Here is a 54,711-nt window from a genome sequence, read left to right on the forward strand (position 1 = left end):
GGTGGTGTCGCCGTCATCGTCGCTGCAGGCACTGCCATTATTCTGAGCGCAGGTCGTTGGTGCCGCAGCAGGTGCTTGCCAAGCGTGGCCGCGGCGGCCACGCGCTGGATGGCCTTGGGCGACATGGCTGCGGGGGGCAGGTCGAAAGGGAGGCGGAGCGGGAAGTTGAGATCCACCGCGGCCGCCGATTCCTTGAGGCAGAGCAGCGCGGCGTCGTAGGCATGCGTCGCGGCCTCGGCGGGGGAGTGGGAGCCGAGCCATATCCGCTGCCGGCGGCGAGCACGGGGCGTGCGGAGAAGCCACACACCTCGCCTGTATGTAGTCGCTAAGCTCCTCGAGCGTATAGCCTGCATCCACCGGCACCGCCGTCGAATAGTACAAGGCCGTCCTCGCCAGCAAGATCGCCGACGTGGCCACGACGGATGGCAGGAACGCCACACACCTGTAGTCCAGCAACGCCATGTCGGCCAGGTGATGCGCCAAGGCCCTAACACCTCCTCCTCCTGGCTGTGCCTCATGAAGTGCTCGATGAATGTGTAGGCCGTGGGTCCGCTTAGGCGGTAGCCGAGCACGGCAACCAGCTCGCGCTCTTGGTCGACAGCCTCGCTTCGGGTGTACCCAGCGTACATGGCGACGTGGTCAGAGTTAATCTTCAGCACGGTGTTCCTGTCCTCGTACTTGGCCGCCGCGAAGACGGCTGCGGCGCCAAGGAGGCAAATCTGGAGCTCGTCGCGGTTGATCTTCTTGGCCGACAGGAACCGGTCGACGAAGGAGACTGCGCGGTGGAACGATCCCGGGGCGAGGTCGTAGTGTGTGGAGAAGCGATGCATCTTGTCGATGAGGTCGGCGCGGTCCATCATCATCATCTCCCCTCCCTGTCGATGGCTGAGGTAGTCTGGCGAGGGACGTTCCATGGCCTCTGTCTCCATGGTCTGGAACGTGGCGTCGATGTCGGCGTCGTAGTCATACTGCGACGGCTGCTTCATCTTGGGCGACGTCTTGATGGTGACCACATTGGCCTCGGTGGCATCGTCGCCGTAGCTGAGCGGCGCTGCAAGCACCACCGCTGCTGCTGGTGTCCTTGGGGAGCCGTCAGAAGCATCCACCGGCATCGAAGCAAAGTCGACGGCTGGGATCCGAACGCTCCGAATACCGTGGAGAACAGCCTGGAAGTCGCTGTCCTCGTAGTCGTAGTGATAGTTGTGTCGCCGAGACCGCGCAAGAAACTCCTGAGGCGGCATCGGCAGGTCCGCGGCAGCGGGGGTGCGAGGGCGCACGGCGGCGTGTATGTCCCGAAGCAACGCGTCGATGTCGGCGTCAATGTCCATGCCATAGTCGCACCAGCACACCGCGGCAGGAGCGACCTCCGCGTGCGTCGTGGCCATCGTCGTCCTCTTCATCATGTCTGCGCCGGCGAGGCTGGGAAGGACGAAAGGAGCTACGGTGCACATGGTGGAGATCGCAGGAAGCTAGCAAGCGGTCTTGGCAGAGAACTAGGCAGTGCCTGTAGTGACGATGACGGCGACACCACCCCGGCGTGGAGTAGCAACTCGCCCACCAGCGACGTCTCCTCACCGGAGTCGACCGTCAGCAGCGAGAGTGCGCTGGCCTACTACTTCGACGGCGACGGCGTGCTCAGCTTCGATGAGTCCAAGGTCATGATGAACGCAGCAAGCAGCCTTGTGTAGCAGCAGCAGCATGCGTGCAGAAGTAGCAGCAGCGTGCGTGCATGCTCCAAACGCCTACTACAAACAAGGGCACTTACGTCATTTTGCAAGCCACTTAACATCGTTACAGGTGAAAATAGACGGTAGTGCTATTTACGGAAGAAAATTTCAACTTGGTGCCAGGTAAGAAAGTTCAAAATTTTTAGTGCAAAATATGAAAGACCGGTTTATTTCAGTGCCAAATAGATAATTCTCCCATAAAAAATAGGTCGGTCCATCCCTCCTCAACTGGAAGAGAGCCATGCTTCTTTCTCAAAGTTGTTACTGGCTCATTTTTCTCCTCAAAGATTCCAAAGAAAATTTCTTTGCGCACGTTGAAAATCTAGATTTTCTCGTTGAGGGGACCTAAGAGTTCCATAACATAAAGCAATACCATGTCGATCTTAAACATCAATTTTAGGGTCCAAAAAAATGGCATAAGAAATGCTTATCTTTCAAACGATCCATCGACAAGGACCAAAAGAGATAAGCAACCAATGTAGCGAATGTGTAAGTCACGGAAGGTTTATCTGTTCTGTAGCATACTTCAGCCATCTGCGTCTAAATGTTTTTTAGTCATCCAAGAACATCTATGTTTTAACCTATTTTTATTAATTGCACAATGTTGTAATTAGTTGCATGTTAAGGTGGACCTTTATGGCTTTTGTGGGCCTGTTATATATGGATGAGATTCGGATAGTCCTAGTCCCGGGAGCTACTTTATACTCTCTCTATTACAAATTATGAAACTTTTTTACTTTTCTAAATACATTAGTTTTACTATATATACATCTAGATATATTTATATGTTTAAGTCATAGCAAAAGAAATGAATCTGGAAAAAAACAAAACTTCCTGTAAAACTTGTACTATCTATGTATGGAGTACTTGCCACAAAAGAATTTTTATTTACAATACATCATTTGTTCACATGGTGTTGCTCTTGAATTTAGCTAATCCTCTCCTTCACTCTCTAGGAGTAGATCCCACAATGACTACACATATATAATCAACTATCTCAAAGTGCAAGGTAGAAAGAGTATATGGATGGAGCTCTGGAACTAAAATCTGACATGTTGACACTATCCTCACGTGAGACCCATAGCTCAAGATCTAAGACTATCTTCAACGGCGTACCCATCACGGCACCCAAACCCAAATATACGTCGTCCGGTGAAAAAACGTCGGTCCAACAAATTAACCAAAACAAAGACGCAGTTTGCGTCGGAGTCCAGCGGCAACCCAAATATGCCTTTCTCTCTCTCCTCGACCCAATCCTCTGCGGCGCGCGAGCTCGGCCTTGGTGACTTCGGCATCGCGGGCCCCCTCCCTCGAGAAGCTCCTCGCGCTCATGCTCGGCGGTGCGGCGCTGAGGCTCAACGGCCGCGCGCTCCCGCCGGCCGTGGCCGCGGAGGTCACGCTCTGCCGGGTCTCCAGCGGGGACGCGTACGCGTACACGAGCGCCGAACCCGTCGCTGCCGTCGAGGGCGCGCGCTTCGAGGTGCTCGCCGGGGAGGAGGTCGCGGCGGAGGGCGTTTTCTTGCGGCGTCGCGGCGGCGAGGGGTGGCGCGTGGAGTGCCGCCGGGCGCCGGTCTCGGCCTCGGCGTCCGTGTGCGTGGCAGAGGTCGTGGTGCTCACGGAGGGCGGCGTGCTGATGCAGGAGGTGGAGAGGCGCACGGAGGAGCGCGTGGCCCGGCGAGGCAGGACCGCGGCGGTGAGTCGCCGGCGCGGCGAGGCGGCTCCGCGGTGGGGCAAGGCGGGTCCGCGGCGCTTGGCGGGGCTTGGTGGGCGCCGTTCTGTTTCTCTTTTGCGTCCTCGGTTGGAAAATGGGAGTTTTGGCTGCCTATCCATTCTACTGTGTGCAACCCAATCTACCAAACGCGTCTCACGTTTAGGTCTTCCTCGTTGTAGACCGTCTAAGCCACTGAAATTCACTATGGCATATCATGTCAAGGCGCGGAGTGGTGTTCAAGATATGTTTGGATTTACTCTCTCCGTCCCAAAAAGAACGTAATCCTGTATTTCAAATCTTGTCTAAAAAAAAGTAATTCTAGAGCTAGAGATCACAATTTTCAATGGGACCCACCTATTAAAAATACCTAAAAACTACCACACTCTATCTATCCATGAGAAAAACATTCTAAAATGATAGAGGATGAGCAAATGCGTAATTTTACATGTACACTAATCTTATCTCAAAAAGCAAGATTTACATGTTTTCTAGGACGGAGGTAGTAGATGACATCCTATGATAATTTCTATGTCTTGGATGACACTCTAGATAAAAGTGTGAGAAACTAAAATTGGTATTTCGAGTGTGAGAGATCTAGATGGCATCTAAGACAAGTTTAAGAATCCAAAATGCATTTCAATAATTCAAAGACTTGAATGTCATTCTAGAATAACCTAATAAGTTCGGAAATGGCTTATGTATAGGCTTTTTCTTTGTTCCGAGTAAATTTAATAATATCAAGGGCTAGCACGCAAATGTCCTTCCCTCCTCCGTGCGCTCCTGCCTCTTGCTGCAGCAGCAACCGACAGCCGACAGTGGTATCCTCCGAAAGCAAAGGTGGCTGGCTGCGTGTCACCCCCGTGTTGGCCGGCAGCACGACCTCATCACGGCACGGCCTCCCCGAGCTCCCCTTCCACTTCCCCCCACCTCCCCACCCGCGATCTCCGCGCCGGCAGCTCGGCAGGCAGGCCTCCACGGCTCCACCACCCTCCTCTCGGTCTCCGTGCTCCCTCGCCAAACCCACCCGCCCGGGATCAATCATCATCTGACTAATAACCAACGCCGAAGCAATCCCTGGGCTCCCTCCGTCCTCCCGAGATCCGGCGCCGCCTCCGCCCTCACTGCACCAGCACCGCACGGCGGACACGTCGCCTCCCCCGCGCGATCTGATGCAGGCGCACGCGGTGGCCAGGTAAACAAGCCTCCTACTCCCGATTAATTTACTTAACCGCCGCTATATTAATACACCGACCCGCCCGGCCCCCTCCTCCTCCCCACGTCGCTCACCTTCCTCCCCTGGGACCGGCCCAGATCTCTCTCTCCCCCCGCGCTCGGGTCCTCATTCCCGAACCCTCCAATCCTTTCCCCATGCTGTACTGGCTCTGCGGCCGAATCGCTTAATCGCTTATTGGTCTCTGTGGAATCAGCGGCGATGCGGTGGAAGCTTGACTCCTCCGTCTACAAGCGCGTGCCGTCCAGGGAAACCGCCATGGAACCCGACGTCGAGACGCCAAGTTCGTACCCTGCTCGGGTTTTCCCCGTTCCTCTTACCACTGGTTAATTTATGGTGAGATTTGAATCTCATTTCCTTTTCCCATTTCCGTTTCCGTTTCCATTTCCATTTCCGCAGTGAGAATGACGGACAGCGGCAGCGGCGGTGGCGGCGCGGGGCCGTCGTGGCGCATGTCCTTGCCGCATGTCTGTGTCGCCACGCTCACCTCGTTCCTCTTTGGATACCACTCCGGGTGCGTGCCCTTCCGCCCACGTTTTCAGCACTTCTGATGGCTCTGTTGCCCTCATCTGAAACTCGTGCTCATTTGGTGCCGTGATGGTGATGACGCAGGGTGGTGAACGAGCCCTTGGAGAGCATCTCCGCTGACCTTGGCTTCGCCGGCAACACGCTTGCTGAAGGTATGTGGGCATTTCTTCAGTTAGTTCTGGTGGTTTTGGTCAGTTTATTTACTTGTTATACTCAAGTTGTGCTTGTGCTTCTGTTGGGTGCAGGGCTCGTGGTGAGTATCTGCTTGGGAGGAGCTTTTGTTGGGTGCCTCTTCAGCGGCTCCATCGCCGACGGGATTGGGCGACGCCGTGCGTTCCAGCTCAGTGCACTGCCTATGATCATTGGTGCTGCCATAAGGTAACATCATGTGCCACTTGATTTGTCTTTCTCTTTCACTAGATCCTGTCTCTGATTGGTTTAATGTTGTATTTAGTTGCCACTTGCTCGCATTCATTATTCTTTGGTTGAGTCAGTGGAAGTTGTCTGTTTTTTTGTCAAACAATTAAGTACTACTACTTGGACCTTGGGTGTACCATCTGGTGACTGCCTTGCTGGTGAATTGGTCTCTTGGACTAGTGTCCTGCTGACTGGTTGCCGGTCTATTGTTGCTTCTGTAGAATTGCTGAAAAATTGAATTGTGGGTCAAATATCTACCTCTTTTTTTTACAGGCACTGCTTGAGTAATCCATGAACTAATCGTTATGATTTTTTTTACAATTTAACTTTATTAAGATTTAGGAGATGAACCATGAATATGATGATAGTCCTGACAGCTGTGTTAGGCTACTTCATATGAGGTACGTGGGAGTCTACTTGTCGTGGTATCATGTGAGCACAGGAAGCTCCTCGCCCAGCCAAAGATACAATACAATTTTCCTTATTAACACAAAGTAACTGAACAATGATGTAAAGTAACATAATGTAATGGTCCTGTAAGAACCGTGCAGTTCTTCCAAATATGGGGTAAACTTAGTTTACCTGTTACATTTTCATGTGGGCACTGTGAAAGCTCCTTGGCCACTCATAGAAGCCCGAGAGTAAGAATATTGCTAATGATGAGAAGTAACTAAAACAATACCATACAATTGCAGTGCTCTCACCAATAGTTTGGAGGGTATGCTCCTTGGAAGATTTTTGGTAGGAACAGGGATGGGATTGGGTCCACCAGTTGCTTCACTTTATATAACGGAGGTATGTAGATCATGTTTTCTTAAATGACTATTGATAAAGTTCTCACTCATGGTTTACCTTCTATTCTGATATAATTTTCATCTGGTTCTTTGTCTATGTCCACCTCTGATGGAATGCAGGTTTCTCCTCCTACAGTGAGGGGTACATATGGTAGCTTTGTTCAAATTGCAACCTGCCTTGGAATTATAGTATCACTCCTAGTTGGTACACCTGTCAAAGATATCGATAGATGGTTAGAAGCTTTCTGTTTTAGTCCTTTACATGCCTTTTGAAGTTAATATTTGTGAAATTTATATGTACCAATGTTATTATTGCCGTTGGCAGGTGGAGAGTGTGTTTCTGGGTTGCCACTATCCCAGCGACTTTACAAGCACTTGGTATGGAGTTTTGTGCTGAGAGCCCCCAGTGGCTCTATAAGGTATTTCTGCTTTTTCACATTGCTTGGTTTCTATGCTATGTTTCTGATTTATCAAGTCAAACATGCATGTTTGTTTCTTTGGTCACCCATATGGATGCTGCTGTTTTTCTTTTACCTGTTGAAAATGGTTGGGTTACATGAATGGCATGGGTCGACGAACCTCATTTCTCATGTTGCTTCAGTATTTAGTACTGCATACTTCACAATGACTATGATGCGATATATTGATTGTCAAAGCCACTAACTGTATGCAGTGGCGAAGCTTCACATAAATGTTGGGGCCACTAGTGCTAAAATAGCCAGGTTAGCAGTGTTTAAGCATAATTAAGTATAAAACTTCAAAGCAATATGGAAAATTAGGGAGGGCCATGGCCCTTTGGTCAAGCTCTGCCAGTGACTGTATGTATGGATTGATATATGTGGTTTGTGTATGTGTGTTCTTGTGTTCGAGCCTTACCCCTTGAGCAGTGGCGTAGCTAGGAACAACTTCTAGGAGGGGCCAACTTGCCTTATGGAGATCAACGTGTACACAAATGCTAGTGTATTTAGTCACTAACTGCAAGTTTGATGCTAATTAACACCTCAGATAGCTAACAAAAAATAACAAGTAGACTGTATTAAGTACACATTACCCTGTACAGTCTCCTGTGTGTTCGATAAAAAAAAAAATTTGAGAAACTTCCAGACTCCAGAGTGATTTGATGAGGCCTGTTCTTGTATGCAGTGTGGAAGAATAAGTGAAGCAGAGATGCAATTTGAAAAGCTTCTAGGCCCCCTTCATGTAAAATATGCCATGGCAGAACTTTCTAGATCTGAAAGAGGAGATGATGGAGAAAGTGTGAGGTACTCAGAGTTGTTCTATGGTCGCCACTTTAATGGTACAAGCTATTCTGTTATTCTTTTTGTTGCATTTATGCACTTCTAATAACCTGAGTTCAGTCTGGCCGTGAAGTTTGTTCATTACAAGTCCCTTTTTTGGTACAGTTGTTTTTATTGGCGCAACGCTCTTTGCTTTACAACAGTTATCCGGCATAAATTCTGTGTTCTATTTCTCATCAACTGTGTTCAGAAGTGTGGGGGTGCCCTCTAACCTTGCCAACATATGCATGGGGATTTCAAATCTATCAGGTGCACTCAAAGTTGTTCTTATACAGTGGTATTATGTTCATTTAATCAGATGACTTATTTTTTGTGTGCTGTCTTACAGGCTCAATTGTAGCAATGCTTCTAATGGACAAGCTAGGTAGAAAAGTGCTTCTTTCAGGGAGTTTCCTTGGGATGGTAAGCGACCACGATAAATGGCACTTTCTTTATCAAAAAATTGCAAAGACTGAAAAAACAAAAAATATGTTGAACATCACTGACATCACTTCACTGGTATAGGCTTTTGCAATGGGGCTTCAGGTTGTTGGAGCAAACCGTCAGTATCTTGGTTCTACAAGTGTATATCTTTCAGTTGGTGGCATTCTGTTGTAAGTTCCAAGCGTGATACATTTTGTAGCTTAGTTATCTGTGTGTTTCATATGGAACTGAACTAATTGAAACATCTACCTCTGGTACCTCATACTAACATTCTACATTAATTTGTCCTAGATGATTATGTTCTGTCCTGCCTTTATAAAACCTGGTAATAAATGGAAGCCACTTTATATTGGCTATGAAACGTTCAGATCATGTTTTTAATTTTTTATTTTGCTTGATGTTGTCTTGACCACACCTCTACTACTTCCATTATTGATTGCTACTGTATAGGAGATTGAATTACTGGTTGATCTTTGTCTAATAGCATAGTAGATTGGTACTGTACGTGTTCCATTGTCATTCTTGATATCTGTTTTCCCTAATGATGCTGTATCACCTAAGCTGCATAGCAGTTCTCCATATGTATTTAGTGTTTACTATTTTCGAATTGGTTGAGTTGTATACCAGAAGCTAAAATTCTGTCATTTGCCTTTATGTTCATAGCACACCTGTTCTGTTTGACAATTGTGGACTTTTTTATGAGTATAACTCTATTGTACATTTTTTTGGTCCAGTTACTTACGACTAGGATTTTCGCAGGTTTGTCTTGTCATTTTCACTAGGAGCAGGCCCAGTCCCAGGACTTCTTTTGCCTGAGATTTTCCCCAATAAAATCCGAGCTAAGGCTATGGCTCTCTGCATGTCTGTACATTGGGTAAGAACTCCATGAGCCATGATATCAGGCACGCATGTGAATTGTTAGATGGAAAAGAGTAAGCATACCAGTATGGAAGAATTGTACATTATATATCTCTAAAATGTCTAGCCTTTTGTTTAGTTGATTTGGGAGCAAACTCATAAACTAACACAGAAATGAAAAGGAGCCTTATTGTGTTGAAATGTTTCTGGATTGAGGTGTGGATAGTCTAGGCTTGTATTTCATAGAGTTTGAAGCCCTTCACAGAAATATTTTTTAAATCAGGCTGTTGCCACCTTTATCCAGTTAAATTTTTGATTGATGGTAAATGGCCTAAGTGCTGATAGCACTGATAAATGGAGAGGTTGTGACAGGCTGACAGCAGCTAGATGGAACCCAGCTTTAGTCACAAGGCGTATAAGGGTGCCAAACTGTTTAATCAACCTGAATGTGCAAAATGGTTGGAGATTGGCACAGCATGTATTCTGCTAATGTTTTCTCATAAGACCATAAGAGTGTCCCCCACCTCCTGCACCTTTTGTCTGCCATTCCTTTTTTTGTTAGTATTATCTGCCACATTCCATTTCCATAGTTTTATATATGCTACATGCCTACATACCACATGAAAGTATTGAAAGTTAATTTGGAAGTTTGTAGTTGGTGCTGGTACTTGAAATTTCAACTCATAATTTTGATTTATGCCAGAAGTACTCTGTATAGGATAGAGTTTGCCTTTAATCTCTCTAAAAAATGTTTTGGTCTTTGGGTTTCTTGTTGTTAGATGAGTATCAACTAACTAGTCAGTAGTCACTAGTGACTATGGGCTAAAGAAAAAACTTTTTTCTCCTAACAATTAAAGTCCAAACTAGCAAGAGTGGTCTTCACTTGTGCTTGTTTTTTATAGATGGTTTTATCCATGTTTCTTGAGTTCTTTTTTCAGAATTAAATAATATCTACTCATTGACATCCAATCCTTGAATGCAACTTTGGCAGATCGTGAACTTCTTTGTTAGTTTGCTGTTCTTGCGTCTTCTGGAGCAACTTGGTCCACAGCTTCTCTACACAATATTTTCGTCAGTCTGCGTGGTAGCCTCAATATTTGTGCGGCGCCATGTGCTAGAAACAAAGGGAAAGACTTTACAAGAGATAGAAGTTTCACTCCTGCAACCACAATAAAGGTACACCTTGGTTAACTTTATCATCTTACATTGATGAATTGCACAGGAGTTGAGCTGACTCAAACGCAAGATGCTTAGTTGACAATTTTGATGATAAGGCCATGTGAATAGGAAGCATGCCCAGGAGCGCCTTACCTTTTCATAAACTGGATTCACAGGCCGACCGCTACTCATTGCAGGTATATATTTTACGTGACTGGAATCTGGGGCTACGCTGTTTGCTGAACACAAACAAGCTGGCCCTGCAGCATGAAGTCATCTCTTGAGAACGGAAACGCTCTACAAATGGTCTCAGGGAAGTTCCAGATATGCGCCTGCGACCGCCAGGGCGTTTCCATAGATCATGTACTGAAGTTATGCCTGTATAGCCCACCCTAGATAGGATTCATGCTTGTGTTGTCATCTGTTCCATCTATATACGCCTTAATATATCAGTAAAAAAAAGGCACTACTGTTTGACCGTTGATGAGCACAGTTGAAACAAGGAACTATCATTTACCTTGCATTAGATGTGTGTACCCAGTAAATATACTCCGAATAATAACACTGCATGCAGATGCCTTGTTAGACGGAAACGCTCTGTTCCAGCTCTAACGCGTCTTGAGAAATTCTTTTTTTATTCCGTCTTGAGAAATTCTAATTCGGCATCGTGTGAATATATCCGGTCAGAAATCGGGAACGTAACACCACAGCCCGTCTGCCGCCTCCATGAGTTCATGCCTAGCTTACTGCATCGAGGCTGCGTTCGCTGAGAAACGTTTTAGGATGATGATATGGGTAGGGCGTTCATTTCGTCCAGATAATGCTGTGGGTGAGGCGTCTATTTCGTCCGGACGCATGTTTGGGTCTCGACGTCCCAACGGCCCAGCAGGCAATACTGTTATCCACACAGAAATAAAAATAAAAAATCGTCGCTCTCACCTTCTCGAACAACTGCTGCTTCCTCATCCATTCTTCAACCAACTCACCACGCCCGCACGACAGCGGCCGCAAATGCAGCGGCATGCTGCACCGCGTCCAAGCACCGCTGCCTGCTTTCCTGTCTCCCTACCGCCACTCACCACTCGCCGCCGAGTTCTTCGAGCCGACACGGCGTGGTCCACGGCGACTACTCCGATGCGGCGTTCTTCACCATGCCCAGCTGCTTTGTCTGCCGCCATCCTTCCTCTCCACTGCACCTGAGCGCCAATTGTTGGCTACTGCAGTTCCCCACCCGGTAGGCCATGTGGTTGTCGGCGGCGCCATGCATTGTTTGAGGTGTGTTTCAGAAGTTGTTTCCAAGTGTTTCATCTATATGTTGCGTATGTTGCAATGGCTATATACATATGTTGCAAGTATATGTTTCAAGTGTTTTAATTGTTTCATACGTATGTTTCACGCGTTTCATCTGTATGTTTCATGTGTTTCATCTGTATGTTTCGTGTGTTTCATTTTGATTTTGCAAAAGGATATGATGTTGCACATGTTGCAATGGCTACACACGTATGTTTCAAGTGTATGTTCCATAAGTTTCATCTGTTTTAGACGTGTGTTGCAAATGTATGTTTCAAATGTTTTAGCTGTTTCAGATGTATGTTTTATGTGTTTCATCTAGATGTTGCAATGACTATACAAGTATGTTTCAATAGTATACTGCATATGTTGTAACGGTCGGACGGATGTTGCAGAGGAGATAAGACGTTAGGACAGGGGAAGGGGCGCAGCCAGAGATAGAGCGCAGTGGAGGACGGGGGCGCGGTGGGGATAGGGCACCGTGGCGAGGGGAGGAGCGCGGCGCGGCGGGGGAGGAGTAGGCGTCATAGCTGTGTCCGGACGCGGGCCCGTGATGTCGAGCGCTAGCCCTGCCGAACATTTTACTCTCCGCAGCATTACAAACTCAGCACCTCGTGGCAGCAGACTCCGGGCCTATTCGGTATGGCTTCAACTTCTATTACATTACGTGAAACTAAAAATAATGACTACCTTTGCTTTAGCGGTTCTTAGTTTATTTATTAAAAAGCTGGGGGTAGAGCCACCCGGAATTCTATCAAACAAGACCTCGATATTAGAGTGTTCGAAGCAATTCTATCAATTGAGATTGTCACAGTTAGAGCCACCCATTCGAAAACATGTAACAGTTGGGAATTGATAACTGATATCTAGAACACCGAACTACACAAGTGTTACTCCCACGCTACACAAACATAATGCTGTGTAATTCACAGTTAATATAGCATTTCTAGAGCTCTGGAAAAAGACTAGCCAAATCATTGATTATTCTAGGTGTCAAAAAAGAGTGGAGAGCTAGTTTTGTGTCTTTCTCCTACGGGTGTACTCTCACAATTCCAAATTATAAGTTATTCTAATTTTTTTTGAGAGTCAAAGCATCTTAAATTTGACCTCGGGTATTCGAACCCGAAAATCCGTGGGCAAAAACCAGACCCTGAAACCAAAACCGCTAGACCCAAAATCCGAGGATATTTGATCCGAACCCGACCCCTGACATTCCTATTCGTCCTCACTGTGGCAGAACAACGTAATTTAACTGAATCCCGAGCGTACTTGTCATCATTTGACATTAAGATATTGTTTAATGCAAATAGAACGGTTACACATCGGCAATGGAAAATGGGTCGTTGATTACCAATTTTGTTTGGTTCGATCGTTAAGGAGGGCGCGAGCGTGAACGCTTTCCACCCACAAATCGGGCGTAACCAACGCACTGAAGGCCCATGTCCATTCTCGCCCTATCCGATTACATCCCCTAGAACAAACAATAATCGGCACAACTAGTTAGCGGTGTGAGCAGATCACGCCACAAAATGAGCCAACCAAACATCATGTAAGTAGCTGAGTGGTCAAGTCAAATCTGATAAGCTATCAAGCACAACCACAGAAAGAACTGAAAACAATCTATTTTCTTCTTGCCTTGTGACCTCCGGGAGTAATCTTTGACTGACTGACTATATCAGTATATGACATTCACTGGTCCTCGCAAAAAATACAGATACTCTCGAAATGGGGGCCTAACAAATGGCAACTTGTTTTGTGCTGGCATTTATTTCTTTTTTTTTGAGGGGAAGCTGGCATTTATTTCTAAAAAAAATATATAAATAAAAACAATTCTCATCTCAAGTTTTCGTAACCCAGTGAGTGCTGGGCCTACCTGCGATCCAGTCGAGCAGCTAGCTCCATCCGCCGGCCCAGCAACCAGCCCAGAAAGGCACAAGCCAGAGCGCCGGCGGGCAGCGGCCCTCGTGCGTCCGGCCATTCACCAATTCGTTCGCCCCCTTCCTCTCGCTTCTCTCCTGTCCCGAACTCGCCTAGTGACCCCAGTGGCCTAGTCAAATCAAGGGGCGGCGCGGCGAATTGGCACGAGAGGCGGGCAAGTGGGGCGTGGGGGCGTGACCACACGCGAGCAAACTCTAACTCGGTTGCCGCCAGCCGGCCAGCGTTTCTCAGGCAGATAGGCGATAGGCGGGCAGGCATTGCACAGTTCACAGTTGTGCGCGGGACAGGCTACAGCGGCCAGCGGGAGTCCGGCGGCAGCAGCACAGCATGTATTTGACATTTGAGTAATTGACTGTTTCAGTAATTTAGTTATGTTAAGAGAACATCAGGAGCTCGAATCTGCTGTTGATATTTCGAACACCCAACTGAATGTTTTCGATTCAGGCTGCATTCTTGCTGGAATGCTGTTGATAGTCTACAATTTTTTTTCTCGAATACGCAAAAGATTTGCGTATCATTGTAATTAAGGAGAAGAGTTTAATAACCATACAAACGACACGCTTCTGATGAGCGCCCTAGGTGATCTTACGGCGTTGACTGGACCTTCCTAGCGGACTATTTCAACATTCGATATTACATAAATGGTATACAACCGATAGTCTACAAATTTTCAAGTGAAAAGGGTTCAACCCTTCATGTTTAGTATTGAGACCTGCAATTTGAAGGTTTTTTGGTGAAAACGGAGTCCATCTTTTGGTTAGATCTGAAGAGAAAAACGGCCAATGCAGCGAATGTGCTTTTATATTGTTTGGCGGGTGACTGTGCATTTGCAGTTCACCCTCTGCAAATTGGTTGCCTTGTCTTCTACTGTGTCAACAATTATCTGTTAAGAATTGACTAGTCATTTAATAAGATATAGGTGGTTTTTGTTTGGACAACAAACGATATTATATTAGCAGCAAGATGCTGAAAGTATGGTTACATCTTGCAAATGTACAGAGGTCAGTGCATCCACTTGTGTGCACTGGTGATGGTGATTCAGGTTAGAGCACACAGGCTCAGGAAGTGAACCAGAATCAGGAAAAGCCTGTCTAGCTAGAGCGTCCTGTTGATCTTGAAGATCCTTGCCTGTCGATGAAGTGTGCTGTTGGTGAATATTTGTGTGAAGCACTTGATTCTCCAATCTGGAGGATGAGTGAGGTCTGATTGATTAAGAAAACCAACCAGTTGCTGGCAATCTGATAGGAAGACAGTGTTGTTGAACACCATGGCAGCAATGGCTAAGGCAGCAGCCTCAGCCATGATCACCGATTGGGCACGTGACATGTGCGCCTTGATATATATTGTTTGCGCTGGTTGTATCTGCGTGTTGACAAAGAAAATTCCCAGGCCGGCCATTCTTGATGGCAGCGATGGGTGGTCAGGAGTTGTTGATGCATCAACGTAGCATCTGACGCCTGGAACTATTGTCGGCATGTGGAGGATGAACCTGTTCGTCTGCGGGTTACTCCGGCCCTGGATGGTGTCGCCTTCCTGGTTCCTGGGAGCAGAAGGCAAAATCATACCTGGCATTCTGTAGTTGTTGTCTGGTGTTGGGGTTGGGCGGCTGGCAGTGGTTGTGGCTGAGAGTGGTCTCTCCCTGTTCGCCAAGTCTGTTAGTGGAGGTACTGTGAGTTGAGGCTGTGTGTCGATGCCTGCTTGCTTAGTGCTGATATGCGCAGCCACAGCGTGGTGTACCTGCCAAGGAGTCCAAGTCTTCCTTTGGAAGCAAGTGTCATTCCTCGCCTTCCACTAATACCACAAGGTGATTAGAATTTTGTGAAATACAGCATTAGGGGTCAAGTTGGAAATAAAAGCCTGCAGGGTTAATTGGACACCGTCATTCTCCTGAGGTAGATTATCAGTTCGGAGAGGTGGATTGGAGGAGAACCAAACCGCCCGAGGTAGGTGACAATGGGAAAAGAGGTGGGTGTTATCCTCCACTGCACCACAGGCTGCACATTGTTTATCACTGTTAGTGGAGTACCTTGCTGCCCTTTCAGCAGTGGCGAGTGCCCATCGAATTAGTCTCCAGGTAAACGCCTTGATTAGCGGGGATAATTCTTTGCTTTTCCAGGCCCTCTGCAATATCTGGGTAGCCTGAGGCTGTATGCTTCTGGATCCTTGATTTGGAAGTTGGATGACTGACTGGGAACTGAGGTGCCTATAAATATTTTTAGTGGATCATTGACCATTCTTGGATGGGATCCACCTCAGAATATCCTGCTGGTCACTATTGACAAGGTTAATATTAGTGATTTCTTGAACCGCCTGGTTATAAAAAATACTTGCTATAAGGTTCACATTCCAGGAACGAGAGTTAGGAACCCAAAGTTCAGAAACAGTAGCAAGAAGGGGTAAAGTAGTGACCGGTAAATGCATGCGGTCATGAATAGAATCCCAAAGGGAACACCATGGAGTGGACCAAATGGAGCTATTACCTGCATGGAGTTGGTAGATAGAATTGGCGCATAGATCCTTTTTAACCTGCAAAATAGAAGACCAGAAGACGAACCGAGGCCCATTGGTATTGGCAGTCCAGAAAGGACCATTGTGGTAATACTTGGCCTTAACGACAGAGGAGAGGAAAGGTTTTTTGTTAGTGGCTATGTCCCAAGCAGCGTGGGTGAGAAGGCTTTTATTGACCATGTAAAGGTCCCTAATACCCAGCCCTCCATTTTCCTTCGTCTGGCAGATATCTTCCCAAAAACGGAAAGCAATAGGGGACGTTGGGTTGTCATCCTGAACTCCAGCCCACCAAAATCTCCTGATGATGGCATTGATCTTCTGAATAAAGGACTTGGAGAAAAGAACAGTGGACATATAGTACACAGGGATGGAAGAAAGGACAGATTTAATATAGGCCAGTCGCCAGCATGGTTAAGCTTGTTTGCCTTGACAGTAGTAAGCTTGGCCCTAAACTTATTGATAATAAACTCGTAAGCTTTGTTCCTATCATTATGATTAAAAATAATGGGACGACCCAAATGCATGGTGGTGGGGAGAAGGTCAGGAACAGGGAAGATGTCCTTGATCCTGGCTTTCGTAGTACTATCAACATTCTTGCTAAACATAATCGAGGACTTCTGGAGATTGGGAACTTGATCGGACAGATTGCAGAACTCCTGGAGGATATTGCGAATGTTGGTAGCCTCCTGCACCGAGGCCTTGCCACAGAGAATAAGATCATCAGCAAAGAGAAGGGAGTGGATGGGAGGGCAGCCCGGACCAAGAGTAACTCCCGAAAGGTTGGAAGTGAGCAGGTTATGTTGCAAGCGAATAGAAAGCTCATTGATGGCAACCACAAATAGGTAAGGCGACAGAGGGCAGCCCTGTCGAATACCATGCTGAGAGGAGAAAGCAGCAGTAGGCTCCCCATTGACAAGGATAGAGAATGTAGGAGAGGAGATACAGGCACTAATCAGGGGAATGAAACTGGCCTGGAGACCCAAACGCCGAAGCGCAGCATCAATGAAATCCCACTCCAAGCGATCGAAGGCTTTAGCAAGGTCCAGCTTAAGGAGGAAAGCTTGCTGGGTCCAATTCTTAAGGGTGAAGGAGTGGATAATCTCCTGGGTAATAACTATATTGGAGAAGATATGCCTATTCTTAATAAAGGCGGCTTGGGATTGGTCATGGGGAGATGAGGCTTCAGTCTATCAGCTAGAGATTTAGCAATAACCTTATAAATGACATTACAGAGGCTAATCGGCCTGAAGTCAAGTTTGGTTCACCTCTGGTTGCATAAAAGCTAAGGTATAGAAGTCACGTATGGTTAGACCATGTCTATCCCTGACCGATGGTTTAGTGTTTGGTGTTCTTTATGAACAAAAGTTAATGGAATTTGTTTTTTGTGCAACTCTTTTCATTTCATATAGGAAGGGCTCAAATTATTACAGCACCTATTTGCTGTTCCCTCCCTCCCCTCTCTCTCCGGCCTTATCCCTTGCTAGTTGACTGTCGTAATACGGATCAAGCGCATTTAATTTGCTATGGCAGCTTCCTCGCAAAAACTTAAAGAAAGAAAGAATTTGCTATGGCAGCTAACAAAGATGTCAAACAGAGGAAGATTATCGAAAATCATGCAAGAAATATAAGCCATAACGTTTGGTGAACTGAGTGTGGTACTCAATTGATTGAAGATTGACAAGCTGTTGTTGCTATTCTTCACGAGTTACTTCCTTTTTGCTTACCCTTGAATACTGAGTTACCTTGCGTCTTGGTGGTTATAATACTCATGGTAGCAGGGTTAGTTTTGGTCATTCTCTAACTGAATAAATCGCAATTGCTTGTTTTGTGTTCATTGATGTTTGATTGCAATTTTCCAATCATTGATCTTAAGAAAAGTTACAATTACATCTTGGGTACTGAAATGTGATAGCTTTCACACCATCAGTTATCTCTCAAGCAGCTGTACTGCTCAGTACACCTCCTGTATATATAATTGCCCATTCTGGTACTCTTCAATGAAGGGCGGGCCTGGTGCAAGCGGTAGAGTCTTACCGCCTATGACCGGAAGGTCCCGGGTTCGAGTCGCGGTCTCCTCGCATTGCATAGGCGAGGGTAAGGCTTGCCACTGACACCCTTCCCCAGACCCCGCTCTCTGCACTGGGTACGCCCTGTTACTCTTTAATAACTGATAACATTTCCTTTTGGTGGTTAAAGAACTGTTGTTAACTGGGCTGTTTTTAGCCATTTGGTAATTTAATAGGTCAGGTATCCTGATATTGCCATGTGTTTGTTTCTAATGTTCAGGTGCATCAACCACCAATGTTATCTGGTCGTCTATTAATTGGGTTGAACGAGGCAGCTCATGGTTGAAGTGACCATGCCTGACCCTGAGGGAGGTTCAGCCGCTGCAGATTCAAGTGTTCCATCAGGTGCTGCTGCCTCAGCTTCCTCAGCTGCTCCAGATGTTTCAACCCTTGTTGAAAAGGCAATAGCAGTGCTGCCATTAGATCTTGCTGCCCAAGCTCAAGATCCCAAGAGAAAGGCTCGATCTCAAGACCCAGGATGGAAGTATGGGTGGTGGCCAGATCCTATGAAGAAGGATTTTGTGCAGTGTGTATTTTGTAAGAAGATAGTTCCTGCAGGAATAAGAAGGTTCAAGCAGCACCTTGCTGGCGGTTATATGAATGCAGAAAAGTGCCCAAAAGCACCTAAACTAGTTAGGGAAGAGATGCATGATTACCTGAAGAAGAACATAAGGACTGTATTGAAGAAGAACACAAGGACTGTATTGAAGAAGAACACAAGGACTGTATTTGTGCAAGTGGCCAAAGATGGTGAACAAGAACAAGATGCAAATGAAGAGAGTGAAGGTGAACAAGCTGCTGAAGCTGAACCAGTAAGAGTACCAAGTTCGGGGACAAAGGTTAAGCAGGAAATAACGAAAATTGCTCAAGCTTCCATCACTTCTTTTGCTGCTGCTGTTCCACCTAGACCACAAACTCAAAAGGCATCCAAGTCAGTTAGTGCCATGCTATGCAAGACATCAGAAGAGGTAGTTGTAGAAAGGCATAGATCGAAGACATCTCAACCTACTCTAGAGCACTACACAGAAAAAGACAAGGAGGCCAAACAGGTTGTTGATGACCATGTTGCTGATTTCTTCTATGGAAATGCCATACCTCTCAACGTCATTAACTCGAGAAGCTGGGAGATTATGCTTGAGTCCATTGGGCAATATGGTCCTGGTTACCACTCACCAACATACCGTGAGATTAGGGAACCTTTGCTTGAAAGGGCTATCAACAGGACAACAGAACCGAGGAAGAAGCACGAGGAAGCTTAGAAAGAATATGGTTGCACACTCATGTCAGATGGTTGGACTGATACTAGTCATCGCCACCTCATCAGATTTCTTGCCAATAGTCCAGCAGGGACCTTTTTTGTGGGATCAGTGGATGCTACAAGTGAGATGGCAGATGCACAGATGTTAGCAGATTTGTTGGAAAAGCAAGTTGACAAGATTGGGAAGGAATATGTGGTGCAGGTTGTCACTGACAATGGGGTCAATTTCAAGGCAGCAGGAAGGATCCTAATGGAGAGGATCCCACATTTGTTTTGGACACCTTGTGCTGCCCATTGCTTGAGTTTGATGTTGCAGGACATTGGCGAAATAAAGGATTTCTGTACTGCCATCAATGAGGCAAAGAAAGTGTGCAGATTTCTCTACAAACATGATAGGCTTCTTGATCAAACAAGACAGAAATTAGGTGCAGATCTTGTAAGGCCAGCTGTGACTCGCTTTGCTACTTCGTACCTCACATTGGCAAGCATGTATAAGCACAAGAATGGTCTAAGAAACTTATTTGTTAGTGATGAATGGCATGCTAACAACTTGTCTACTACTTTTGAAGGCAAACAAGCTGAAAATATTGTCCTTTCAATGCCATTTTGGACTAGAGTAGAAAATTGCCTAAGAGCTTCTCAACTACTTCTCATTGCTCTAAGGATAGCAGGCAGAGATGACACACCCGCAGCTCCTGAGATTATGACAGCCATGGATGTTGCAAAGAGCTCCATCAAAGATGCTTTAAAAGAGAGTCCAGATTTACTTAAAGAGGTAATGGTGTGCTATGAGAAGAGGTGGGAAAACCAAATGGAGCAACAGCTGTATGGGGCATCTCTGTTCTTGAACCCATCCAAGTTTTTTGCCATAAGGGAAAAGGACAAGAGACAAGCTACAAGGCTAAGGTCCATGTTCAACGATGTTTTATGTAAGATGGTGATTGATGACAATGAACTGACCAAGATTAGCAATCAGGCTTATGAGTATGAGAGGTCCAAAGGTGATTGCTTCTCAAGGCCAGTAGTCATAAGCCATAGAGATAAAAGAAGCCCATGTAAGTTTTCCCAACTAAAGTTTCTTTACCTTCTCAGGCTTCTCTTTGGTTATAATGAACTGATTAATATCGAAATATGTTGCAGTCCTTTGGTGAGGTTCATTTTGTGGCCTAGCGTATGAGCTCCAAAGTTTAGCAAAAAGAATAACCAGTCTTTGTTGTTCAACATCTGGTTGTGGGCGTGATTGGAGTGCTTTTGCCAATGTAATTACTACTACTGAGTAATTTGAGTTTTGTAGCAATATTGCTTGCAGACCGTTGTGATTTTACAGTGTTTTTTGTGCAGGTCCACAACAGAAAGAGAAACAGATTGGAGTATAAGAGGTTAACTAAATTGGTATATGTTAGTTACAACCGAAAGATGTCAAATAAGTTTAAAAAAACTAGAGAGCTTGGCTCCAAAGGAAAGATATGCAGCCCCCTCTTGCTTGAAGAATTTGAATGGGAAAATGAATGGGTGGATGAAAATTGTGAGTCAGTTCATGCAGCTCTTGGTAATGAGTTGACTTGGGCTAATGTGCATGAAACTATTGGAGCAACTGAGAGCCTACGAGGTCGTAACTTGCCTAGGGCTGCTGCTGCTCGTGCAGCAGCCTCTGTTAGCCAGACTTATGCTAGGAGGAGGAAGCGTCCAAGGAACACAGCAGCTGCTCCAGACATCACTGAAGAAGATGACAGTGACCATGATAGGAGAGATGTAGCACAAGAGCAGCAAGTTGAATCTGATTCTGAAGCAGGAATGGAACAGGATGAAGACTCTAGTGGACCTGCAACAGCTGGAGATGCAGGCAGCTTTCATTTGAATGTTGATTTGCTTATTTAGATCAATAGATGGCAGCCTTGCTATTTGTGTTGGACTACTTAATGTTGATGTGTTGTCAGCTGAGCACTGAAGCTTTTTATCATTTGATGACATTGTTTGTTTACTCATGTATGCTCATGCTGGCTGCTATGGTACCTATTTTATTATGTTTATGTGCTGATTCTCTTGTGCGGTTGTGATCTACTACATATTGTTGCTCCTTTCTGATTTCCTTGTTTCACCAAATCAGCAAGAATGTGGAGATTTGGACTAGGATCTGGAGTTCTCGACAATGGAGGAGTACTTTCACAAGTAAGTGACCAACTTCTAGTTCTTTTATACCCTTGCTGCTTGATTCATACAGTTGTACTCTATAGTATATGTCGTGGAATGTACAGGATGACCAGGACTGACTAGGCCCTATTAGCCAGACTAGTTGTTGACTAGCCGACTGTATAACACTATCAACCATTCAATTATTAGCTTAAGGCATGCAATACTTCTTGGAAATTGGAACAATATGGTTATTAGCTCCTGATTTTGTAAAGTGGAATCTGTTTTGGTGCAATCATTTGTTTAGAAAATATTTCCCTTTTAAATTTACTAGCTGAAGGGATATTAGAAATTAGAAATTTCATAGGAAACTGAAGATTATGGAAATCATCTTATGGTGTTTTAGATAGCGTAATATATTCCATCAAAAGAAATGTCTTGTATTCTGATACATGATTAGCTCTTGCTTTCGAAAAGATTAGTGCTTAGATTTTGAGGTCCTTTTTGTAACTAATGTTTTTGAGAACTTGGTTGAAACTTGAAAGTTTTGGTACCTTGCTAGTGTTACCAGGTGTTAAGCTTCAAGTGTTTCTTTTGCTTCCTCTGTTATATTTGTATATATACTTGGTTACACAAACCAAGGCAGATGTGGGTGAAATTTATGGCAACTTTGAACAGAAGGCGTTCAGTAGCAGTGCTAAGTTAATACCATCACATTCGATCTTTTGTAGTATATAAATGATTGATTGTTTTTTTCCTTCTTTCACACAGTATTCCCCCCCCCCCACCCACCCTTCTTTCACACAGTAATGATATTCATTTTGCAGTTCATCCATGATGATGATGAAATATAAAAGCGGGAAAGAGTGCAATAAGATCCACAAGGAACTAGAGGATGAGTATGGAGAGACACGGTTCTATATGCCCCTAAATTTTTTGATCTTCAGGCTGCTGGGATATGGCTTTCACCTATAATAAGCCCTAATCGGTATCTAGCATTCTATACATGTTCCCAATTTTCAGACATTTATGAGTGTTATATATGATGGCATGTGCTACTCCTTACGAGACCTAATGGCTCAAAAGATGCTCTTACTTCTGCTAATTTGAATTGGAGACGAAGCACTTTGGTCACCTGATTTAGTACATCCTATGCAGCTGGCATGCATTTTGGGCTTATACCAATGCAAAATCATAGGCAAAGGACAAATGTGGGGTATGTATAAAAGCTATCGGACCGGGGTCATGGGTCTGACTAGGGGTACTACGGTGCATCATGATTCATCTTCCGTGCCCGCCCTATGAAACGTAGGATAAATATATTAAGAGGGCCAAAGCATCAATATCTATATATCTAATACTCTCTCTGTTTCAATTTACAAGATGTTTTGTTTTTTCTAGATACATCACAATGTATCTAGACATAATGTATATCTAAGTGCAGAGCTATGTGTCTAGAAAAGCCAAAACGTCTTATAATTTGCCAAATTTGGAATGGAGAAAGTATTAAAGTATGAAAAATTATGTCCTCCCTCCGTTGTATCTCTTTGGTCAGGGGATCTATAAATGCATGTTTGTGCTACCCAGGAATTTGGTGGTTTGCTTTTATGCTGAGCTTGTAGGCGCTGGAGCTGGCAGTGGTACCTCAAGTTTCATCATGCTGTTTGGAAAAGGTTGATTTAGAATAAGGAGGATTTATATAGAAATATGATTAGGAAGGAGTGTTTATTATTTGAGTGGCGTGCTCAATATTTTTCCTAGGGTTGACCTTGTCACTTTCTTACAAAGTCTCCAAGTTGTCAAACTAGTTAAAAGTGATGACATGAACAAAAATAGACTTTGAGATTAATGATTCGATAGGGGATTAATTTTATTCTTGAATCACTAGTGGCTTTTTTGTGATTGAAAAATCAAAGAAATCTATGTTGCCAAATGAAAAAGGACATTGGTACATGATTCCTTTGGTTACAGGAAGTGCAGTTCAGCTATTTTCCTTGAATTAATAACATCATTGCTGTTCAGTATCGAATATATCAGAATCGCCTCTACTTCAGAGTATAGGATAACATTATTGCAATGATCATGTTTTCAAGCGTTCCAGTTGCCTTCAACTTGCCTAAAAGTATAGTGTGAATATTCTAAATTTTCTCAATTCTTATGATTATTTTTCTCCTTTTACAGGTTCCAAATGAATAAAAAAACTCATATTGTGAGAACCTTTGTGCTTTCCAAATGCTAAAAAAACAAGTTTAGATTATTACGAATCACAATGAGTGAACAGTGCTGATAACACCTTTTTACAGTTATCTATACTTATGTTCTATTATGTTTAGACCATTTATGTCCAAGAATTCGTTTGTGTACTCTGAAATATTTACAATGAGCATGGATATTGTTTAAGGCAAATGGTATGGCTCTATTGCTATATATTTTTACTAATATTGGTTACGTTGAAGATTGAGGGCCCTTCCTTTGGAACATTAGAACTTTTATTGTTTTATTGTCTTTTTTCTATAAAAATGAACTGTGTGAAATTCTTGTTCGATGTCTATAAAATTCATACTTTACAAAGAGTCTCTGTTGCTCAGTTATTTTGGTCATAGCCCGTAGCAATGTATGGGCATCTGCTAGTATAGGCAAAATTGAGGGTCATCGGCTGGTTTCGAAGAACAGATATAAAGGCAAAACGACATCTGCAACCGACCGAGGGCTAAAGTTTTTTTTAAAGGTAAAGGGCTAAAGTTGTTTAGTTTTCAAATTTGAATGACCCGAGTTTTTTTTTGACAAATTTGAATGACCCGAGTTTGATGGCTTAAATTGAACCCAAGTGAGAGTCGATGGTTAAAATTTAGAAAATAGACTTATAAAAGATAAAAAACTGGGCCGACCTCCACGCAGTAGCTTAGTTGGGCCTTCTTCGTCGACGTTGGCCCGTTGCAGGCTGACTGAGGCCGAAGCCGAATTCGGCCGGCCAATGTCCTCGCCGCAGTCCTCCAATCCCCGCCGCACCCGCAGTCGCAGACGGCAGACCAAACCTCGGCCGCAGCGTGTGAGGGGGAGCAGCGGCTCGTCGTCGTCGGGCGGCCGCCCGGGCGGCCAGCGGAAGGCGACACATCCTAGTGTGCTCGAGCGTGCTTGCGTAGCCGCGCATCCGGAGAGGGGAGCGAGCGGTCCACAGGTGCAAGGTGAGTTGATTTCCCTCCCAATTTCAGAGTAGCTTTCAACCGAGGATTCGATCGATTGTCCAGTTGGGGATGTCTTTCAGTGTGGGATTACATGCCTGTTGGTAATAACTAGTAGATGGAAAAGTTTGGAATTTGAAACTATTGCCTGATTTGGGATTTATACATGTCTGATTTGTGATGAATGGTGGTTTTTTTCGTTGTTCACGGCGAGCGGCGGTGGCCGACTTCGTGCAGGCGCAGTAACGCTAAGGAGACGGCGGCCTCGAGCCGCCCAGTGAGCTCCAGTGCCCCTTGATCGTCTCGCATTCCATCCGTCCCCCTCCCGTCGACTCGTGCGCTCCTCTATCGCGGCAGCTCGTCCGCTGCCTCATCGTCTCCAACTACACGCTGTGTCCGCGTTCATAATCCTCCCTAGCTACCTGAGCGCCGCCTCTTCTCCGCTCCTCATATGCCCTTCGTTCTCAGTAAAACCCTCCCCTTGCTAGAGCCGCAAGGTGAAGTTTCTGCTTATAGTTCAAACACCAGGTTCTAAGTTTTTGGTTCGCAGTGCAAACTTCCTGTTCATAGTCTACATAATTTTGAATTCGGATAAAAGGGTCCAAAATTTTACCTTTAGTACTCAAACCTGCATTTTAAACCTTACAATTTATTAATGAAAATTGAAGCATCTTGTGGTTGGATATGAAGGGAAAGATTTGGAGGATAACCAGTGTTAATGAAGTGAGAAGCATGCGTGCATATGCTCTTTCGTATATTTTCTGGCGGGCAAATGCAAATTTGCAGTGCTCCCTCATCAAATTGATGATCATATCTTCTCTTGTATCAGCACTTGGTTGGGTCAGCTGTAATCTGTTGAACTTTGTTAGTCATTTATAGGATAGGTGGTTAGGATGCGTTATTTGGTATTCCTGATCGACGGTTTTGTTGACTGTTATTTTTGAACAAGAGATGATGCAATTTGTTTCTGTGCAACTCTTGTCATGTCATCGAGCCACATCACAAGTTATTAGTTATTACTTCACCTGTTTGCTTAATTTCTTTTCTTTCAGGCTCTATCCCTTGTTAACTGACCACTGTAATACAGATCAAGTACATTGAATTTTACTATGGCAGCTGAGGATGACGTCAAACAGAGGCAGATCATTGAAAATTGTGCGAGAAATATAAGCCACAATGTTCGGTGCACTGAGTGTGGTAGCCAGTCGATTGAAGATTCACAGGCTGATGTTGCTATTCTGCTTAGGAAGGTACTAACTTTTAAACTCGAGTGACTTGTTTGCAAGACTCATAGTAACAGGGTTATTTTTTGTCATTTTCTTGCTGGATTAGTCAGATTTGCTGATATTGTTATGTGTTCCTTTCTGTGTTTTGTTGCAACTTTTCAACCATTGCTCTGAAGCAAAGTAAGAATTACATCTTGGATATCGAATTTCTTAGTTTTCACACTATTCATTATAGCTCAATGCAGCTGTGTTGGTTGGCACCATCTCTTGTTCCCAATCTCCATAATTCTCCATTCCTTTACCTTGACTAACCGAGTCAACTTTTCTTCTTGGTTAGAAAACAGGGAAGGTGTGGAGGAGTGGGTGTGTGTGTTTGGGCCTGTGTATGACTCCTTTTTCTTCTACTAATACAATAATACGCAGCTCTCCTACGTGTTCGAGAAAAAAAAAACTTTCTTCTTGGTGGACAAAGAACTGTTGTTAACCTGGGCTATTTTTAGTCGTTCTGTAACTTAATTTATCAGGCATGATACTGTCATATGTTTGCTTCTGAGATTTCAGTGCATCAACAGATGCCGACTTGTTAGAAATTGGAACGATGTAACTACTAGATACTTTGTTTTGTCAAATGGAATATGTTTTGGCATAATCATTTGTGTTTTTTTTAAAAACATTCATTATAAATTTACTGGCTTTCAGAACGCCCTTAAATCTGAAAATTTATAGAAAACTGAAGAACATGGCGAGCATCTCATCACATTTTAGACAATGGTACCGAATCTATCACAAGCAATGTCTCAAAGAATTTTGGATTCCTGATATTTGAAGCGCTTGTCTTTTATAAAACACTAGTGCTTAGATTATGAGATTCTTTTTGCAACTGAAGTTTTGGCAACTATGTTGAAACTTCTTGGAAGTTCCCATGCTAGTGTTACAAATGTTAAGCGCTATATGTGCTTCTTTTTCTTCCTCTGCTATGTTTGTGTAAAGGGCGTACCCAGTGCAGAGAGCTCCCGCTCTGTGCGGGGTCTGGCTGGGGAAGGGTGTCAGTGGCAAGCCTTACCCTCGCCTGTGCAATGCGAGGAGACCGCGATTCGAACCTGGGACCTTCCGGTCACAGGCGGTAAGACTCTACCGCTTGCACCAGGCCCGCCCTTCCCTCTGCTATGTTTGTGTATATATATTTAAATGTATGGAAACCAGGAAAAAGAGACAATTCAGTAGTAATGCTAATTTGACATTATCACTTTTTACTGTGATATTTTCTATCAGACAGTAACGGTATTACATGTTGCAGCTCATTTGTGATGAAATAAAAGCAGGAAAGAGTGATAAAGAGATCTACAAGAAACTAGAGGATGAGTATGGGGAGACAGTACTATACGCCCCTAAATTGGATCTTCAGACTGCTGGGATATGGCTTTCACCGGTAAGTCCTAATAAGAATCTATCATTTTGTACATGTTTCCATTTGTCTGACATAACTGTATGGCATGTGCTACTCAAGAGCTAGTGACTCATCAGATCCCCTGAAATCTGAGAAGAAGAATTCGTTGCTCTGATTGAGTCCATCATGTACAGGTTATTGTGGGTGGTATAGCAGCTGACATCTGGGCTTACCAAAAGCACAGATAAAGGACAAATGTTCACATTATGGCTCTGAACCTGGTCCGAGGGGTACCACTGACTCCAAGGGAGAAGGAGACCATGCTAGATATCCTTACACCTCCACCGCCTCCAAGGAAATGGTGGTGGCCAGGCAAATGATGTAGAATTCATGTGCTTGACCTGGTAGCGGCACACAAATGGTCAGGATGCCAATTTTGGCCTACAGTTTGGATGCATATATTGCATATGTGATCATTGGATCCTGAATTTAAGTTTAACCAAACGTTTTTGTGATGTGTACTCTGTACTCCATGGAGCTAACAGGATTTGCGGCATTATTGAAGGCATGCATTTCTAGCAGATTGGGGGGAAAATGAGAACTGTCTGGTGTTGTCTGCCCTTGCTGCTGCTTTGAGAAGGATCTGATGCCTGATGAGTTTGACAAGATCATCACTTATTCCACTAGAAGTCAAAACACCCCTTATCACCTATTCACTTCTACATTTTTTTTTATTTCGAGAGTTACTATATCTCAGGTGCCTGAATGAATGTTTAGGCAACAATCTTGCATAACCAAAAGGACAACTTATGGGAGACAACTCACATTTTTTTTTCTATAGCCCAACAATGATAAAATTACATGCCAGGCACCTGAAATAGTGTTTTCATTATTATAATGTATGCACATGCACCTACAGTGTTCCCGTATCAACATTGGTTTCTTGTTTTATCATGTGTTATTGAGGCAAACATGTCAGTTTACTGCCATGTGGCCACTTCTGTTAGACCCACTGGCCGCTACTTTCATTGACAAGCTTTATGCCGTATTTGACGTCCACGCAGCGGCTGATGTACGGCGACACCTTGTCCAGGTCCACGTCCCTCCCTGCCGCGCAGTCGTAGGCCGACGGTGCGTGGAAGCACGGCTCGACGGAGACTGCCCGCCGGCATGGCTGGTCCCGCGGGTCCAGCCCCTCCCTCCAGTCGGCAGCCCACATTGGCGCCCTGGGCATGACCCAGGGGCGCAGCCCGGCGAGCCCCTGCGCAACGTACCCGAACGTGGAGTAGCCGCTGGTGACGAGCACGTCGCACATGCTGAGCAGGTACATCTCGCTCAGCGCCCTCATGTCGTGCGCCGCGTCGCGCCACCGCTGCCGCCCCTCGTGGCTCGGCTGGTGCACGCCGCCGGCGATCCTGCCGCCGTGCTCGTCCCTGATCCGGTCGTAGAACCACGAGCTCAGCGACGTCACCAGGACGGCGCGCGAGGTCGTGCCGTTGCCGCCTTCTGTGGCTGCGTCCGTCTCCGGCAGGAGCTTCTCTTCGCGGAGGCACGAGAGGAGCTGGTCCAGCACGGACCGTGGCGGCTGCTTCTTCTGGAACAACCTGATCTGCACGCCGACGCGCTGGCCGACGCCGGCAAGGTTGGCGTGGTAGTAGCTCTTTATGGCGTACCACACGCGGTTTGTCGGGTGGAAGAGGTACCGTCCCAGGTGGTAGAACACGGCCTCCTTCTCCGGGAACATGGCCTCGAGCTCGCCGCTGAACGCCGGCGTGAGGAAGAGTCCCGGCACGATGTAGTCATCCGTCCACATGAAGAGCCACGGCACCTCGCCGAGGAGCCGCTGGTGCGCGCCGCAGAAGAAGAGCTTGTCGTGGAACCCGTAGGCGCCGGAGAGGTGGAGGTACAGGTACGGCGGTGGCCGCGGCGCCGACCACGATAATACATTCCCGTCGGCGGACACGGTGATGCCGCCGCTCTGCAACATGTTGCCGAGGCTCTCCTTCGAGCCGCCCTCGTAGCCCTGGAGTCTCCTCAGCGGGGAGAAGGAGAACCAGACGCCGGGGCGCGGTAGCAGCCACGTCGTCCCCGGGAAGGGCTCGCAGAAGAGCGCGTCAGCGTCCTTTCCACCGTCGACGAGGAGGACGCGCTCGGTGAGCACCGCATAGAGGAAGGCCGACGCAATGGCGAGCATGCGGTTGCCGAGGCCGCGGTAGCTGATGTAGACGAGGTAGCGGCAATCGTCATCGTCGACGACGCCCTAGCCGGAGTCGAGCCGCCGGACCGCCTGTTAAAACAAATATTGTATTCATGTCTTGCCGTGTAAGTCAATCAGGGATTTGATATCGTGCCCCGCGGTGATAGGAGATCCTAACCAAATATAGGAGATTGATAAGAGATTGATTGTAACTAAATATAGTAGAGACCGGCCGGATATCTCTCCCTGATTGTTACATACGGCGCCTATGTAAGCCACTGGTACCAGGCTGTTTGGTACTAATTAAGATTAACACGAAGCCGGCGACCCAGCACTGGGGCAACGCCGTTCCACCATAGCTAAGCGCCTCTGAAACTTTCCACATGGTAATAAGAGCCTAGGTCTCCATGGCGTCAAGTTCAAGCGCATCCCATCCATTCTTCGGTACACAGATCACCGAGAAGTTGTTAAGGACAAACCATGCGCTATGGCGAGCGCAGGTGCTTGTAGCCGTACGCGGCGCACGCATGGAGGGCTATCTCACCGGCAAGGCCGTGGCCCCTGTGCAGGAGATTGAAGAAAAGAAAGCCGATGGTACGACCATCAAGGCACCCAACTCGGCATTCGAGGATTGGTTTGCTCAGGACCAGCAGGTCCTAGGGCTGCTGCTTTCCTCGGTCGGCAAGGAGGTGCTGGCACAGATTGCTGCCGCAGCAACGGCGGCGGAGGCATGGGGAGTGATAGAGCGGATGTTTTCTGCTCACACCCGTGCCAGGACGATGAACGTGCGATTCGCACTCACCATGACAAGGAAAGGTAACTCGTCAATTGCTGAGTATTTCGCAAAGATGAAGGGCTATGCAGATGAGATGGCAGCTGCGGGCAAGCCAATGGACGACGAGGAGCTGGCGTCCCATATTTGCAATGGGCTAGACGTCGAGTACAACCCGGTGGTCACATCTGTTACCGCCAGGGCTGAACCGCTCTCAATCTCTGAGTTGTATGCCCAACTTCTCAGCTTTGAGACGCGGTTAGATCTTCAAGATGGCTCGGGCGGCTCTGTTAATGCCGCCAATAGGGGCGGACGCTCAGGATCTGGTGGGCGCGGCAGCTACTCCAACAATGGTCGTGCCCACGGCGACCGTGCCCCTGGCCGTGGACATGGTGGTCCGCGTGGGCGTGGTGGATTCATCCGCGGGCGTGGCCAACAGCGCACCAGCGGGGTTCAGCGCCCGGCAACAGGAGGTGTGGATGAACGCCCCCTTTGCCAGGTGTCCTTCAAGGTAGGGCACACGGCCAACAAGTGTTGGCATCGTTTCGACGAGAACTACATGCCTAAAGAACGTCATGTGGCTGCGGCGATGAACTCCTACAACATTGACACCAACTGGTACACTCATATGGGGGCGACTGATCATGTCATGAGTGAGCTGGAGAAGTTGTCCTTCCGTGAGAAGTACCAGGGGAACGATCAGATCCACACAGCTAGTGGTGCAGGTATGGAGATTAAACACATCGATCATACTACTGTTCCAACCCAATTCAAGAATTTGCATCTAAATAATGTGCTCCATGTTCCAAAAGCTAGGAAAAATCTTGTTTCCGTTCGTCGCCTTGCTAAAGATAACTCTGTTTTTCTTGAATTTCATCCTGATTATTTTCTTATTAAGGATCAGGCCACGAAGAACACCATCCTTAAAGGACGCTGCCATCGAGGGCTATATCCTCTTCCGTCAGATCAGTCAATAAAGCAGGCGTTTGGAGTAGTGAAGCCGTCCTTGTCTAGATGGCATAGTCGCTTAGGTCATCCTGCTTTTCCAGTCGTTTCAAAAATTGTTAGCAGCAATAATCTTCCTTGTTCTTTCAAGTTGAATAAAGATAGCAGGCCAAAAGTCATCATCTTCCCTATAGTAAATCTTATAGTTCCTCAAAATTCCCTTTATAATTGGTGCACTCTGATGTCTGGGTCCTGCTCTAAATTCTGTTGGAAGAAACAAGTATTATGTTAGCTTTATTGATGATTTCAACAAATTCATATGGATCTATTTTATTAAATACAAGTCTGAAGTGTTTCAAAAATTCCATGAATTTCAAGCCATGGTAGAGAGACAATTTGATCGTAAAATTCTCACCATGCAAACAGATTGGGGAGGGGAGTACCAAAGACTACATAGCTTCTTTGATAAAATTGGAATTGTCCACCATGTCTCCTGTCCCCATGCCCATCAACAAAACAGAGCTGTTGAGCGCAAACATCGACACATTGTCGAAGTCAGGCTATCTCTTCTTGCGTATGCATCTATGCCCCTAAAATTCTGGGATGAGGCATTTTCTGCAGCTGTCTTCCTCATTAATCGTATGCCTAGCGCGGTTATTCAGTAGGATACCCCTTTAGAGTGCCTGTGCAAGCAGGCGCCAGAATATGCATCTCTTCGGGTCTTTGGCTGTGCATGTTGGCCAAATTTGCGTCCCTATAATAAGCACAAGCTTGAATTCCGCTCCAAACGTTGCGTTTTCCTCGGCTATAGCAATCTCCATAAAGGATACAAATGCCTTGATCCCTCATCCGGCCGTGTTTTTATCTCACGGGATGTGATTTTTGATGAGACTGTTTTTCCCTTTTCCGAGCTACATGTCAATGCCGGGGCACGTCTACGTGCCGAAATAAATCTCTTACCATCAGATCTTATTCCTTTATCCTTCCATGGGGCGGCACATGTAGCAGACCGGGTGTTTAATTCATCTAATACCGCTAACTCTGCTGGTTCTAGTACATGTGATCACAGGGATGAAAATTTGCCTCCTGGCGCAAGGACTGAAGAAGATTTGGCACAAAATGCTGGGAAATCTGTCCTGGGATCAGCGCCAGCGACAGCCGTAGACGCTGCTGTCCCGTGCGTATCACCTTCGGGTTCTGTGCTTGACGCGGCAGACGCAGCGCGGGATTCCGGTCTGTCCAGCCAGCCGGGAGCTGCCACGCGGGCTGTGCCTCCCATGCGCACCGCGGTGCGCCAATCTGAAGCCGCCATGACGACACCACCAGGTGCAAGCGAGGGGGAGATGGCCGCTGCACCCACCGTGACGGCAGTGCCTGACTCTTCTGCACCTGGATCTGCTACGGCAGGTGCTGAGGCGTCGGAGTCATCAGTACCAGAACCACCTCGGACCCGTCTTCGTGCTGGAATTCGCAAACCCAAGGTATACACAGATGGGACGGTCAGGTATGGATTCTTTGCAGCTTCTGGTGAACCTCAGACTTTAGATGAGGCTATGAATAGTAAAGATTGGAAATCAGCCATGGATACAGAGTATGATGCCTTGATTAAGAACCAAACTTGGCATTTAGTTCCACCAAGAAAAGGAGTTAATATTATTGATTGCAAATGGGTATATAAGGTAAAGAGGAAAGCAGATGGTAGTCTTGATAGATACAAGGCCCGGTTAGTTGCAAAAGGTTTTAAACAGCGATATGGTGTTGATTATGAAGATACCTTTAGTCCTGTTGTTAAACATGCTACTATCAGAACAATTTTGTCTATTGCTGTATCTAGGGGCTGGAGCTTGAGACAACGTACAAAATGCCTTTCTTCATGGATTTCTGGAAGAGGAAGTGTACATGCGTCAACCACCTGGGTATGAGAGTAAAGCAACTCCAGATTATATTTGCAAGTTAGATAAAGCTCTTTATGGTTTGAAACAAGCGCCAAGAGCGTGGTATTCCAGGTTGAGTAGTAAGCTATGTGACCTAGGTTTTAAAGCATCGAAGGCTGACACATCCCTATTCTTTTATCATAAAGGGCCGGTTACTATATTCGTTCTCATCTATGTTGATGATATCATTGTTGCTAGTTCTACACAGAAGCCACCACATGCCTGCTGCAGGATTTGAGAAAGGAGTTTGCTCTCAAGGACCTCGGAGAGCTACATTATTTCCTTGGGATAGAAGTAAGCAAGGTAAAAGATGGTATTCTCCTGACTCAAGAAAAATATGCTAGAGATGTGTTGCAACGTTTGGGCATGATGGATTGTAAGCCAGTAAGCACTCCCTTATCTACGTCAGAGAAATTGTCCTTACATGAAGGTACTCCTCTTAGGCCAAAGGATGCTACGGTGTATAGAAGTGTGGTAGGGGCATTGCAGTATTTGACTTTGACTCGACCAGATATTTCTTTTACTGTTAATAAAGTTTGTCAGTACTTGCATGCACCTACAACAGTTCACTGGGCGGCAGTAAAGAGGATTTTAAGGTACTTGAAATATACTGTGAAGATTGGTCTTCGTATCAGTAAAACAAACTCTTTTGGTTAGTGCATTTTCAGATGCAGACTGGGCAGGTGATCTAGATGATCGTCGATCTATTGGAGGGTTTGCTGTTTTCCTTGGATCCAATCTCATATCGTGGAGTGCAAGAAAACAATCCACTCTGTCCAGATCAAGCACAGAAGCAGAATACAAGGCTGTAGCAAATGCAACTGCAGAGGTTATGTGGATACAAATTCTGTTATATGAATTGGGAATTCAGGCGCCTAGGATTGCCAAGTTATGGTGTGATAATATTGGAGCTAAGTATCTTGAGAAGTTTAAATTGAGGGGGAGTGTTAAAACAAATATTGTATTCATGTCTTGCCGTGTAAGTCAATGAGGGATTTGATATCGTGCCCCGTGGTGATAGGAGATCCTAACCAAATATAGGAGATTGATAAGAGATTGATTGTAACTAAATATAGTAGAGACCGTCCGGATATCTCTCCCTGATTGTTACATACGGCGCCTATGTAAGCCACTAGTACCAGGCTGTTTGGTACTAATTAAGATTAACTTGAAGCCGGCGATCCAGCACTGGGGCAACGCCGTTCCACCATAGCTAAGCGCCTCTGAAACTTTCCACACCGCCTTCTTGTGCGCGGCCGTTCCAGGGCCGCACCGCTTTTGGAGCGCTTCTTGCTTCCGGAGCTTGGCGATGAGGTAGGGGGACGACTTGTGCGACAAATGCTTGTGGTAGACGGCGAACTCGTAGCGACTCCGGCACGACATGTAGCTGAAATCAGCGGTAAGAAGGCCATCGAGAAAATGCTCGTCGGTGATGTTCAACGGAGGGTCCGAGCCTGATTCATCACACGTACACAAAACTTATTAGAAGTATGCATTACTCACTGTTCAATTTCTAAAAAAAATACTCACTGTTCATCACCCATCAGGGGATTATTAGCTACTACCTAGATTTGGCCATCATGTTCCGATCAAGGAGAATTTTCTATACTCTCTCATGGGGAGTGAAAGTGAAGTATGTCAGATAAATTTTGCGAACCAAAACATGTTCAGAGCAAGGCAATTCATTCATAATACGTTCATGTGGTTACAAACCTCACTATTACTAATTCTACTATTAATAATTAGTGGCATGTCAACCCTCACGAGACCGTGCTAGAAAAATATAATAAAATTAGAAACATCTCAGTATCAATTTAGTATATATACTCTAAACATTATTAATAATAATATCTACTAAATCTACTGCTCCATTCCGAAATTTAGATTTTTAAAGTTATATCTTTAACTGTCGCCAAGTTATTAGAGAAATGCATCAAAATCTATAACAAAAAAATTGGTTTAGTTAAATCTATTGCAAAATATTTCTTGATAGTGTATTTATTTGCTATTATGAATGTTTATATATATATATATATATTTGTAAACACTACTACAGAATACTTATCCGTGTCGGGCATTTTGGGTTTCCCGCGGCGGGCAAACCGGTCCGCCACCGCCGAAAGGCCACGGTAAATCGTGGCTTCCCGCGGCGGACAGCTTTGCCCGCCGCGGTTAATCGTTCAGGAAAAACAAAAAAAAAACAAAAAAAGCCCACACGGGCTTGGATCCGGGCCGCACTGAACCTAGACCCCGCCGCCGCCGTCGATCCACCGCCGTCGATTGGATCCGCCGCAGCTCCAACCCGCCGCACCACCAGAGGGAGAGGAAGGGCCGGGGTGGGCGCCACGCCCACCGGATCTGCGCCGCCGTCGATTGGGTGGGAGGGAGACGACGCCCCTCCGTGGATCTGTGCCGTCACGGCGGGTTCGGGCCGCCCCTCCGTGGATCCGTGCCGTCGCGGCGGGTTGGCGCCGCCCCGCCGTGGATCCGCGCCGGACGGGCCACGCCGCTGCTTGCCACCGTGCACGGAGGAGCACCCGTCGCCGCTGCTCGCCACCGTCGTCGGGGATTTGCAAGGGTGCGAGTGTGAGAGGGACAAGATCCACCATTGATCTGAGAGAGAAGAAAGAGGGCTCCACACCTTGCGCCGGATCTGCCGCCGCCGCCGGGGCCTCCATGCTGGCGTCGGGGCCTCCACGCCGGCCGGAGGAGGGAGAGGAAGGGGCGCCGTCGGGGCCTCCACCGCCGGCCGAAGGAGGGAGGGGAAGGGGCGCCATCGGGGCCTCCACCGCCGCCGTCGGGGCAGCCTGACCTGGAGCGTGTGCGGAGGAAGAGAGTGGGGAGGAAGAGAGGCCGACTGCGCCTAAGTATACCTATATATACATGTAGACGAATATCGGGCCAGCTTGGGCCTGATGGGTAAATTGATTTACCGTGGCGGACTTTTAACGTTGTCCGCCACGGTAAATTGATTTACCGTGGCGGACACCTTACCGTGGCGGGCTTTTAACGTTGTTCGCCATGGTAAATTGATTTACCGTGGCGGACACCTTACGATGTCCGCCACGGTAAATAGGGTATTTACCGCGGCGGACATCTTAATATGTCCGCCACGGTAAATCGATTTACCGTGGCGGACACCTTACGATGTCCGCCACGGTAAATAGGGTATTTACCGTGGCGGACATATTAAGATGCCCGCCACGGTAAATCGATTTACCGTGGCGGGCAAAAGTACCCGCTGCGGTAAATAAAAAATGCCCGCCGCGGTAAATCGTGGGATTTACCACAGCGGGCAAAAATAGGTGCCCGCCACGGAGTGCAAAAGTGCAACGCTGCGCATATTCGTTTGTGTAGTAGTGAAAGTTAATTAAAGTTAGAGAAATTTGACTTAGAATAAAACTAAAACAGCCTAAATTTTGGTTCATGGGAGGTCCATATCTATGCCATAATATAAAATATAATACAAATTAATTTCTAATTTTGCATATAAATTTTCCACTAGATCAAGAAGCCCTAAGGTAGCAGATAAAGCTGCGGAAATGCTACGTACAGGATGTACGTCTATCCGGATGACCCTTCGTGGACCTGCGTACCAGCCCAATAAATCTCTCTCTGCGCCAACTTTTTTATTACGGTATCCACGTTCGTCTCTTCTGTTGCGCTAGTTGGATAAAGAAAGGAGAAGGAGACGAGAGACCTGCTCAGCACGTCGACTGTGACCCCGCCTGCTCTAGCTCAATCGGCCGCCCCGCTGCTCCTGCTCTGCGGCCCGCCCCGCCGTCGACGGTCACCCCGCGCTGCTTCTTCCCCTCCTCCACCACGCCGCCCCCGCTACTTCTGCTCTGCGGCCCGATTCGCTTGACGACGCGGGCACTACCGCGCCCACACATGGGGATCGCTCCATCGGCCGCTAGCTAGCCACCGAGGCCGCTACGCAAGGAGAAGCGTCGGGCTCTAGCACGGAAGCCCTCCGGCCTCGCCTCCTGCTACGGCTGCGGCGCACCGATGTAGACGATGGAGGAGGCCACACCGAGATATGATGCATGTTGCAAGTGTATATTTTAAATGTTTCAGATGTTTTATAGGTATGTTGCAAGTGTTTCATAAGGATATTGCAAAGGTAGATCGGGATGTTGCATATGTTGCATTGGGCTATACACGCATGTTTCCAGTATATATGTTCCAAATGTTTCATCTGTTTCAGACGTATGTTGCAAATGTTTCATTTGGATGTTGCAAAACAAGATTGGATGTTGCATATATATGCAAGTGTTTCAAGTGTTTTTATACGTATGTTGCAAGTGTTTCATCTTAATGTTTGCAATGGCTACACACGTGTTTTTAAGTTTTTCTGGTGTTTTACAAGTGTTTCAGATGTATGTTGCAAGTGTTTCAGCTGTTTCGGACGTATGTTGCAAAAGTAAATCGGGTATTGCACATGTTGCAATGCGCGTGAGAAACGGAAGGGGCGCGAGCGGTCCCTGCGTGTGGTCTGGCGGCGCGGGCGTTGTCCGGGCAATGCTAGCCCCACGTGGGTGCGCAAAATGCAGGCACGGGCGAGGGCGTGCTGGCCCGAGCGTGGGAAACGGGAGTGCGGCGCGGACATCCGGGCGCGGGCATGCATCCATACGTCCGGACGCTAGCACTAGCACCGCTGATAAAGCCGACGCGCCATATTCTCTACCTAAACGGTTATGGACTGATGACTATTTTGAAATGTGGTCATTAGCTTTATTCCGCATAAATGCACTCGTCAGCTTTTGCCAACGTTAAGACAACTAATAAATAGTCAATACTAAACTCCGACACCAAATGACCTGCCCTGCAGTATGATGATCTATCTCCCTCTTCCATCTTTTTTAGTAAGTGTTGTCATTGTCAGCATCTGTTTTGTCTTTGGGGGAATTCCTTGTGTGTCATTATAAAAGATCGCAATACCCTGTGTGCTCCTGAAAAAGTTCAGCGGTCTTCAGCGCCACTGCTCTAACTTTTTTATGCCCTCTATGCCACTGCCATCAGTTTGGGCTCTAACGCCGTCAAACTGCAGGTGTGAAAAGTCGAAAATACCCTTAAGTCTAAATATGCCATTAATTTTTTGAGCATCTTAACGACTTCAAATGAAAAAACTCAAAACTAGAAAGTTGTAGATCTCGTCAAGATCTATAATTTTTATATAAAAATTATCTTCATTTAATTTTGCAAAAAAGATATGATTTTTCTAAGATATATTAATCATATTAAATCATATTTTTTTGCGAAAGTAAATGAAGATAATTTGTATATAAAAATTATAGATCTCGACGAGATCTACAACTTTCTAGTTTTGAGTTTTTTTATTTGAAGTCGTTAAGATGCTAAAAAAATTAATGACATATTGAGACTTAAGGGTATTTTCGACTTTTCACACCTGCAGTTTGACGGCGTTAGAGCCCAAACTGACGGCAGTGGCATGGAGGGCACAAAAAAGTTGGAGCAGTGGCGCTGAAAACCGCTGAACTTTTCCAGGGGTACACAGGGCATTGCAATCTTTTTTAATGACACAAAGAATTCACCCTTTGTCTTTGATATGTATCATTACATTGCCTCACCTGGGCCTTGTTTAGATCACCTCCAAATTCTTTTCACTTTCTCTCCATCACATCAATTTTTAGCCGCTTGTATGGAGCATTAAATGTAGGTAAAAAAAAATAACTAATTGCACAGTTTAGTTGGAAATCACGAGATAAATCTTTTGAGCTTAGTTGGTCCACGATTGGACAATATTTACCAAATAAGACGAAAGTGCTACTATTCATCGGGTTGAAATTTTTTGCAATCTAAACATGGCCCTGGTGTGACCGTCTCACATCTAATTTTTGGTGCCATCACATCACACTATCACACAAACTAGCCATCCAAAAAGAGTTCAAGTCTAACATTATACTGTCGAAGATCGAAGTGCTTATATTCCATCAAAATATAAATACAGTATACTATGTACATCTGAACAACAACAAAGTACGTTACTAGCTAGCCGTATTATACCTTAGTCATATTAATTACAAACAAATAATGTGAATTGAGTGTAGCTCAGCTGATTGGATTCATTGCGATTGAACTTGTCTACCCGAATGTTGCATTCCTCTATCTAGATTTTTTTTCAAGATTTAACGATGTTTTTTTTTCAGTCTGCCTTCCTCCTTTCGAAGGTGTCTATAGGGATATATGTGTTCGTAGACGCTTACGTGTACGAGTGTCTATAAAATCAAGAATAAATAACTATTTCATAAATGTGTGTGTATATATATCAATCAATAGTGCCTGTTCGCTTGAACTTATCATCCGGCTTATCAGCTAGAACCTACAGTATTTTTCTCTCACAACAAAACAGCTTCAGCAGGTTTATCAGACGGCTTTAATACCAGCCGAACAGGCTCTGCTGAAAGATAAGTAAGCAACAGAGCTTTTCTACGTGCTGGCATACATCGACCACCCTGCACAATGAAATCATGTTTAGAATAAACATTACTCCTGCTCAGCACAAGCAAACTGAAAAGCAAAGGATCCACCTGATAAAAGCTCAGGTATCACCAATGCATGAAATTGCAGTCTAAACCAGCACAAATGCTACCTAGCACCTTCAGACTTTATTATTGCAAAAATTGCTAAATAACCTATTGGCTCAACAACTATCCAGTTTTAACTCCTTGCCCTAAATCATCATAACTGGAATTCAAGGAAGGTTCCACTTCCCTCCTGCTTAGATCCCAGATGGGGATAACAAAGTAAAGCTCTTATATATCTGGCAATCCGAGAAGAAATTGGCTGGATCTTGAATAGCTTGGCTACACAAGGCATTCCAAACCATTGCTCCATGATAGTTCGGTTGGTGATGTTAGCTCTAGAAAGAGAGTAGAAAAGCTCTGTTGCTTACTTATCTTTCAGCATAGTTAAGTATATTGAAATGCATGAGTTAACTATTTCATTCATGAAACTAATAAAGTTTATTTGTGGGTTCATCATGCCTTCATGTTCATGGACAACCGCATCCTTGAACGTCGTATGCGCGCGTCCTGTGGGTGTCTCTCTGCCGTTGACGTGCTGGGTGGCGGAGACGGCAGCTGGCCGTGTGGCCTGGGCGAGCTTATCAAGTACGTATGGCACCGCTCGACGGCGGACCTTGTCCGACCGGTACTGATCAACCCAGCAGCTACACGTACTCTAGGGTCTAGGGTAATTGTCGCCTACTGCACCTTGCATTGTTACCACAGCCACATGCTTTATTTTAAAATTTGTAGCTTTATTTTAAAATTTATATAAATATAGAAATGATCAAACGATCGATACGGAAGGGTAATAAATAATAAAGGTAGCAAAGTTTATTATCATAATAAGATTATTATTTTTTGGAACAAACATTTATCGCGTAATTGCATGCGTATCCTCTGTCGTGCTTCGGTAATTGCTAGGTATTAGCGATTTAGTGAGACATGCAGGCTATATCGTCTGGCCTCTAGCGGGTTTGGCAAACACGACGACGGTGCGCATTATGTTATTTGTATGGTAGCGTACCGTCGAAGAACGAGGAGGTCGGCATCTCGTTCGGCGAGGAGCCCCAGCCGCCGGCGGTGAGCACGATGGCAGCGGCGGTCACGCGCGGCCGCCACAACGCAGACGCCCGGCAGGGTCGTCCTCATCGATCATCGTCGCGCGGCTTCTCAACGGCCACCACCTCCTCGTGAGGGCCTCAGCCACGCGGGCCTTGCCACCAACGCTTCCGGCCTGCTTCTCCATGCTTTGCCAGGCCGCTTCGATCGCTCTGCTTCGCTCTCAGTCTCTGCAATATAACACCATGAAGGTAGAGAGAGATAGAGCGCTTTGTAGTAGGTAGCAGAGTGCTACGGCCTAGGGTACATAGCTATAGGTGGAGTCAGAAGAATATACCCGGCCGGATCAGGTCACGACTGACGACTTTGCCGGTTGCCACACAGTGTGTAACACCCCAGGTACCACGCAACCCTGGGATGCCACACATCTACACCATAGAATGTCGAAGTAGAAAAAAAAAATTCGACAACATAAGCCTAGAAACGAGCACAACGCGGAAGCAACGACAGATAGATAGATAAATAAAGCGTGATACTCCACATAACAACTCTATCTTTATCAAACATGAGCAAGAGTACTCTACCATCTCTCAGACTTAGGAGAAAACATCTTAGCATTATGAGATCATGTAAAGGTGCAAGGTGTGCAACTAACCCTTTTCCCTCCATGCTATCTTCAAAGGACAACCTGGGGAGGGAAAAACAAGGGTGAGATTGAATAATCTCAGCAAGCGAACTACTTTAACAACCTATTTAAACCACATTAGATTAATTAATCATTTAGTATTGCAACAAGTATTAAAGGACAGCCCCGCATATCCACTTCCACCTCTAAGAATTAAGTGATCATGGCCTAAGAAACATAGCATTAGTTTGTAATGAGTTACCCCTGATGAATAATGTATGACCCATATAGAACAATAGAAAGTCACCCGCAAAAGCCATAATACATAGGTTACCATAACCGGGGAAATAAAATAGCATAAATGCATATCATATCCCATAACAAAATGAAATAGCATTTAAAGCAATTGAAGTGCTTACGAATGTGAGGAAGAAACTGTATATAATATCTCCACGAACCCATTAGCCGTACCATAACTCGACTCACTAGAAAGAAGGATCACTTGTCATATTAGTTACGATGCAACTCATTCAAACCAATATCTAAATATCCATACAGACCACATGTAGTATATCCAAAGTCCGATAAGCCATAGTACAATGTAAGACATAATTATTCATAGTATATCACAATATACTTCATCACATTCAACCTTCAAACCATACACAAATGCATATAAATGCACACGAACTCCTGCCTTCATACCCATCATTTGTATGAAGCTTGCATCGTTATGCCCAATAAACGATGCTATATGCATATGCATGCATATGAACACCTGCCTTCATACCCAACAAGGTATGAAGCTGCATCGTTATGACGATGCTGTACCGGTACGGTCGCGGCTATCAAGCGGCGACATAACTCCAAATGCCAATATACCATAATCCAAATTCATAATGCATATGCAATACAAATGCCATGTCTCCTGCCTTCATACCCAACAAGGTATGAAGCCGCATCGTTATGACGATGCTGTACCGGTACGGTCGCAACCATAGGTTCGCGACATAACTCCAAATGCCATGCAATGCAATGTGATGCAATGCCACAAGGTAAATACCATCTCCAAAAGATCCAAATACCACATACCTCCTGATGAATAAGAGAATAAGACATGCTATTCAATATAAAGAGATACATATAGAGCTCCTTCAACCTGAGTAGTATCAACCAGGATGAAATGATAGAACCTCATATATGCCAACCATTAGTAAGCTAATTATTAATACCGTGATATATATAGACCTCCTTCCTTTTTAATAAATTAGGGTAGCATACAGCCATTAACAAATCTTGATATAAGGAAAGACACCAATTCAATAATCTAAACCTCTCACATGTGTATCAAATCACAACGGACCTTTTACAAATAAAGAGGCACCCAAAATTCAGTTCTTATGTTTTAACACAACACCCCAAAGACTTATAGAAGATTAATCCTATCATTACTCACAAACCCAACATCCTTTTACTTAAACAGGATAGCAACCAAGAGTCATAAAGCAGCGTAAATGCTACAGAGGCTTTCATACACCAAGATTAACGTACCTCTGTAATAAACCCATTAGTTATTATGCCACTAAGGATTCTATGGACCTCAATTAGAGTAAAAGAACATGTCATAGGTTAGGTAACCAAGCATATGCCACATGTGCAATAATCTATCAACCTCAAGCATAATCTCAAACCATCATCTATAGAACACTTTATTTATCTATGAATCCATGTTAAAGTAGAAAGGAAAATACCGACCACATAGCTACATTAGTTAGCAATATCATATTCATCCCTCTTCCATTAATTATGAAAGTCATGTCTAACTGTTCCGATTATCACATATAAGTATGTGTGCTACATTATATAAGTGGAGGCAGTAAAATAGCATGTTAAAGTTGTAGCAACGCAACAGCTACGTTCACTTGCCTTTACCGACCATGTAGACATGGCATACACGCCTTGCGGCAACAACACCTGCTAAAACCACTTGTATATTAGCATAACCACTCCAAAAGACATTCACATATAGAACATAAAGTATTTATAAGTCCAAAATCCCCAACACCAAAGTCAACCAACAAACAATATTCCTTCTTGTCATCCTCGATGAAGAGCAGTAGTGCTTCTCTTTTTCATATTTATTTTTATACAACAGATTAGGTGCTAAATAAATAGATATTTACAAACTACAGAGAATATGCTACAATTTTGGTAGCAAAACTAAAATTTTATGAGGCCTCTAAGGTTGCCTAAAATGTAATCCAAAACAGCTCTTCCTCATCTGCCTAACAGCTCGAGCATCAACATATAAAAATATATATCTCCTAAAATATGCATCCAAAAATTATGAATTTTTGCAGGCTGAAAGAACTTTTATCCCTCTACAAATGTCTCCATAGTTAGAAGATCTAATTGGACCATTTACCATAAGAAAAACACCAATGAACAGGACTCACTAAATCTGCCAGGAAAACTTGAACAGTCAACATAAGCTGGCCATACCTCGAGTTATACTCCACCAAAAATTACAATAAAATACAATTTGGAAAGCTGAATAAAATCTCTACAACATTCTAAAATATTGTAGAAACCAATTTGGTCCTTAACAGATCCAAAACTCATGACTTAGGCGAACTGCTATATCTGCCAAGAAGCAGCAGCCAAAACGTAGTTAAACTCCAATCCAACCCTTAGTCCTTTAATCCTCCACGCCCAGAACCTTCAAAAACACCTAATTACAGGGTATAAAGATGGATTCCACTCTTACCCAAGATTTCTCCATGAAAATCCGCAAGGGGAAGTTGGAGAGAACACCGATCTAGCACATCTCCATGATCCTCTCTTCCTCCTCAATCCATCTTCTGCTTCTTTTCCTGATTCTCGCTGCAATGGAGGAGATCTATGGAGGGAGAGGTGTTGTGGAGTGGGAAAAAAGCGTGCTGGGGAGAGGAGGCAGGAGAGGCGGCGCTGGGGGTCAGCCTCACGGGCAGGAGAAGGTGAGGGTTGGGGGGGGGGGGGGGGGGGGGGGGGGGCGCCCGGGGCCAGGGGGGGGGTGGGCTGGCTGGGCCTTGCCCTTTCTAGATTATTCTTTTTTTTTTTTGATGTGTTACACAGTGCCACTTGCTGCGAAGAAGAGGGGATATATATACGGCCGGCGATACGACACACATGCGCGTACGCGTGGAAAAAAAGACGGGTAGCTAGTTTAATTAGTGTCGAACAAGCTAAGATAGCTTTGGAAGCTCACGCTCACTCTATGACGATGGATTCTTTATAGGGCTCTATTGAGTAGATTTGCTCAAACTAACCACTTCCAAATAGTAGTCGTGATGCTTCGTGGTTGGCACGCACGACCATGCATACCATGCATCCCTATCCAAAAACGAATGGGTCCTTGTGAAATGTCACTAATAAAACTAATTGGTCATCGTGACATGTCATAATATAATTCTTTAAACGTTAAATACACATAAGGCCAATTAAATTACACTACTACACAACTGATAATCACTGCTGGTTCGTGGCTTCATTCAACTGGCAGTGATAGACCACCGATGCTGATTGGTGGACTATCACTGCTAATTCGTGGCTTCAACTGGTAGTGATAGGTTGTTTACTATCACTGTCAGTTAAAGCCACGAACCGGCAGTGATAGTCTATTTATCATTATCTGTTCGTGGCTTGAACCGCCAGTGATAGCTGTTAAACAAAAAATTCATATCTTTTTCATATGAGATTGAATTATGATAGAATTTATATCAAAATTGTAGAGTTTAAGAGATCTAAAACTTTGTGGTTGACAACTTTTTCATTTGAGATGGTTTACAAGTCTAAATATTCAATATAAGTTCTGGATTATATTTGACATTATTAACAATGTCAAATGGAGGTAAAATCAACATCAAAGTTGTAGTGCTCGACAAGATCTACATCTTTGCAGTTAACAACCTTTTCGTCTGAGTTTGTTTTGAGTGTCAAATATACAATATATTCACCAAGTAGTCGAGAGATACCCTATCCAGTTTGGGCTCCTACATAACTTATTCGGCACATTCTGTTCTGGCTGGGCGTTTTCATTGATATATGAGGCCCACACTATCGATAAGAAGATCTGAGATGGGGGGATGATAGGAGAAAGAAGATATATGATTGGACACTCCTATTTTAAAGAAACAGTCCATTAAAAAATATGATTTCTTTCTGTAGTGTCTATATGTGACAGAACCGTCCGAAATAGCACACTTTCGGAGGCGCTCGTCTTCTACCAGACACTAACCACCCCGAAAGCAAGCTATATCGGACGGATTCCATCGAGCACACCCCAAGGGAGAACTTGAATAATCCACGTTTCTCCTCCAGGATCTAATAATAAAAACAAGTTTACAATACTTAGTCCATTTCATACACTAGAGTTCTTAGAAATATATTATTACAATACTAAGTTCAGAGTGTGGAATTTACACAGTAGAATTATAATAAACATCTAACTGTAGAATACAAGGATCCATCTATGCCCACCAGAAGAATCCTCCACACAACAGCTACTCTTCAAACTACACCTGCAACAGGGGTAAATAAACCCCGAATACACAATGTACTCGCAAGACTTACCCGACTAGTGGGAATAATTTCTCGACTCCAAAGGATATGATAAGCTTTATGGTTTGCTGGGTTTCCGTTTTGCGGAAAGCAATACTAGTAGTGAAGCCTTATGTATGTTTCTTATTAGCAGTCCTGATTAGTTCATTATCTAACCATTCTAGGTAAGCACATATTCTACTTTCAAGCAAGAGTTGAGCAAACAGATCCATTTCACTATCTTTCATTTTCCAGTTCTTACAATGGTGCTAGATCGTAGACAAGTCATACCGGATTACCCGACGATTCGTGAACCAATGTGTCCAGCTGGGTACCCCGAAACACACGCCCCGCTTGTACCCTAGACACAAGCAGGACCAACCCATCACTCTCCTATCAAGGGGTCCAGGTCCCCGTCCAAACTTGGACTCTAAGCCCCCATACTTGAGTCCCGGACTCAGTGTGATGCTTAGACATCTACCATCCCCGTCTTCAATCAGTCGGTCCGAAAAGAGCCGGAACCCCCAACAAGAGAGCAACCAGCCTTCCCTGCTCCTATAAACAAGTATGTGCTCACGATAATAAGTCTGTGACCTGACTAGAATTTAATGCAACGGCCAGTCCTTAACCGACACGGACAGGAAAAACAGTGTAACCAAGCTATGCCCTGTTGGCCGCGGGACACAACCTCTTACATCCACCAATACCCGTACCATATCCCTGTCCGGTCTGTATTTCTTTTCACCATTTTATCATGAGAGTGATAATAATAATCACCTATTGTGAGTAACGACAGGTTACTCACACTACCGAAAAACCTAAGCATAGCAGCTACTCGATCTAAGCTAGTATGACTCATAGGTAGGTATATCTATGCATGTAGTTTTAATAAAAATCATGTAACGTAATTGCACATCATATATATATTTTTAGTGATTATTCAAAATAAGGGTTATGCACCGGGGCTTGCCTTGGGCAGGCATGGTGTCAGCTCAGTCAGTCAGTGGCGGCTCTGGGACCTCCTCCTGCACGAGGATCTCCTCCTCATATTCTTCAATCACCTCCTCGAACTCGTGATCTCCGATGGTCATGATCTCCGCCAACTCATTCTCTACATGCATGCGATGATGATACAACACTTAGCATTTCAGTAGCAACAACTCTTAAAATAAGAATACATCTAATAAGCTACTAAGCTAACTCTAATGACTAAGATGCTAAGCTTCCCATCGTTTCCACTAAATAGGTATGAAACATTCGAGTATTATCTTAGCAACCAAAAATGCATTTCTTACTTTATTTACGATTTCATATATACTAAAACAAAGAGTACTTAGCTACCCTATTTATCAACCTATTCTAAGGCTATAAAAATTACAGTGAGCACATAATAATACAATGAACCTACTGTAAAATTTCATGGACAAAACTATTACCCATTTGCCATAAAAATTCCTACAAATACTAATCTAAATAATACTAAACACTCGCAATTGATTTAATAGGCCTCAGCATCAACCTAGACCTGCATAATCTAATCATACCATCCGATAGACAATATTTTTAGGAGCCTACCAAAATTTCTCTCACAATTTTTGGACACCCAAGTGAATTGATATTAATTTCCAATGTTCGGCTCATAACTAAAATCAAAAGCAATTGCTATTTCTCTACGAAAAAGATAAACCAATTCTAGCCCAACGCGGCCCACGCGGGGCGTGGCCCGTGCGTGAAATCGGCCCACAACAAAGAAGCCCGCGCGCGTCGACACCTTCACAAAAACACCCTTGAGCTACCGGCAATTCAACCCGAGGTCCACAACACTTTTCCTATAGACTGCTCCTATGCAAATAAGCCCTTCCCCTTTCTCTCCTTTACAACGGCCCGGTCCTCTGGCCACCCCCGCGCGCGGCGATGCAGTGACGATGGCATTGGACGGCCACGCCGGCCAGCTGGGACCCACGCTGGCTCCACTAACGGGCCGACCCCCATCTACAATCCTAGCACCTACACTAGCCTAGGTTACAGGAGCGGTGGAGCTCGCGAAAGTGATGACCACGGCGTGCGCCCATGCGCGATAGTGGCGCGGCCATGCCGGCCACCCTAAGCCACCGCGGGGTGAACTAGCTAGCGCTATAGCATCACTATCTTACCCTGGTTGCGGCTGTGGTGGTGGTTTGGCCAGAGGTTCCCTGAATAGGGCAGGCCACGTGTGGGTGGTGGGATGCAACGACGCTCCAAGATGACATGGCCACGTCAGTGGCTACGACGATGCGAAGAGGTGTACATGGGGGCGCAGGGCAAAGTGGGGATGGAGGCTAAACTAGAGGCGTAGCTAGATTAGCCTAGAAAGGTGAGCTGGAGGCTGCCCCTGGCCGCGGCCTAAAATGGCGCGGCAGAGAGGAAGCTCCCAAATTAGGGCTCGTCGTGATGCAAATCAAAGCGGTGAGGTGGCGGTTGAGACGCTGGCAACCGGGCGCACCCACAAGCACAAAGAATTGATGGCTGGTGCCCGCACTTGGGCCCTCGGTGGTCGCGATGTGACCATGGCGGGTAGAGGTGCAGAAGGGGAAAATATGGTGGCGGCAATGGCACGGCTGTGCGCCCTGGTGGGATGCGTATGTCGCGACTGAGTGCTTCCATCCAAGGTGCAAACGACAAGTGCCCCTCCACAACCGGCCACGTGCATGCGCGAGTGAAAGGTCCTTGTTTGGTTTTGGTAATTGAGTGACAACCTAGGTGGACTAATTGTGTTTATGTGAGATACACAGGTGATTAGTCCACAGGTACATGTGTATGAGCAACATATGCCATGGAGGTGAAAATGGCTTGGAGATGTTGCAAAGCTCACACATGTGATGATGAAGGAGCTTATTGCACATGAGACATGACATTGAGTCATGTGATCAAGGTGGAGAAGATCAAGACAAGACTTGGCTTGATGGACCGGTTGCAAGCGTGAAGGGCAAGTCGAAGGCTTTGGAGTGATGGACCGCGTGGCGGTGAAGCTTGAGCAAGACTTGGCGCCGATGGACGATGGCAACGGTGAAGAGCAAGTAGAGTCAAGATCGATGAACCAATATGATCATGTGATGATATGAAGTGGATCATATCATTGTTGATCGTGTTGGTGCATGTGTTGCATCGACATTGAAGGAGATGGAATGGAATGCGCAAGGCAAAGGTATAACCTAGGGCATTTCATTTCACCGGTCATAGGTCTGTAGAGAAGTTTATGACCGGGTTTAGGATAGATGGCCGTACTATCAAGAGGGGCAAACTTGTTTGCATATCGGTCATCTAGTGCCACTCGAGTGATCTAACTTTGCATTGTCGCTAGGATCGAGTGGCGTGGCAAGTTGAGTGGCTAACATCCTTTGGGAAATGATTGTGAAAATGCTAACACACATACACATGATGGTGTACACTTGGTGGTGTTGGCACATTTACAAAGGAGGTGGTGTTTGCAGGGTTGAGATGGGTTTGGGTGCAAATTCTTGTGGTTAGCACACTTGAGCAAGGGTGAAGAGAATGGAGAAGATGCTGGCGTCGGTCAACTGACCGGACGCTGGATCTGAATGCACCGGACGCTGGCAGGCTGCGTCTGGTCGCGCTGACGTGGAGTGTAGCAGTAGCTGGAGAGTGACCGGACGCTGGCTGCGTCCGATCGCGTTCGACCGGACACGTCCGGTCATGCTCGGGAGCTTACTGGAAACGACCGGACGCTGGGGGTTCAGTGTCCGATCAGTTGAAGCTGCTGTGTCCGGTCAGGTCAAGTGACCGTTGGAACCGAGACACGTGGTCGTCTGCGAGCGACCGGACGCTGAGGTCCAGCGTCCGGTCAGCACGACCGGAGCGTCCGGTCGGCCCGACTGTTGCCTAGTGAAGGGGTAACGGCTAGTTTAGCCCTTGGGGCTATAAATAGAAGTGGCCCTCGGCCATGGCTGGTGCTGAGCACCTTGGGGGACTTTGTGTCCATGCTTGAGAGTGCTTGGGAGCCCTCCATCACACATATACTTGATAGTGATTATTCGATTGTGTGAGTGAGCGATTCTAGTGCGATTGCATCGTGAGGTTGCATCGAGTGGCACTAGGTGATCGAGTTGCAAGCCGGTGGTGCTTGTTACTCTTGGAGGTTGCCACCTCCTAGACGGCTTGGTGGTGGTCTCCGTCGAAGTGCGCAAGAAGCTTGTGCGGCGCTCCGGAGAAGTGCTTGTGAGGGGCATTGTGCTCGCCCCGCGGGAGCCGCGAAGAGCAACTCTAGTAAAGCGTGTCATTGAGCTACCCTCACTCAAGGGGTAGGTTCTTGCGGCGCCCGACGTGCGGGCTTAGCGGGTGATGCTAATTAGCCGCCGAACCACCAAGTGAGCGGTCGACACAACGGGGACTAGCGTGTTGGCAAACACGTGAACCTCGGGAGAAAAATCATCGTGTCAACCTTATTCTTCCTGTTGGTTTGCATCCCCATTACACAAGCTTGCAATTACTTTTATACATATTAAGCTTGTGTAGTTGCTCTTGTAATTAGATAGCTTGTGTAGCTTGCTAATTACCTTCTTGCTTGTGTAGCATAGAAGTAGCTCCCTTGCGTGGCTAATTTGGTTTTAGTAATCTTGTTAGTCACATTGCTTAGTTTGTGTAGCTAAGTATTTGCGCTCTCTAATTAGGCATTGGTTGCCTTGTTATTGAGCATTGCTAGTGAGCTTTGTTAGCTTTGTGCTTTTGCTTACTAGCATGTGTAGGAGCTCTCTTGTTGCTTAAAATACTAGTGGCATAGGTTTGTGTAACCTTGCTCCTAAAATTGGTTAGGAGAGCTCTAACTAGCCCGGCACCTTTGTTGCATAATTGTTATCTTTGCAAGGTGCTAGTGAACATATATAGTGGGGTATAGTCTTGGCTAGACCGATAGTTTTAATTCCGCATTTATATCGGTTAGCCGACGCGATTAAGTTTTAGAAAAGACTATTCACCCCCCCTCTAGTCGCCATCTCGACCCTTCAGCGAGACGGGCAGGCGTGGCATGGCCCGCGCGGCCACAGCGCCATTAAGGCGAGGCGACGACACGAGCGCAACAGGGGCACCCCGCGTGCACGCCGACAACGCGTGGCAGCGGCGCAGCAAGCAGCGATGAGGTAGCCAGCAACGCGACACGATGAGCGACAGCGAGGCAGAGCGGCCACAGCGGGCAGCAACACAACAACGGGACAGTACGGTGGCCAGGGCAGGGGACTTACGTAGCGGCGGCACTGCGCGGGATGGCCGATCGGCCACGGCGGCCAACCGAGCATGGCCAGGGCATGCGCATAGGCATCCAACGTGGTGACGTCACAGTTTGGGAACACGATGATTGTGCCCATGTGAGGGAAGCGACCGAAGACGCGTCGTGCACGTTTTTTAAAGTGTTCACAAAAACTAAACCGTTGATCCCATTCCAAAACCACCTATGCCATCACCTAGAGGGTACATAGGTCACTAAAACAACCCATAACACTACCCTACTTCTTTACCAGATTGCCTTACAAAATTACCAAACATCGCAATGTCTAGCTCACCAAAAGTTCATGAAATCTTCTAAGTGTTGAATGACTTTCTATTCCTAGTTACCTTTCCAAACCCTTAGAAATATAAGCTAGCAACATTATTTATCAACACCAAGTATTTCATTGTCATCTACAAAGTTTGTACTTCCAACTTTATTTAAGTGTTGCATATATCACTACCGGACAGAGCATCTTTGCCGAGGGCCCAGGGCACTCGGCAAAGGCCTAAAAGCCCTCGGCAAAGGCTTTGCCGAGCGCCGCCCTCGGCAAAGAGCCCTCGGAAAAAAATTTAATGGCAAAGAGGCTCTTTGCCGAGGGCCAGTTGTCGGGCACTCAGCAAAGCATTTTCCGAGGGCCAACGGCGGCGCTCGGCAAAGAAAAGCAGCCGTCAACGGCGCTGCTCCGTTGACGGCGTCTTTGCCGAGTGCCGACAGTTTGGGCACTCGGCAAAGACATTTTTTATTTTTTTTCAAAAACTCTTTGCCGAGTGCCACGGCGGCAAGGCACTCGGCAAAGACATTTTTTATTTTTTTAAAAAAACTCTTTGCCGAGTGCCTCCCCAGCTTGGCACTCGGCAAAGATTTTTTACTTTTTTTTAAAAAAAATCTTTGCTGAGTGCAATGTCCTGGCACTCGGCAAAGTTTCTCAGCTTTGCCGAGTGTCATGACCATTGCACTCGGCAAATCAACCGAAACTGCAATTTTTTTTTTGTTTTTTTGCATTCCACTGACACAAACAGTTCAAATATATATCACATGTCACATATATATCACAAACATCACAATAATCACATATATATCACAACGAAACCATTTTCACACATTATATCACAACCACAACTCAAATAACAACATATCGCAACCACAAGTCAAATATCACAACCACAAGTCATAAATTCATAAACATAGTCCATCAAGTCAAAGCACAAGTCACAACCACAAGTGAAGCTCAAGTCCAAGCACATGATGAAGCACAACTCCTAAAAAAAGTGGCCTATGACACGATGGTTCATTCGGTGACGCATTAGCGGGGTTATTCGAACCCACCGACGGAAGCTGCAAAAAGGATGAGAGGTTGCATGTGTGAGATTCATCTAGTAAGTTTCTATGTGAAGCATTGGTGTATGTCATAGCTAGTGCAAGCATGTAGTAAGTTTCTATGTCAAGCATCTAGTAAGTTTCTATGTCAAGCATCTAGTAAGTTTGTATGTCAACCATGGTTGTATGTCAAGAAAGCATCTAGTAAGAGTGAATTTTCATACTTACAGGAGTGGCTGTAGGAGTAGGCGGTGGAGGTGCTACCAACGGCAAAGGTACACTCCCTTGCTGGACACTCCGCATGAAGGCCTCCATTTCTTGCATCCTCCTCTCCTGGGCCACGAACACTTCCCTCTGGGCCTGCAGTTGCGCGCTCTGAGCCTCGACCATGAGCTTCTGGGCCTGCAGCTCGTCCTGCAATATAAACTTCAATGTTTTAGTAATGCAAATGTAACTTAGGTGTGCAAAGATGAACGTACGACGAGTAAAACAGGACGTACCTCGAGAGCGTCGACCTGCTGCAGTGACGGACTAGGCCATGGGCGTATGGGCTGGCTGGAGCTTGTGCTCCGTGCTCGGAGCACGTCGAGAGAGGGAACAGTGGTGGAGTCGATGGCGCTGTCTGCAATCCACAGCCACCCATGCTTCTTGCCTCCTCCTAGCCTCATGATGGTCTCTGCATCAATGGGCTCAGTGCGCACATCGTAATCTTCCCCATGGACCTCCCTCACCTTTGAGGTGTACTCTTGGACCTTAGTGTGCATGGTCGGGTCGGAGTACACCTCGCGTGGGGCAGACGGGTCGAAGGAGACAGAGGAAGACGCCCTGCCCATGTGGGACATAGCCCACACAGAGAACTCCGAGACCTCCACGCCCGGGTGTGCAGCCTCCTGCGAGTAAGACGGCAAGATGGTGAGAAATAAGGCAGAACTCAGCGTCAAATAAGATAAAAGAAATCACTTACATATGCTTGTTTGTAGGCCGGGAGGCTACGGCTACCTTGATGGTGAGTAGCACCTCGCCTCAGCAGACGCTAGTCCCACTGTCTCGCGTGGTTCTCAGCAAAGTCATTGGACAACCACCTGTCCACGATCATCTCCCAGCACAAGGAGTGGGATCGACACCACCAGGGAACCACCTACAAGTCATCGATTATTTGACATAGAAAAAGATAAAATTAAACCGACTTAATCTCAAAACGAATCATTATTAATGTTTTTCGTCTACCTCAAGGTACTAGGCCCGGGACAGCTCCACCTGTCTTGCATCAGGCTTGCTGATGGACTGCTTCAACACCATGGCATAGTAGTCTCTGGGCCTACACGCGTGCCTTGTGGTGCATGTCGGTGACGTACTTCCTATAGGCGGCGGCAGCCGCCTAATCTGCTCGGGCCTCAAGTCCTTCTTCTGGCTTGAAATACATCTACATACAAAACCGATGTATCCATTCATTATTTCAATAAAAGACTTGCCCAATGAAAATGTTGTGCGAGAGAGACTTACCCAAAACTCCGCCAGTACCCGCTCCTGCTTGTTGCGGTACATGTCATCAGGGGCCAACTGGTACCTGTCCCACATGTAGGCCGACTCTCGCACGTCCTCGGACACGTTCACAAGGCCGGGGTACCATTTCCTGCACAAAACACCAAGGATGCTCGCGGGGGAGGGTGCAGAAGTACCCGACAAAACCAACCAGGCCCTGCACAAGTGATTAAGAAAATTTATCAGTTCCTCTTTTGATTTCCAACATTACCATATGAAGTAGTTGTGATAACATCTATAGTTACTTACCTCTTCACCATAGGGCGAATCAGTGCCCGGTTGTGAGGAAGCGGAGGCTAAGGGAGGCTCGCGGGACCTTGCTGGTAGACAGTCAGGGTAGCGAAACTGTCGCCCTCGGCGGCCTCGCCCTCGGCTGCCTCGTCCTGGGTCTATCGGACGTCCTCATCCTTGACCTCATCCTTGGGCGTGGCTGTCACGTGCTCCTCCTCCATCACCTCGTCTGAAGGTGGCGGGGAAGGAGTCCGCTGCCTCCTGCTGACCCTGGTCCTCCTCCTCTGACCTCCTGTGGACACTACCCCTAACCCCGACCCCTCGTCTGAAACGGGAGGGCATGGTCTCTCGTAAAGGGAGGCCGTCTCACGTCGTGGACGGCTGCTCGCTATCACCTGCAATCACAAAGAATGAACAAGACTTATTAGTATATATATTAGAAATAGATTCAAAATAAATAAAGAAAACACAAACTAAAACAAACGTAGTATTACATGTATTAGGAATAATCTTCATGATTAGGATCATAGGTGTCGTCATCACTGTCAAAATTGTCCAAATGGGCAACACTATCTGAAGGTTCTATGTTGT

At 45.9% G+C, this 54,711-nt stretch overlaps 5 protein-coding genes, 1 non-coding gene and 1 pseudogene across 8 annotated transcripts; 5 read left to right on the plus strand and 2 right to left on the minus strand.

Moving 5' to 3' along the window:
- The first annotated feature begins 1,814 nt into the window (after positions 1-1,814).
- LOC136476212 (uncharacterized) lies at positions 1,815-4,004 on the plus strand. The gene has a single exon (XM_066473966.1). It carries the CDS (start codon positions 3,058-3,060, stop codon positions 3,718-3,720), a length of 663 nt encoding a protein of 220 aa, XP_066330063.1. The 5' UTR covers positions 1,815-3,057; the 3' UTR covers positions 3,721-4,004.
- Positions 4,005-4,382: 378 nt separating this feature from the next.
- On the plus strand, positions 4,383-10,750 carry LOC136476209 (probable plastidic glucose transporter 2). 2 transcript variants are annotated; one of them, XM_066473963.1, is made up of 15 exons: positions 4,383-4,630; positions 4,866-4,952; positions 5,069-5,183; positions 5,282-5,349; positions 5,443-5,575; positions 6,310-6,409; positions 6,529-6,641; positions 6,734-6,827; positions 7,552-7,705; positions 7,812-7,955; positions 8,035-8,108; positions 8,211-8,299; positions 8,889-9,003; positions 9,979-10,163; positions 10,343-10,750. In XM_066473963.1, the coding sequence occupies exons 2-14, from the start codon at positions 4,871-4,873 to the stop codon at positions 10,159-10,161; spliced, it is 1,464 nt and encodes a 487-aa protein (XP_066330060.1). In that variant the 5' UTR covers positions 4,383-4,630; positions 4,866-4,870; the 3' UTR covers positions 10,162-10,163; positions 10,343-10,750. The 2 variants fall into 2 exon arrangements, with proteins under 2 accessions (XP_066330060.1, XP_066330061.1); XM_066473964.1 differs by lacking the exon at positions 4,383-4,630 and having other exon boundaries at positions 4,716-4,952.
- A 102-nt stretch (positions 10,751-10,852) lies between these two features.
- Positions 10,853-21,295, plus strand: LOC136476210 (uncharacterized). The gene is made up of 5 exons (XM_066473965.1): positions 10,853-11,420; positions 11,831-12,075; positions 18,168-20,260; positions 20,346-20,464; positions 20,547-21,295. The coding sequence occupies exon 3, from the start codon at positions 18,226-18,228 to the stop codon at positions 19,204-19,206; it is 981 nt and encodes a 326-aa protein (XP_066330062.1). The 5' UTR covers positions 10,853-11,420; positions 11,831-12,075; positions 18,168-18,225; the 3' UTR covers positions 19,207-20,260; positions 20,346-20,464; positions 20,547-21,295.
- Positions 21,296-24,271: 2,976 nt separating this feature from the next.
- On the plus strand, positions 24,272-27,996 carry LOC136476213 (cytochrome c-type biogenesis CcmH-like mitochondrial protein). Of its 2 annotated transcripts, none has more exons than XM_066473967.1 (4): positions 24,272-24,520; positions 25,634-25,767; positions 27,041-27,172; positions 27,325-27,996. In XM_066473967.1, the coding sequence occupies exons 1-4, from the start codon at positions 24,310-24,312 to the stop codon at positions 27,376-27,378; spliced, it is 531 nt and encodes a 176-aa protein (XP_066330064.1). In that variant the 5' UTR covers positions 24,272-24,309; the 3' UTR covers positions 27,379-27,996. The 2 variants fall into 2 exon arrangements, with proteins under 2 accessions (XP_066330064.1, XP_066330065.1); XM_066473968.1 differs by lacking the exon at positions 24,272-24,520 and adding an exon at positions 24,537-25,014 and having other exon boundaries at positions 27,325-27,985.
- A 137-nt stretch (positions 27,997-28,133) lies between these two features.
- On the minus strand, positions 28,134-44,199 carry LOC136476208 (galactoside 2-alpha-L-fucosyltransferase-like; annotated as a pseudogene).
- Positions 30,215-30,353, plus strand: LOC136478849 (small nucleolar RNA Z247). The gene has a single exon (XR_010764521.1). It is a non-coding gene; the product is annotated as a small nucleolar RNA Z247 (small nucleolar RNA).
- An 8,033-nt stretch (positions 44,200-52,232) lies between the features above and the next one.
- LOC136472539 (uncharacterized) lies at positions 52,233-53,426 on the minus strand. The gene is made up of 4 exons (XM_066470237.1): positions 53,312-53,426; positions 52,848-53,237; positions 52,576-52,761; positions 52,233-52,365 (listed from the first exon to the last, which is right to left on the minus strand). The coding sequence occupies exons 2-4, from the start codon at positions 53,187-53,189 to the stop codon at positions 52,240-52,242; spliced, it is 654 nt and encodes a 217-aa protein (XP_066326334.1). The 5' UTR covers positions 53,190-53,237; positions 53,312-53,426; the 3' UTR covers positions 52,233-52,239.
- Positions 53,427-54,711: the final 1,285 nt, after the last annotated feature.

The sequence above is a fragment of the Miscanthus floridulus genome, chromosome 8 (genome assembly GCF_019320115.1).
Source record: "Miscanthus floridulus cultivar M001 chromosome 8, ASM1932011v1, whole genome shotgun sequence".
NCBI lineage: Eukaryota > Viridiplantae > Streptophyta > Magnoliopsida > Poales > Poaceae > Miscanthus > Miscanthus floridulus.

Coding starts and splice junctions, on each gene's coding strand:
- LOC136472539 (XM_066470237.1), bottom strand. CDS start 53,189: ATGTCCCACATGGGCAGGGCGTCTTCCTCTGTCTCCTTCGACCCGTCT. Junction 52,762..52,847: donor AGCAGGTCGACGCTCTCGAG/GTACGTCCTGTT, acceptor TTTATATTGCAG/GACGAGCTGCAGGCCCAGAA. Junction 52,366..52,575: donor CTACTCCTACAGCCACTCCT/GTAAGTATGAAA, acceptor TCCTTTTTGCAG/CTTCCGTCGGTGGGTTCGAA.
- LOC136476212 (XM_066473966.1), top strand. CDS start 3,058: ATGCTCGGCGGTGCGGCGCTGAGGCTCAACGGCCGCGCGCTCCCGCCG.
- LOC136476210 (XM_066473965.1), top strand. CDS start 18,226: ATGGTTGAAGTGACCATGCCTGACCCTGAGGGAGGTTCAGCCGCTGCA.
- LOC136476209 (XM_066473963.1), top strand. CDS start 4,871: ATGCGGTGGAAGCTTGACTCCTCCGTCTACAAGCGCGTGCCGTCCAGG. Junction 5,576..6,309: donor ATCATTGGTGCTGCCATAAG/GTAACATCATGT, acceptor ATACAATTGCAG/TGCTCTCACCAATAGTTTGG. Junction 7,956..8,034: donor GGGGATTTCAAATCTATCAG/GTGCACTCAAAG, acceptor GCTGTCTTACAG/GCTCAATTGTAGCAATGCTT.
- LOC136476213 (XM_066473967.1), top strand. CDS start 24,310: ATGTCCTCGCCGCAGTCCTCCAATCCCCGCCGCACCCGCAGTCGCAGA. Junction 25,768..27,040: donor TTGCTATTCTGCTTAGGAAG/GTACTAACTTTT, acceptor TACATGTTGCAG/CTCATTTGTGATGAAATAAA. Junction 27,173..27,324: donor CTGGGATATGGCTTTCACCG/GTAAGTCCTAAT, acceptor CATCATGTACAG/GTTATTGTGGGTGGTATAGC.